This window comes from Passer domesticus, chromosome 3 (assembly GCF_036417665.1).
Source record: "Passer domesticus isolate bPasDom1 chromosome 3, bPasDom1.hap1, whole genome shotgun sequence".
NCBI classification, from domain to species: domain Eukaryota; kingdom Metazoa; phylum Chordata; class Aves; order Passeriformes; family Passeridae; genus Passer; species Passer domesticus.
The window spans coordinates 84,320,738-84,391,487 of record NC_087476.1 but is presented as its reverse complement, the minus strand read 5'-3'; positions in this window follow the sequence as shown (position 1 = coordinate 84,391,487).

Sequence of the window (70,750 nt, the reverse complement as noted above, 5' to 3'; positions counted from 1 at the left end):
TGAAATTCCGCACGGATCAGGATGCCTGCCAGACCAAATGTACCAGCACAGTCAACTGTGGCTGGTTTGACAGTGCCAAGTGCCTCCTGCAAACTGACATCAGGAACCTGGCCTGGTGACTTTTGTTTCTCTGGGGAAAGGCCATGGTTCATGTCCAGGGCCCGCTGTCCCGGAGTGGCCGGATGCCTGCTGAAATTCCGCACAGATCAGGATAGCTCCCAGATGAAAGGAGCACCCACAGGCAACTGTGGCTGGTTTGACAGTGCCAAGTGCCTCCTGCAAACTGACATCAGGAACCTGGCCTGGTGACTTTTGTTTCTCTGGGGAAAGGCCATGGTTTATATCCTGGACCCGTAGTCCTGCAGTGGCCGGCTGCCTGCTGGAATTCTGCATGGATCAGGATGCCGCTGAGATGCAACGTGCCCCCACAGGCACCTGTGGCTGGTTTGACAGTGCCAAGTGCCTCCTGCAAACTGACATCAGGAACCTGGCCTGGTGACTTTTGTTTCTCTGGGGAAAGGCCATGGTTCATGACCACGGCCTGGTGGCCCGGAGTGGCCGGCAGCCTGCTGAAATTCCGCACGGATCAGGATACCTCCCAGACCGAAACTAAAATAATAGGCCGCTGTGGCTGGTTTGACAGTGCCAAGTGCCTCCTGCAAACTGACATCAGGAACCTGGCCTGGTAAGTTTTGTTTCTCTGGGGAAAGGCAGTCGTTCTTGTCCGGGGCCCGCCGGCCCGGAGTGGCCGGCTGCCTGCTGAAATTCCACACGGTTAAGGATACCTCCCAGATGCAAGGTGCCCCCACAGGCAACTGTGGCTGGTTTGACAGTGCCATGTGCCTCCTGCAAAATGACATCAGGAACCTGGCCTTGTGACTTTCCTTTCTCTGGGGAAAGACCATGATTCATGTCCAGGGCCTTGCGGCCTGGAGTGGCCGGCTGCCTGCTGAAATTCTGCATGGATCGGGATGCCTCCCAGATGGAAAGTGCCCCCAGAGGCAACTGTGGCTGGTTTGACAGTGCCAAGTGCCTCCTGCAAACTGACATCAGGAACCTGGCGGGGTGACTTTTGTTTCTCTAGGGAAAAGCCGTGGTTCTTGTCCAGGGCCTGGTGGCCCGGAGTGGCCGGCCGCCTGCTGAAATTCCGCATGGATCACGATGCCTCCCAGATGAAAAGCGCCCCCACAGGCACCTGTGGCTGGTTTGACAGTGCCAAGTGCCTCCTGCAAACTGACATCAGGAACCTGGCCTGGTGACTTTTGTTTCTCTGGGGAAAGACCATAGTTCATGTCCACGGCCTGGTGGCCCGGAGTGGCCGGCTGCCTGCTGAAATTCCGAACGGATCAGGATACCTCCCACACCGAAACTAAAACCATAGGCAACTGTGGCTGGTTTGACAGTGCCAAGTGCCTCCTGCAAACTGACATCAGGAACCTGGCCTGGTAAGTTTTGTTTCTCTGGGGAAAGGCCATCGTTCTTGTCCGGGGCCCGTCAGCCCGGAGTGGCCGGCTGCCTGCTGAAATTTCACACGGTTGAGGATACCTCCCAGATGCAAGTTGCCCCCACAGGCAACTGTGGCTGGTTTGACAGTGCCATGTGCCTCCTGCAAACTGACATCAGGAACCTGGCCTGGTGACTTTTGTTTCTCTGGGGAAAGGCCATCGTTCTTGTCCGGGGCCCGTCAGCCCGGAGTGGCCGGCTGCCTGCTGAAATTCCGAACGGATCAGGATGCCTCCCAGATGCAAAGTGCCCCCAGAGGCAATTGTGGCTGGTTTGACAGTGCCAAGTGCCTCCTGCAAACTGACATCAGGAACCTGGCCTGGTGACATTTATTTCTCTGGGGAAAGGCCATTGTACGTGTCCAAGGCCTAGTGGCCCGGAGTGGCCGGCTGCTTGCTGGAATTCTGCATGGATCAGGATGCCGCCGAGATGCAAGGTGCCCCCACAGGCACCTGTGGCTGGTTTGACAGTGCCAAGTGCCTCCTGCAAACTGACATCAGGAACCTGGCCTGGTGACTTTTGTTTCTCTGGGGAAAGGCCATGGTTCATATACTACAAACTGTGGCCCAGCGTGGCCGGCTGCCTGCTGAAATTCCGCACGGATCAGGATACCTCCCAGATGCAAGGTGCCACCACAGGCAACTGTGGCTGGTTTGACAGTGCCAAGTGCCTCCTGCAAACTGACATCAGGAACCTGGCCTGGTGACTTTTGTTTCTCTGGGGAAAGGCCATCGTTCTTGTCCGGGGCCCGCCGGCCCGGAGTGGCCGGCTGTCTGCTGAAATTCCACAAGGTTGAGGCTACCTCCCAGATGCAAGGCGCCCCCACAGGCAACTGTGGCAGGTTTGACAGTGCCATGTGCCTCCTGCAAACTGTCATCAGGAACCTGGCCAGGTCACTTTTGTTTCTCTAGGGAAAGGCCATGGTTCATATCCTGGACTCGTAGTCCCGGAGTGGCCGGCTGCCTGCTGAAATTCCGAACGGATCAGGATGCCTCCCAGATGCAAAGTGCCCCCACAGGCACCTGTGGCTGGTTTGACAGTGCCATGTGCCTCCTGCAAACTGTCATCAGGAACCTGGCCAGGTCACTTTTGTTTCTCTGGGGAAAGGCCATGGTTCATATCCTGGATACATAGGACCGGAGAGGCCAGCTGCCTGTTGAAATTCCGCACGGATCAGGATGCCGCCGAGATGCAAGATGCCCCCACAGGCACCTGTGGCTGCTTCGACAGTGCCAAGTGCCTCCTGCAAACTGACATCAGGAACCTGGCCGGGTGACTTTTGTTTCTCTGGGGAAAGGCCATGGTTCATATCCTACAAACTGTGGCCCAGCGTGGCCGGCTGCCTGCTAAAATTCCGCACGGATCAGGATACCTCCCAGATGCAAGGTGCCCCACGGGAAACTGTGGCTGGTTTGACAGTGCCAAGTGCCTCCTGCCAACTGACATCAAGAACCTGGCCTGGTGACTTTTGTTTCTCTGGGGAAAGGCCATGGTTGGTATCCTGAGCCTGGTGTCCTGGAGTGGCCGTCTGCCTGCTAAAATTCTGGACGGACCAGGATGCCTCCCAGATGCAAGGTGCCCCCACAGGCAACTGTGGCTGGTTTGACAGTGCCAAGTGCCTCCTGCAAACTGACATCAGGAACCTGGCCTGGTGACATTTATTTCTCTGGGGAAAGGCCATTGTACGTGTCCAAGGCCTAGTGGCCCGGAGTGTCCAGCTGCTTGCTGGAATTCTGCATGGATCAGGATACCTCCCAGATGCAAGGTGCCCCACGGGAAACTGTGGCTGGTTTGACAGTGCCAAGTGCCTCCTGCCAACTGACATCAAGAACCTGGCCTGGTGACTTTTGTTTCTCTGGGGAAAGGCCATGGTTGGTATCCTGAGCCTGGTGTCCTGGAGTGGCCGTCTGCCTGCTAAAATTCTGGACGGACCAGGATGCCTCCCAGATGCAAGGTGCCCCCAGAGGCACTGTGGCTGGTTTGACAGTGCCAAGTGCTTCCTGCAAACTGACATCAGAAACCTGGCCTGGTGATTTTCTTTCTCAGGGGAAAGGGCATGGTTCATGTCCAGGGCCCGGTGGCTCGCAGTTGCCTGCTGCCTGCTGAAATTCCACACGGATCCGGATACCTCCCAGATGCAAGGTGCCCCCACAGGCAACTTTGGCTGGTTTGACAGTGCCAAGTGCGTCCTGCAAATTGACATCAGGAACCTGGCCTGGTGACTTTTGTTTCTCTGGGGAAAGGTTATTATTCTTGTTCAGAGCCCGGTGGCTCGGAGTGGCCGGCTGCCTGCTGAAATTCCGCACGGATCAGGATACCTCCCAGATGCAAGGTGCCACCACAGGCAACTGTGGCTGGTTTGACAGTGCCAAGTGCCTCCTGCAAACTGACATCAGGAACCTGGCCTGGTGACTTTTGTTTCTCTGGGGAAAGGCCATGGTTCATATCCTGGACCCGTAGTCCCGGAGTGGCCGGCTGCCTGCTGAAATTCCGAACGGATCAGGATGCCTCCCAGATGCAAAGTGCCCCCAGAGGCAATTGTGGCTGGTTTGACAGTGCCAAGTGCCTCCTGCAAACTGACATCAGGAACCTGGCCTGGTGACATTTATTTCTCTGGGGAAAGGCCATTGTACGTGTCCAAGGCCTAGTGGCCCGGAGTGGCCGGCTGCTTGCTGGAATTCTGCATGGATCAGGATGCCGCCGAGATGCAAGGTGCCCCCACAGGCACCTGTGGCTGGTTTGACAGTGCCAAGTGCCTCCTGCAAACTGACATCAGGAACCTGGCCTGGTGACTTTTGTTTCTCTGGGGAAAGGCCATGGTTCATATACTACAAACTGTGGCCCAGCGTGGCCGGCTGCCTGCTGAAATTCCGCACGGATCAGGATACCTCCCAGATGCAAGGTGCCACCACAGGCAACTGTGGCTGGTTTGACAGTGCCAAGTGCCTCCTGCAAACTGACATCAGGAACCTGGCCTGGTGACTTTTGTTTCTCTGGGGAAAGGCCATCGTTCTTGTCCGGGGCCCGCCGGCCCGGAGTGGCCGGCTGTCTGCTGAAATTCCACAAGGTTGAGGCTACCTCCCAGATGCAAGGCGCCCCCACAGGCAACTGTGGCAGGTTTGACAGTGCCATGTGCCTCCTGCAAACTGTCATCAGGAACCTGGCCAGGTCACTTTTGTTTCTCTGGGGAAAGGCCATGGTTCATATCCTGGACCCGTAGTCCCGGAGTGGCCGGCTGCCTGCTGAAATTCCGAACGGATCAGGATGCCTCCCAGATGCAAAGTGCCCCCAGAGGCAATTGTGGCTGGTTTGACAGTGCCAAGTGCCTCCTGCAAACTGACATCAGGAACCTGGCCTGGTGACATTTATTTCTCTGGGGAAAGGCCATTGTACGTGTCCAAGGCCTAGTGGCCCGGAGTGGCCGGCTGCTTGCTGGAATTCTGCATGGATCAGGATGCCGCCGAGATGCAAGGTGCCCCCACAGGCACCTGTGGCTGGTTTGACAGTGCCATGTGCCTCCTGCAAACTGTCATCAGGAACCTGGCCAGGTCACTTTTGTTTCTCTGGGGAAAGGCCATGGTTCATATCCTGGATACATATCCTGGATACATAGGACCGGAGAGGCCAGCTGCCTGTTGAAATTCCTCACTGATCAGGATGCCGCCGAGATGCAAGGTGCCCCCACAGGCACCTGTGGCTGCTTCGACAGTGCCAAGTGCCTCCTGCAAACTGACATCAGGAACCTGGCCGGGTGACTTTTGTTTCTCTGGGGAAAGGCCATGGTTCATATCCTACAAACTGTGGCCCAGCGTGGCCGGCTGCCTGCTGAAATTCCGCATGGATCAGGATACCTCCCAGATGCAAGGTGCCCCACGGGAAACTGTGGCTGGTTTGACAGTGCCAAGTGCCTCCTGCCAACTGACATCAAGAACCTGGCCTGGTGACTTTTGTTTCTCTGGGGAAAGGCCATGGTTGGTATCCTGAGCCTGGTGTCCTGGAGTGGCCGTCTGCCTGCTAAAATTCTGGACGGACCAGGATGCCTCCCAGATGCAAGGTGCCCCCAGAGGCACTGTGGCTGGTTTGACAGTGCCAAGTGCTTCCTGCAAACTGACATCAGAAACCTGGCCTGGTGATTTTCTTTCTCAGGGGAAAGGGCATGGTTCATGTCCAGGGCCCGGTGGCTCGCAGTTGCCTGCTGCCTGCTGAAATTCCACACGGATCCGGATACCTCCCAGATGCAAGGTGCCCCCACAGGCAACTTTGGCTGGTTTGACAGTGCCAAGTGCGTCCTGCAAATTGACATCAGGAACCTGGCCTGGTGACTTTTGTTTCTCTGGGGAAAGGTTATTATTCTTGTTCAGAGCCCGGTGGCTCGGAGTGGCCGGCTGCCTGCTGAAATTCCGCATGGATCAGGATACCTCCCAGGTTCAAGGTGCCGCCACAGGCAACTGTGGCTGGTTTGACAGTGCCAAGCGCCTCCTGCAAACTGACATCAGGAACCTGGCCTGGTGACTTTTGTTTCTCTGGGGAAAGGTCATGGTTAATGTACAAGGCCGGGTGTCCTGGAGTGGCCAGCTGCCTGCTGAAATTCCGCACGGATCAGGATACCTCCCAGATGCAAGGTGCCACCACAGGCAACTGTGGCTGGTTTGACAGTGCCAAGTGCCTCCTGCAAACTGACATCAGGAACCTGGCCTGGTAAGTTTTGTTTCTCTGGGGAAAGGCAATCGATCTTGTCCGGGGCCCGCCGGCCCGGAGTGGCCGGCTGCCTGCTGAAATTCCTCACGGTTGAGGATACCTCCCAGATGCAAGGTGCCCCCACAGGCAACTGTGGCTGGTTTGACAGTGCCATGTGCCTCCTGCAAAATGACATCAGGAACCTGGCCTGGTGACTTTTGTTTCTCTGGGGAAAGACCATGATTCATGTCCACGGCTTGGTGGCCCGGAGTGGCCGGCTGCCTGCTGAAATTCCGCTTGGATCAGGATGCCTCCCAGATGAAAAGTGCCCCCACAGGCAATTGTGGCTGGTTTGACAGTGCCAAGTGCCTCCTGCAAACTGACATCAGGAACCTGGCCTGGTGACTTTTGTTTCTCTGGGGAAAGGCCATCATTCTTTTCCGAGGCCTGGTGGCCCGTAGTGGCCAGCAGCCTGCTGAAATTCCGAACGGATCAGGATACCTCCCACACCGAAACTAAAACCATAGGCAACTGTGGCTGGTTTGACAGTGCCAAGTGCCTCCTGCAAACTGACATCAGGAACCTGGCCTGGTAAGTTTTGTTTCTCTGGGGAAAGGCCATCGTTCTTGTCCGGGGCCCGTCAGCCAGGAGTGCCCGGCTGCCTGCTGAAATTTCACACGGTTGAGGATACCTCCCAGATGCAAGTTGCCCCCACAGGCAACTGTGGCTGGTTTGACAGTGCCATGTGCCTCCTGCAAACTGACATCAGGAACCTGACCCGGTGACATTCGTTTCTCTGAAGAAAGACCATGATTCATGTCCAGGGCCTTGCGGCCTGGAGTGCCCGCCTGCCTGCTGAAATTCCGCATGGATCAGGATGCCTCCCAGATGGAAAGTGCCCCCACAGCCAACTGTGGCTGGTTTGACAGTGCCAAGTGCCTCCTGCAAACTGACATCAGGAACCTGGCCTGGTGACTTTTGTTTCTCTGGGGAAAGGCCATAGATGATGTCCAGTGCCCCCTGGCCCGGAGTGGCCGACTGCCTGCTGAAATTCCGCACGGATCAGGATACCTCCCAGATGCAAAGTGCCCCCAGAGGCAATTGTGGCTGGTTTGACAGTGCCATGTGCCTCCTGCAAACTGACATCAGGAACCTGGCCTGGTGACATTTATTTCTCTGGGGAAAGGCCATTGTACGTGTCCAAGGCCTAGTGGCCCGGAGTGGCCGGCTGCTTGCTGGAATTCTGCATGGATCAGGATGCCGCCGAGATGCAAGGTGCCCCCACAGGCACCTGTGGCTGGTTTGACAGTGCCAAGTGCCTCCTGCAAACTGACATCAGGAACCTGGCCTGGTGACTTTTGTTTCTCTGGGGAAAGGCCATGGTTCATATCCTGGACCCGTAGTCCCGGAGTGGCCGGCTGCCTGCTGAAATTCCGAACGGATCAGGATGCCTCCCAGATGCAAAGTGCCCCCAGAGGCAATTGTGGCTGGTTTGACAGTGCCAAGTGCCTCCTGCAAACTGACATCAGGAACCTGGCCTGGTGACATTTATTTCTCTGGGGAAAGGCCATTGTACGTGTCCAAGGCCTAGTGGCCCGGAGTGGCCGGCTGCTTGCTGGAATTCTGCATGGATCAGGATGCCGCCGAGATGCAAGGTGCCCCCACAGGCACCTGTGGCTGGTTTGACAGTGCCAAGTGCCTCCTGCAAACTGACATCAGGAACCTGGCCTGGTGACTTTTGTTTCTCTGGGGAAAGGCCATGGTTCATATACTACAAACTGTGGCCCAGCGTGGCCGGCTGCCTGCTGAAATTCCGCACGGATCAGGATACCTCCCAGATGCAAGGTGCCACCACAGGCAACTGTGGCTGGTTTGACAGTGCCAAGTGCCTCCTGCAAACTGACATCAGGAACCTGGCCTGGTGACTTTTGTTTCTCTGGGGAAAGGCCATCGTTCTTGTCCGGGGCCCGCCGGCCCGGAGTGGCCGGCTGTCTGCTGAAATTCCACAAGGTTGAGGCTACCTCCCAGATGCAAGGCGCCCCCACAGGCAACTGTGGCAGGTTTGACAGTGCCATGTGCCTCCTGCAAACTGTCATCAGGAACCTGGCCAGGTCACTTTTGTTTCTCTGGGGAAAGGCCATGGTTCATATCCTGGACCCGTAGTCCCGGAGTGGCCGGCTGCCTGCTGAAATTCCGAACGGATCAGGATGCCTCCCAGATGCAAAGTGCCCCCAGAGGCAATTGTGGCTGGTTTGACAGTGCCAAGTGCCTCCTGCAAACTGACATCAGGAACCTGGCCTGGTGACTTTTGTTTCTCTGGGGAAAGGCCATGGTTTATATCCTGGACCCGTAGTCCTGCAGTGGCCGGCTGCCTGCTGGAATTCTGCATGGATCAGGATGCCGCTGAGATGCAACGTGCCCCCACAGGCACCTGTGGCTGGTTTGACAGTGCCAAGTGCCTCCTGCAAACTGACATCAGGAACCTGGCCTGGTGACTTTTGTTTCTCTGGGGAAAGGCCATGGTTCATGACCACGGCCTGGTGGCCCGGAGTGGCCGGCAGCCTGCTGAAATTCCGCACGGATCAGGATACCTCCCAGACCGAAACTAAAATAATAGGCCGCTGTGGCTGGTTTGACAGTGCCAAGTGCCTCCTGCAAACTGACATCAGGAACCTGGCCTGGTAAGTTTTGTTTCTCTGGGGAAAGGCAGTCGTTCTTGTCCGGGGCCCGCCGGCCCGGAGTGGCCGGCTGCCTGCTGAAATTCCACACGGTTAAGGATACCTCCCAGATGCAAGGTGCCCCCACAGGCAACTGTGGCTGGTTTGACAGTGCCATGTGCCTCCTGCAAAATGACATCAGGAACCTGGCCTTGTGACTTTCCTTTCTCTGGGGAAAGACCATGATTCATGTCCAGGGCCTTGCGGCCTGGAGTGCCCGGCTGCCTGCTGAAATTCCGCATGGCTCGGAATGCCTCCCAGATGGAAAGTGCCCCCAGAGGCAACTGTGGCTGGTTTGACAGTGCCAAGTGCCTCCTGCAAACTGACATCAGGAACCTGGCGGGGTGACTTTTGTTTCTCTAGGGAAAAGCCGTGGTTCTTGTCCAGGGCCTGGTGGCCCGGAGTGGCCGGCCGCCTGCTGAAATTCCGCATGGATCACGATGCCTCCCAGATGAAAAGCGCCCCCACAGGCACCTGTGGCTGGTTTGACAGTGCCAAGTGCCTCCTGCAAACTGACATCAGGAACCTGGCCTGGTGACTTTTGTTTCTCTGGGGAAAGACCATAGTTCATGTCCACGGCCTGGTGGCCCGGAGTGGCCGGCTGCCTGCTGAAATTCCGAACGGATCAGGATACCTCCCACACCGAAACTAAAACCATAGGCAACTGTGGCTGGTTTGACAGTGCCAAGTGCCTCCTGCAAACTGACATCAGGAACCTGGCCTGGTAAGTTTTGTTTCTCTGGGGAAAGGCCATCGTTCTTGTCCGGGGCCCGTCAGCCCGGAGTGGCCGGCTGCCTGCTGAAATTTCACACGGTTGAGGATACCTCCCAGATGCAAGTTGCCCCCACAGGCAACTGTGGCTGGTTTGACAGTGCCATGTGCCTCCTGCAAACTGACATCAGGAACCTGGCCTGGTGACTTTTGTTTCTCTGGGGAAAGGCCATCGTTCTTGTCCGGGGCCCGTCAGCCCGGAGTGGCCGGCTGCCTGCTGAAATTCCGAACGGATCAGGATGCCTCCCAGATGCAAAGTGCCCCCAGAGGCAATTGTGGCTGGTTTGACAGTGCCAAGTGCCTCCTGCAAACTGACATCAGGAACCTGGCCTGGTGACATTTATTTCTCTGGGGAAAGGCCATTGTACGTGTCCAAGGCCTAGTGGCCCGGAGTGGCCGGCTGCTTGCTGGAATTCTGCATGGATCAGGATGCCGCCGAGATGCAAGGTGCCCCCACAGGCACCTGTGGCTGGTTTGACAGTGCCAAGTGCCTCCTGCAAACTGACATCAGGAACCTGGCCTGGTGACTTTTGTTTCTCTGGGGAAAGGCCATGGTTCATATACTACAAACTGTGGCCCAGCGTGGCCGGCTGCCTGCTGAAATTCCGCACGGATCAGGATACCTCCCAGATGCAAGGTGCCACCACAGGCAACTGTGGCTGGTTTGACAGTGCCAAGTGCCTCCTGCAAACTGACATCAGGAACCTGGCCTGGTGACTTTTGTTTCTCTGGGGAAAGGCCATCGTTCTTGTCCGGGGCCCGCCGGCCCGGAGTGGCCGGCTGTCTGCTGAAATTCCACAAGGTTGAGGCTACCTCCCAGATGCAAGGCGCCCCCACAGGCAACTGTGGCAGGTTTGACAGTGCCATGTGCCTCCTGCAAACTGTCATCAGGAACCTGGCCAGGTCACTTTTGTTTCTCTAGGGAAAGGCCATGGTTCATATCCTGGACTCGTAGTCCCGGAGTGGCCGGCTGCCTGCTGAAATTCCGAACGGATCAGGATGCCTCCCAGATGCAAAGTGCCCCCACAGGCACCTGTGGCTGGTTTGACAGTGCCATGTGCCTCCTGCAAACTGTCATCAGGAACCTGGCCAGGTCACTTTTGTTTCTCTGGGGAAAGGCCATGGTTCATATCCTGGATACATAGGACCGGAGAGGCCAGCTGCCTGTTGAAATTCCGCACGGATCAGGATGCCGCCGAGATGCAAGATGCCCCCACAGGCACCTGTGGCTGCTTCGACAGTGCCAAGTGCCTCCTGCAAACTGACATCAGGAACCTGGCCGGGTGACTTTTGTTTCTCTGGGGAAAGGCCATGGTTCATATCCTACAAACTGTGGCCCAGCGTGGCCGGCTGCCTGCTAAAATTCCGCACGGATCAGGATACCTCCCAGATGCAAGGTGCCCCACGGGAAACTGTGGCTGGTTTGACAGTGCCAAGTGCCTCCTGCCAACTGACATCAAGAACCTGGCCTGGTGACTTTTGTTTCTCTGGGGAAAGGCCATGGTTGGTATCCTGAGCCTGGTGTCCTGGAGTGGCCGTCTGCCTGCTAAAATTCTGGACGGACCAGGATGCCTCCCAGATGCAAGGTGCCCCCACAGGCAACTGTGGCTGGTTTGACAGTGCCAAGTGCCTCCTGCAAACTGACATCAGGAACCTGGCCTGGTGACATTTATTTCTCTGGGGAAAGGCCATTGTACGTGTCCAAGGCCTAGTGGCCCGGAGTGTCCAGCTGCTTGCTGGAATTCTGCATGGATCAGGATACCTCCCAGATGCAAGGTGCCCCACGGGAAACTGTGGCTGGTTTGACAGTGCCAAGTGCCTCCTGCCAACTGACATCAAGAACCTGGCCTGGTGACTTTTGTTTCTCTGGGGAAAGGCCATGGTTGGTATCCTGAGCCTGGTGTCCTGGAGTGGCCGTCTGCCTGCTAAAATTCTGGACGGACCAGGATGCCTCCCAGATGCAAGGTGCCCCCAGAGGCACTGTGGCTGGTTTGACAGTGCCAAGTGCTTCCTGCAAACTGACATCAGAAACCTGGCCTGGTGATTTTCTTTCTCAGGGGAAAGGGCATGGTTCATGTCCAGGGCCCGGTGGCTCGCAGTTGCCTGCTGCCTGCTGAAATTCCACACGGATCCGGATACCTCCCAGATGCAAGGTGCCCCCACAGGCAACTTTGGCTGGTTTGACAGTGCCAAGTGCGTCCTGCAAATTGACATCAGGAACCTGGCCTGGTGACTTTTGTTTCTCTGGGGAAAGGTTATTATTCTTGTTCAGAGCCCGGTGGCTCGGAGTGGCCGGCTGCCTGCTGAAATTCCGCACGGATCAGGATACCTCCCAGATGCAAGGTGCCACCACAGGCAACTGTGGCTGGTTTGACAGTGCCAAGTGCCTCCTGCAAACTGACATCAGGAACCTGGCCTGGTGACTTTTGTTTCTCTGGGGAAAGGCCATGGTTCATATCCTGGACCCGTAGTCCCGGAGTGGCCGGCTGCCTGCTGAAATTCCGAACGGATCAGGATGCCTCCCAGATGCAAAGTGCCCCCAGAGGCAATTGTGGCTGGTTTGACAGTGCCAAGTGCCTCCTGCAAACTGACATCAGGAACCTGGCCTGGTGACATTTATTTCTCTGGGGAAAGGCCATTGTACGTGTCCAAGGCCTAGTGGCCCGGAGTGGCCGGCTGCTTGCTGGAATTCTGCATGGATCAGGATGCCGCCGAGATGCAAGGTGCCCCCACAGGCACCTGTGGCTGGTTTGACAGTGCCAAGTGCCTCCTGCAAACTGACATCAGGAACCTGGCCTGGTGACTTTTGTTTCTCTGGGGAAAGGCCATGGTTCATATACTACAAACTGTGGCCCAGCGTGGCCGGCTGCCTGCTGAAATTCCGCACGGATCAGGATACCTCCCAGATGCAAGGTGCCACCACAGGCAACTGTGGCTGGTTTGACAGTGCCATGTGCCTCCTGCAAACTGACATCAGGAACCTGGCCTGGTGACTTTTGTTTCTCTGGGGAAAGGCCATCGTTCTTGTCCGGGGCCCGCCGGCCCGGAGTGGCTGGCTGTCTGCTGAAATTCCACAAGGTTGAGGCTACCTCCCAGATGCAAGGCGCCCCCACAGGCAACTGTGGCAGGTTTGACAGTGCCATGTGCCTCCTGCAAACTGTCATCAGGAACCTGGCCAGGTCACTTTTGTTTCTCTGGGGAAAGGCCATGGTTCATATCCTGGACCCGTAGTCCCGGAGTGGCCGGCTGCCTGCTGAAATTCCGAACGGATCAGGATGCCTCCCAGATGCAAAGTGCCCCCAGAGGCAATTGTGGCTGGTTTGACAGTGCCAAGTGCCTCCTGCAAACTGACATCAGGAACCTGGCCTGGTGACATTTATTTCTCTGGGGAAAGGCCATTGTACGTGTCCAAGGCCTAGTGGCCCGGAGTGGCCGGCTGCTTGCTGGAATTCTGCATGGATCAGGATGCCGCCGAGATGCAAGGTGCCCCCACAGGCACCTGTGGCTGGTTTGACAGTGCCATGTGCCTCCTGCAAACTGTCATCAGGAACCTGGCCAGGTCACTTTTGTTTCTCTGGGGAAAGGCCATGGTTCATATCCTGGATACATAGGACCGGAGAGGCCAGCTGCCTGTTGAAATTCCTCACTGATCAGGATGCCGCCGAGATGCAAGATGCCCCCACAGGCACCTGTGGCTGCTTCGACAGTGCCAAGTGCCTCCTGCAAACTGACATCAGGAAACTGGCCTGGTGACTTTTGTTTCTCTGGGGAAAGGCCATGGTTCATATCCTACAAACTGTGGCCCAGCGTGGCCGGCTGCCTGCTGAAATTCCGCACGGATCAGGATACCTCCCAGATGCAAGGTGCCCCACGGGAAACTGTGGCTGGTTTGACAGTGCCAAGTGCCTCCTGCCAACTGACATCAAGAACCTGGCCTGGTGACTTTTGTTTCTCTGGGGAAAGGCCATGGTTGGTATCCTGAGCCTGGTGTCCTGGAGTGGCCGTCTGCCTGCTAAAATTCTGGACGGACCAGTATGCCTCCCAGATGCAAGGTGCCCCCACAGGCAACTGTGGCTGGTTTGACAGTGCCAAGTGCCTCCTGCAAACTGACATCAGGAACCTGGCCTGGTGACATTTATTTCTCTGGGGAAAGGCCATTGTACGTGTCCAAGGCCTAGTGGCCCGGAGTGTCCAGCTGCTTGCTGGAATTCTGCATGGATCAGGATACCTCCCAGATGCAAGGTGCCCCACGGGAAACTGTGGCTGGTTTGACAGTGCCAAGTGCCTCCTGCCAACTGACATCAAGAACCTGGCCTGGTGACTTTTGTTTCTCTGGGGAAAGGCCATGGTTGGTATCCTGAGCCTGGTGTCCTGGAGTGGCCGTCTGCCTGCTAAAATTCTGGACGGACCAGGATGCCTCCCAGATGCAAGGTGCCCCCAGAGGCACTGTGGCTGGTTTGACAGTGCCAAGTGCTTCCTGCAAACTGACATCAGAAACCTGGCCTGGTGATTTTCTTTCTCAGGGGAAAGGGCATGGTTCATGTCCAGGGCCCGGTGGCTCGCAGTTGCCTGCTGCCTGCTGTAATTCCACACGGATCCGGATACCTCCCAGATGCAAGGTGCCCCCACAGGCAACTTTGGCTGGTTTGACAGTGCCAAGTGCGTCCTGCAAATTGACATCAGGAACCTGGCCTGGTGACTTTTGTTTCTCTGGGGAAAGGTTATTATTCTTGTTCAGAGCCCGGTGGCTCGGAGTGGCCGGCTGCCTGCTGAAATTCCGCATGGATCAGGATACCTCCCAGGTTCAAGGTGCCGCCACAGGCAACTGTGGCTGGTTTGACAGTGCCAAGCGCCTCCTGCAAACTGACATCAGGAACCTGGCCTGGTGACTTTTGTTTCTCTGGGGAAAGGTCATGGTTAATGTACAAGGCCGGGTGTCCCGGAGTGGCCAGCTGCCTGCTGAAATTCCGCACGGATCAGGATACCTCCCAGATGCAAGGTGCCACCACAGGCAACTGTGGCTGGTTTGACAGTGCCAAGTGCCTCCTGCAAACTGACATCAGGAACCTGGCCTGGTAAGTTTTGTTTCTCTGGGGAAAGGCAATCGATCTTGTCCGGGGCCCGCCGGCCCGGAGTGGCCGGCTGCCTGCTGAAATTCCTCACGGTTGAGGATACCTCCCAGATGCAAGGTGCCCCCACAGGCAACTGTGGCTGGTTTGACAGTGCCATGTGCCTCCTGCAAAATGACATCAGGAACCTGGCCTGGTGACTTTTGTTTCTCTGGGGAAAGACCATGATTCATGTCCACGGCTTGGTGGCCCGGAGTGGCCGGCTGCCTGCTGAAATTCCGCTTGGATCAGGATGCCTCCCAGATGAAAAGTGCCCCCACAGGCAATTGTGGCTGGTTTGACAGTGCCAAGTGCCTCCTGCAAACTGACATCAGGAACCTGGCCTGGTGACTTTTGTTTCTCTGGGGAAAGGCCATCATTCTTTTCCGAGGCCTGGTGGCCCGTAGTGGCCAGCAGCCTGCTGAAATTCCGAACGGATCAGGATACCTCCCACACCGAAACTAAAACCATAGGCAACTGTGGCTGGTTTGACAGTGCCAAGTGCCTCCTGCAAACTGACATCAGGAACCTGGCCTGGTAAGTTTTGTTTCTCTGGGGAAAGGCCATCGTTCTTGTCCGGGGCCCGTCAGCCAGGAGTGCCCGGCTGCCTGCTGAAATTTCACACGGTTGAGGATACCTCCCAGATGCAAGTTGCCCCCACAGGCAACTGCGGCTGGTTTGACAGTGCCATGTGCCTCCTGCAAACTGACATCAGGAACCTGACCCGGTGACATTCGTTTCTCTGGAGAAAGACCATGATTCATGTCCAGGGCCTTGCGGCCTGGAGTGCCCGGCTGCCTGCTGAAATTCCGCATGGATCAGGATGCCTCCCAGATGGAAAGTGCCCCCACAGCCAACTGTGGCTGGTTTGACAGTGCCAAGTGCCTCCTGCAAACTGACATCAGGAACCTGGCCTGGTGACTTTTGTTTCTCTGGGGAAAGGCCATAGATGATGTCCAGTGCCCCCTGGCCCGGAGTGGCCGACTGCCTGCTGAAATTCCGCACGGATCAGGATACCTCCCAGATGCAAGGTGCCACCACAGGCAACTGTGGCTGGTTTGACAGTGCCAAGTGCCTCCTGCAAACTGACATCAGGAACCTGGCCTGGTGACTTTTGTTTCTCTGGGGAAAGGCCATGGTTCATATCCTGGACCCGTAGTCCCGGAGTGGCCGGCTGCCTGCTGAAATTCCGAACGGATCAGGATGCCTCCCAGATGCAAAGTGCCCCCAGAGGCAATTGTGGCTGGTTTGACAGTGCCAAGTGCCTCCTGCAAACTGACATCAGGAACCTGGCCTGGTGACATTTATTTCTCTGGGGAAAGGCCATTGTACGTGTCCAAGGCCTAGTGGCCCGGAGTGGCCGGCTGCTTGCTGGAATTCTGCATGGATCAGGATGCCGCCGAGATGCAAGGTGCCCCCACAGGCACCTGTGGCTGGTTTGACAGTGCCAAGTGCCTCCTGCAAACTGACATCAGGAACCTGGCCTGGTGACTTTTGTTTCTCTGGGGAAAGGCCATGGTTCATATACTACAAACTGTGGCCCAGCGTGGCCGGCTGCCTGCTGAAATTCCGCACGGATCAGGATACCTCCCAGATGCAAGGTGCCACCACAGGCAACTGTGGCTGGTTTGACAGTGCCATGTGCCTCCTGCAAACTGACATCAGGAACCTGGCCTGGTGACTTTTGTTTCTCTGGGGAAAGGCCATCGTTCTTGTCCGGGGCCCGCCGGCCCGGAGTGGCTGGCTGTCTGCTGAAATTCCACAAGGTTGAGGCTACCTCCCAGATGCAAGGCGCCCCCACAGGCAACTGTGGCAGGTTTGACAGTGCCATGTGCCTCCTGCAAACTGTCATCAGGAACCTGGCCAGGTCACTTTTGTTTCTCTGGGGAAAGGCCATGGTTCATATCCTGGACCCGTAGTCCCGGAGTGGCCGGCTGCCTGCTGAAATTCCGAACGGATCAGGATGCCTCCCAGATGCAAAGTGCCCCCAGAGGCAATTGTGGCTGGTTTGACAGTGCCAAGTGCCTCCTGCAAACTGACATCAGGAACCTGGCCTGGTGACATTTATTTCTCTGGGGAAAGGCCATTGTACGTGTCCAAGGCCTAGTGGCCCGGAGTGGCCGGCTGCTTGCTGGAATTCTGCATGGATCAGGATGCCGCCGAGATGCAAGGTGCCCCCACAGGCACCTGTGGCTGGTTTGACAGTGCCATGTGCCTCCTGCAAACTGTCATCAGGAACCTGGCCAGGTCACTTTTGTTTCTCTGGGGAAAGGCCATGGTTCATATCCTGGATACATAGGACCGGAGAGGCCAGCTGCCTGTTGAAATTCCTCACTGATCAGGATGCCGCCGAGATGCAAGATGCCCCCACAGGCACCTGTGGCTGCTTCGACAGTGCCAAGTGCCTCCTGCAAACTGACATCAGGAAACTGGCCTGGTGACTTTTGTTTCTCTGGGGAAAGGCCATGGTTCATATCCTACAAACTGTGGCCCAGCGTGGCCGGCTGCCTGCTGAAATTCCGCACGGATCAGGATACCTCCCAGATGCAAGGTGCCCCACGGGAAACTGTGGCTGGTTTGACAGTGCCAAGTGCCTCCTGCCAACTGACATCAAGAACCTGGCCTGGTGACTTTTGTTTCTCTGGGGAAAGGCCATGGTTGGTATCCTGAGCCTGGTGTCCTGGAGTGGCCGTCTGCCTGCTAAAATTCTGGACGGACCAGTATGCCTCCCAGATGCAAGGTGCCCCCACAGGCAACTGTGGCTGGTTTGACAGTGCCAAGTGCCTCCTGCAAACTGACATCAGGAACCTGGCCTGGTGACATTTATTTCTCTGGGGAAAGGCCATTGTACGTGTCCAAGGCCTAGTGGCCCGGAGTGTCCAGCTGCTTGCTGGAATTCTGCATGGATCAGGATACCTCCCAGATGCAAGGTGCCCCACGGGAAACTGTGGCTGGTTTGACAGTGCCAAGTGCCTCCTGCCAACTGACATCAAGAACCTGGCCTGGTGACTTTTGTTTCTCTGGGGAAAGGCCATGGTTGGTATCCTGAGCCTGGTGTCCTGGAGTGGCCGTCTGCCTGCTAAAATTCTGGACGGACCAGGATGCCTCCCAGATGCAAGGTGCCCCCAGAGGCACTGTGGCTGGTTTGACAGTGCCAAGTGCTTCCTGCAAACTGACATCAGAAACCTGGCCTGGTGATTTTCTTTCTCAGGGGAAAGGGCATGGTTCATGTCCAGGGCCCGGTGGCTCGCAGTTGCCTGCTGCCTGCTGTAATTCCACACGGATCCGGATACCTCCCAGATGCAAGGTGCCCCCACAGGCAACTTTGGCTGGTTTGACAGTGCCAAGTGCGTCCTGCAAATTGACATCAGGAACCTGGCCTGGTGACTTTTGTTTCTCTGGGGAAAGGTTATTATTCTTGTTCAGAGCCCGGTGGCTCGGAGTGGCCGGCTGCCTGCTGAAATTCCGCATGGATCAGGATACCTCCCAGGTTCAAGGTGCCGCCACAGGCAACTGTGGCTGGTTTGACAGTGCCAAGCGCCTCCTGCAAACTGACATCAGGAACCTGGCCTGGTGACTTTTGTTTCTCTGGGGAAAGGTCATGGTTAATGTACAAGGCCGGGTGTCCCGGAGTGGCCAGCTGCCTGCTGAAATTCCGCACGGATCAGGATACCTCCCAGATGCAAGGTGCCACCACAGGCAACTGTGGCTGGTTTGACAGTGCCAAGTGCCTCCTGCAAACTGACATCAGGAACCTGGCCTGGTAAGTTTTGTTTCTCTGGGGAAAGGCAATCGATCTTGTCCGGGGCCCGCCGGCCCGGAGTGGCCGGCTGCCTGCTGAAATTCCTCACGGTTGAGGATACCTCCCAGATGCAAGGTGCCCCCACAGGCAACTGTGGCTGGTTTGACAGTGCCATGTGCCTCCTGCAAAATGACATCAGGAACCTGGCCTGGTGACTTTTGTTTCTCTGGGGAAAGACCATGATTCATGTCCACGGCTTGGTGGCCCGGAGTGGCCGGCTGCCTGCTGAAATTCCGCTTGGATCAGGATGCCTCCCAGATGAAAAGTGCCCCCACAGGCAATTGTGGCTGGTTTGACAGTGCCAAGTGCCTCCTGCAAACTGACATCAGGAACCTGGCCTGGTGACTTTTGTTTCTCTGGGGAAAGGCCATCATTCTTTTCCGAGGCCTGGTGGCCCGTAGTGGCCAGCAGCCTGCTGAAATTCCGAACGGATCAGGATACCTCCCACACCGAAACTAAAACCATAGGCAACTGTGGCTGGTTTGACAGTGCCAAGTGCCTCCTGCAAACTGACATCAGGAACCTGGCCTGGTAAGTTTTGTTTCTCTGGGGAAAGGCCATCGTTCTTGTCCGGGGCCCGTCAGCCAGGAGTGCCCGGCTGCCTGCTGAAATTTCACACGGTTGAGGATACCTCCCAGATGCAAGTTGCCCCCACAGGCAACTGCGGCTGGTTTGACAGTGCCATGTGCCTCCTGCAAACTGACATCAGGAACCTGACCCGGTGACATTCGTTTCTCTGGAGAAAGACCATGATTCATGTCCAGGGCCTTGCGGCCTGGAGTGCCCGGCTGCCTGCTGAAATTCCGCATGGATCAGGATGCCTCCCAGATGGAAAGTGCCCCCACAGCCAACTGTGGCTGGTTTGACAGTGCCAAGTGCCTCCTGCAAACTGACATCAGGAACCTGGCCTGGTGACTTTTGTTTCTCTGGGGAAAGGCCATAGATGATGTCCAGTGCCCCCTGGCCCGGAGTGGCCGACTGCCTGCTGAAATTCCGCACGGATCAGGATACCTCCCAGATGCAAGGTGCCACCACAGGCAACTGTGGCTGGTTTGACAGTGCCAAGTGCCTCCTGCAAACTGACATCAGGAACCTGGCCTGGTGACTTTTGTTTCTCTGGGGAAAGGCCATGGTTCATATCCTGGACCCGTAGTCCCGGAGTGGCCGGCTGCCTGCTGAAATTCCGAACGGATCAGGATGCCTCCCAGATGCAAAGTGCCCCCAGAGGCAATTGTGGCTGGTTTGACAGTGCCATGTGCCTCCTGCAAACTGTCATCAGGAACCTGGCCAGGTCACTTTTGTTTCTCTGGGGAAAGGCCATTGTACGTGTCCAAGGCCTAGTGGCCCGGAGTGGCCGGCTGCTTGCTGGAATTCTGCATGGATCAGGATGCCGCCGAGATGCAAGGTGCCCCCACAGGCACCTGTGGCTGGTTTGACAGTGCCAAGTGCCTCCTGCAAACTGACATCAGGAACCTGGCCTGGTGACTTTTGTTTCTCTGGGGAAAGGCCATGGTTCATATCCTACAAACTGTGGCCCAGCGTGGCCGGCTGCCTGCTGAAATTCCGCACGGATCAGGATACCTCCCAGATGCAAGGTGCCCCACGGGAAACTGTGGCTGGTTTGACAGTGCCAAGTGCCTCCTGCCAACTGACATCAAGAACCTGGCCTGGTGCCTTTGTTTCTCTGGGGAAAGGCCATGGTTGGTATCCTGAGCCTGGTGTCCTGGAGTGGCCGTCTGCCTGCTAAAATTCTGGACGGACCAGTATGCCTCCCAGATGCAAGGTGCCCCCACAGGCAACTGTGGCTGGTTTGACAGTGCCAAGTGCCTCCTGCAAACTGACATCAGGAACCTGGCCTGGTGACATTTATTTCTCTGGGGAAAGGCCATTGTACGTGTCCAAGGCCTAGTGGCCCGGAGTGTCCAGCTGCTTGCTGGAATTCTGCATGGATCAGGATACCTCCCAGATGCAAGGTGCCCCACGGGAAACTGTGGCTGGTTTGACAGTGCCAAGTGCCTCCTGCCAACTGACATCAAGAACCTGGCCTGGTGACTTTTGTTTCTCTGGGGAAAGGCCATGGTTGGTATCCTGAGCCTGGTGTCCTGGAGTGGCCGTCTGCCTGCTAAAATTCTGGACGGACCAGGATGCCTCCCAGATGCAAGGTGCCCCCAGAGGCACTGTGGCTGGTTTGACAGTGCCAAGTGCTTCCTGCAAACTGACATCAGAAACCTGGCCTGGTGATTTTCTTTCTCAGGGGAAAGGGCATGGTTCATGTCCAGGGCCCGGTGGCTCGCAGTTGCCTGCTGCCTGCTGAAATTCCACACGGATCCGGATACCTCCCAGATGCAAGGTGCCCCCACAGGCAACTTTGGCTGGTTTGACAGTGCCAAGTGCGTCCTGCAAATTGACATCAGGAACCTGGCCTGGTGACTTTTGTTTCTCTGGGGAAAGGTTATTATTCTTGTTCAGAGCCCGGTGGCTCGGAGTGGCCGGCTGCCTGCTGAAATTCCGCATGGATCAGGATACCTCCCAGGTTCAAGGTGCCGCCACAGGCAACTGTGGCTGGTTTGACAGTGCCAAGCGCCTCCTGCAAACTGACATCAGGAACCTGGCCTGGTGACTTTTGTTTCTCTGGGGAAAGGTCATGGTTAATGTACAAGGCCGGGTGTCCCGGAGTGGCCAGCTGCCTGCTGAAATTCCGCACGGATCAGGATACCTCCCAGATGCAAGGTGCCACCACAGGCAACTGTGGCTGGTTTGACAGTGCCAAGTGCCTCCTGCAAACTGACATCAGGAACCTGGCCTGGTAAGTTTTGTTTCTCTGGGGAAAGGCAATCGATCTTGTCCGGGGCCCGCCGGCCCGGAGTGGCCGGCTGCCTGCTGAAATTCCTCACGGTTGAGGATACCTCCCAGATGCAAGGTGCCCCCACAGGCAACTGTGGCTGGTTTGACAGTGCCATGTGCCTCCTGCAAAATGACATCAGGAACCTGGCCTGGTGACTTTTGTTTCTCTGGGGAAAGACCATGATTCATGTCCACGGCTTGGTGGCCCGGAGTGGCCGGCTGCCTGCTGAAATTCCGCTTGGATCAGGATGCCTCCCAGATGAAAAGTGCCCCCACAGGCAATTGTGGCTGGTTTGACAGTGCCAAGTGCCTCCTGCAAACTGACATCAGGAACCTGGCCTGGTGACTTTTGTTTCTCTGGGGAAAGGCCATCATTCTTTTCCGAGGCCTGGTGGCCCGTAGTGGCCAGCAGCCTGCTGAAATTCCGAACGGATCAGGATACCTCCCACACCGAAACTAAAACCATAGGCAACTGTGGCTGGTTTGACAGTGCCAAGTGCCTCCTGCAAACTGACATCAGGAACCTGGCCTGGTAAGTTTTGTTTCTCTGGGGAAAGGCCATCGTTCTTGTCCGGGGCCCGTCAGCCAGGAGTGCCCGGCTGCCTGCTGAAATTTCACACGGTTGAGGATACCTCCCAGATGCAAGTTGCCCCCACAGGCAACTGTGGCTGGTTTGACAGTGCCATGTGCCTCCTGCAAACTGACATCAGGAACCTGACCCGGTGACATTCGTTTCTCTGGAGAAAGACCATGATTCATGTCCAGGGCCTTGCGGCCTGGAGTGCCCGGCTGCCTGCTGAAATTCCGCATGGATCAGGATGCCTCCCAGATGGAAAGTGCCCCCACAGCCAACTGTGGCTGGTTTGACAGTGCCAAGTGCCTCCTGCAAACTGACATCAGGAACCTGGCCTGGTGACTTTTGTTTCTCTGGGGAAAGGCCATAGATGATGTCCAGTGCCCCCTGGCCCGGAGTGGCCGACTGCCTGCTGAAATACCGCACGGATCAGGATACCTCCCAGATGCAAGGTGCCACCACAGGCACCTGTGGCTGGTTTGACAGTGCCAAGTGCCTCCTGCAAACTGACATCAGGAACCTGGCCTGGTGACTTTTGTTTCTCTGGGGAAAGGCCATGGTTCATATCCTGGACCCGTAGTCCCGGAGTGGCCGGCTGCCTGCTGAAATTCCGCATGGATCAGGATACCTCCCAGATGCAAGGTGCCCCACGGGAAACTGTGGCTGGTTTGACAGTGCCAAGTGCCTCCTGCCAACTGACATCAAGAACCTGGCCTGGTGACTTTTGTTTCTCTGGGGAAAGGCCATGGTTGGTATCCTGAGCCTGGTGTCCTGGAGTGGCCGTCTGCCTGCTAAAATTCTGGACGGACCAGGATGCCTCCCAGATGCAAGGTGCCCCCAGAGGCACTGTGGCTGGTTTGACAGTGCCAAGTGCTTCCTGCAAACTGACATCAGAAACCTGGCCTGGTGATTTTCTTTCTCAGGGGAAAGGGCATGGTTCATGTCCAGGGCCCGGTGGCTCGCAGTTGCCTGCTGCCTGCTGAAATTCCACACGGATCCGGATACCTCCCAGATGCAAGGTGCCCCCACAGGCAACTTTGGCTGGTTTGACAGTGCCAAGTGCGTCCTGCAAATTGACATCAGGAACCTGGCCTGGTGACTTTTGTTTCTCTGGGGAAAGGTTATTATTCTTGTTCAGAGCCCGGTGGCTCGGAGTGGCCGGCTGCCTGCTGAAATTCCGCATGGATCAGGATACCTCCCAGGTTCAAGGTGCCGCCACAGGCAACTGTGGCTGGTTTGACAGTGCCAAGCGCCTCCTGCAAACTGACATCAGGAACCTGGCCTGGTGACTTTTGTTTCTCTGGGGAAAGGTCATGGTTAATGTACAAGGCCGGGTGTCCCGGAGTGGCCAGCTGCCTGCTGAAATTCCGCACGGATCAGGATACCTCCCAGATGCAAGGTGCCACCACAGGCAACTGTGGCTGGTTTGACAGTGCCAAGTGCCTCCTGCAAACTGACATCAGGAACCTGGCCTGGTAAGTTTTGTTTCTCTGGGGAAAGGCAATCGATCTTGTCCGGGGCCCGCCGGCCCGGAGTGGCCGGCTGCCTGCTGAAATTCCTCACGGTTGAGGATACCTCCCAGATGCAAGGTGCCCCCACAGGCAACTGTGGCTGGTTTGACAGTGCCATGTGCCTCCTGCAAAATGACATCAGGAACCTGGCCTGGTGACTTTTGTTTCTCTGGGGAAAGACCATGATTCATGTCCACGGCTTGGTGGCCCGGAGTGGCCGGCTGCCTGCTGAAATTCCGCTTGGATCAGGATGCCTCCCAGATGAAAAGTGCCCCCACAGGCAATTGTGGCTGGTTTGACAGTGCCAAGTGCCTCCTGCAAACTGACATCAGGAACCTGGCCTGGTGACTTTTGTTTCTCTGGGGAAAGGCCATCATTCTTTTCCGAGGCCTGGTGGCCCGTAGTGGCCAGCAGCCTGCTGAAATTCCGAACGGATCAGGATACCTCCCACACCGAAACTAAAACCATAGGCAACTGTGGCTGGTTTGACAGTGCCAAGTGCCTCCTGCAAACTGACATCAGGAACCTGGCCTGGTAAGTTTTGTTTCTCTGGGGAAAGGCCATCGTTCTTGTCCGGGGCCCGTCAGCCAGGAGTGCCCGGCTGCCTGCTGAAATTTCACACGGTTGAGGATACCTCCCAGATGCAAGTTGCCCCCACAGGCAACTGTGGCTGGTTTGACAGTGCCATGTGCCTCCTGCAAACTGACATCAGGAACCTGACCCGGTGACATTCGTTTCTCTGGAGAAAGACCATGATTCATGTCCAGGGCCTTGCGGCCTGGAGTGCCCGGCTGCCTGCTGAAATTCCGCATGGATCAGGATGCCTCCCAGATGGAAAGTGCCCCCACAGCCAACTGTGGCTGGTTTGACAGTGCCAAGTGCCTCCTGCAAACTGACATCAGGAACCTGGCCTGGTGACTTTTGTTTCTCTGGGGAAAGGCCATAGATGATATCCAGTGCCCCCTGGCCCGGAGTGGCCGACTGCCTGCTGAAATTCCGCACGGATCAGGATACCTCCCAGATGCAAGGTGCCACCACAGGCAACTGTGGCTGGTTTGACAGTGCCATGTGCCTCCTGCAAAATGACATCAGGAACCTGGCCTTGTGACTTTCCTTTCTCTGGGGAAAGACCATGATTCATGTCCAGGGCCTTGCGGCCTGGAGTGCCCGGCTGCCTGCTGAAATTCCGCATGGCTCGGAATGCCTCCCAGATGGAAAGTGCCCCCAGAGGCAACTGTGGCTGGTTTGACAGTGCCAAGTGCCTCCTGCAAACTGACATCAGGAACCTGGCGGGGTGACTTTTATTTCTCTAGGGAAAAGCCGTGGTTCTTGTCCAGGGCCTGGTGGCCCGGAGTGGCCGGCCGCCTGCTGAAATTCCGCATGGATCACGATGCCTCCCAGATGAAAAGCGCCCCCACAGGCACCTGTGGCTGGTTTGACAGTGCCAAGTGCCTCCTGCAAACTGACATCAGGAACCTGGCCTGGTGACTTTTGTTTCTCTGGGGAAAGACCATAGTTCATGTCCACGGCCTGGTGGCCCGGAGTGGCCGGCTGCCTGCTGAAATTCCGAACGGATCAGGATACCTCCCACACCGAAACTAAAACCATAGGCAACTGTGGCTGGTTTGACAGTGCCAAGTGCCTCCTGCAAACTGACATCAGGAACCTGGCCTGGTAAGTTTTGTTTCTCTGGGGAAAGGCCATCGTTCTTGTCCGGGGCCCGTCAGCCCGGAGTGGCCGGCTGCCTGCTGAAATTTCACACGGTTGAGGATACCTCCCAGATGCAAGTTGCCCCCAAAGGCAACTGTGGCTGGTTTGACAGTGCCATGTGCCTCCTGCAAACTGACATCAGGAACCTGGCCTGGTGACTTTTGTTTCTCTGGGGAAAGGCCATCGTTCTTGTCCGGGGCCCGTCAGCCCGGAGTGGCCGGCTGCCTGCTGAAATTCCGAACGGATCAGGATGCCTCCCAGATGCAAAGTGCCCCCAGAGGCAATTGTGGCTGGTTTGACAGTGCCAAGTGCCTCCTGCAAACTGACATCAGGAACCTGGCCTGGTGACATTTATTTCTCTGGGGAAAGGCCATTGTACGTGTCCAAGGCCTAGTGGCCCGGAGTGGCCGGCTGCTTGCTGGAATTCTGCATGGATCAGGATGCCGCCGAGATGCAAGGTGCCCCCACAGGCACCTGTGGCTGGTTTGACAGTGCCAAGTGCCTCCTGCAAACTGACATCAGGAACCTGGCCTGGTGACTTTTGTTTCTCTGGGGAAAGGCCATGGTTCATATACTACAAACTGTGGCCCAGCGTGGCCGGCTGCCTGCTGAAATTCCGCATGGATCAGGATACCTCCCAGATGCAAGGTGCCACCACAGGCAACTGTGGCTGGTTTGACAGTGCCAAGTGCCTCCTGCAAACTGACATCAGGAACCTGGCCTGGTGACTTTTGTTTCTCTGGGGAAAGGCCATCGTTCTTGTCCGGGGCCCGCCGGCCCGGAGTGGCCGGCTGTCTGCTGAAATTCCACAAGGTTGAGGCTACCTCCCAGATGCAAGGCGCCCCCACAGGCAACTGTGGCTGGTTTGACAGTGCCATGTGCCTCCTGCAAACTGTCATCAGGAACCTGGCCAGGTCACTTTTGTTTCTCTAGGGAAAGGCCATGGTTCATATCCTGGACTCGTAGTCCCGGAGTGGCCGGCTGCCTGCTGAAATTCCGAACGGATCAGGATGCCTCCCAGATGCAAAGTGCCCCCAGAGGCAATTGTGGCTGGTTTGACAGTGCCAAGTGCCTCCTGCAAACTGACATCAGGAACCTGGCCTGGTGACATTTATTTCTCTGGGGAAAGGCCATTGTACGTGTCCAAGGCCTAGTGGCCCGGAGTGGCCGGCTGCTTGCTGGAATTCTGCATGGATCAGGATGCCGCCGAGATGCAAGGTGCCCCCACAGGCACCTGTGGCTGGTTTGACAGTGCCATGTGCCTCCTGCAAACTGTCATCAGGAACCTGGCCAGGTCACTTTTGTTTCTCTGGGGAAAGGCCATGGTTCATATCCTGGATACATAGGACCGGAGAGGCCAGCTGCCTGTTGAACTTCCGCACGGATCAGGATGCCGCCGAGATGCAAGATGCCCCCACAGGCACCTGTGGCTGCTTCGACAGTGCCAAGTGCCTCCTGCAAACTGACATCAGGAACCTGGCCGGGTGACTTTTGTTTCTCTGGGGAAAGGCCATGGTTCATATCCTACAAACTGTGGCCCAGCGTGGCCGGCTGCCTGCTAAAATTCCGCACGGATCAGTATACCTCCCAGATGCAAGGTGCCCCACGGGAAACTGTGGCTGGTTTGACAGTGCCAAGTGCCTCCTGCCAACTGACATCAAGAACCTGGCCTGGTGACTTTTGTTTCTCTGGGGAAAGGCCATGGTTGGTATCCTGAGCCTGGTGTCCTGGAGTGGCCGTCTGCCTGCTAAAATTCTGGACGGACCAGGATGCCTCCCAGATGCAAGGTGCCCCCACAGGCAACTGTGGCTGGTTTGACAGTGCCAAGTGCCTCCTGCAAACTGACATCAGGAACCTGGCCTGGTGACATTTATTTCTCTGGGGAAAGGCCATTGTACGTGTCCAAGGCCTAGTGGCCCGGAGTGTCCAGCTGCTTGCTGGAATTCTGCATGGATCAGGATGCCTCCCAGATGGAAAGTGCCCCCACAGCCAACTGTGGCTGGTTTGACAGTGCCAAGTGCCTCCTGCAAACTGACATCAGGAACCTGGCCTGGTGACTTTTGTTTCTCTGGGGAAAGGTTATTATTCTTGTTCAGAGCCCGGTGGCTCGGAGTGGCCGGCTGCCTGCTGAAATTCCGCATGGATCAGGATACCTCCCAGGTTCAAGGTGCCGCCACAGGCAACTGTGGCTGGTTTGACAGTGCCAAGCGCCTCCTGCAAACTGACATCAGGAACCTGGCCTGGTGACTTTTGTTTCTCTGGGGAAAGGTCATGGTTAATGTACAAGGCCGGGTGTCCCGGAGTGGCCAGCTGCCTGCTGAAATTCCGCACGGATCAGGATACCTCCCAGATGCAAGGTGCCACCACAGGCAACTGTGGCTGGTTTGACAGTGCCAAGTGCCTCCTGCAAACTGACATCAGGAACCTGGCCTGGTAAGTTTTGTTTCTCTGGGGAAAGGCAATCGATCTTGTCCGGGGCCCGCCGGCCCGGAGTGGCCGGCTGCCTGCTGAAATTCCTCACGGTTGAGGATACCTCCCAGATGCAAGGTGCCCCCACAGGCAACTGTGGCTGGTTTGACAGTGCCATGTGCCTCCTGCAAAATGACATCAGGAACCTGGCCTGGTGACTTTTGTTTCTCTGGGGAAAGACCATGATTCATGTCCACGGCTTGGTGGCCCGGAGTGGCCGGCTGCCTGCTGAAATTCCGCTTGGATCAGGATGCCTCCCAGATGAAAAGTGCCCCCACAGGCAATTGTGGCTGGTTTGACAGTGCCAAGTGCCTCCTGCAAACTGACATCAGGAACCTGGCCTGGTGACTTTTGTTTCTCTGGGGAAAGGCCATCATTCTTTTCCGAGGCCTGGTGGCCCGTAGTGGCCAGCAGCCTGCTGAAATTCCGAACGGATCAGGATACCTCCCACACCGAAACTAAAACCATAGGCAACTGTGGCTGGTTTGACAGTGCCAAGTGCCTCCTGCAAACTGACATCAGGAACCTGGCCTGGTAAGTTTTGTTTCTCTGGGGAAAGGCCATCGTTCTTGTCCGGGGCCCGTCAGCCAGGAGTGCCCGGCTGCCTGCTGAAATTTCACACGGTTGAGGATACCTCCCAGATGCAAGTTGCCCCCACAGGCAACTGTGGCTGGTTTGACAGTGCCATGTGCCTCCTGCAAACTGACATCAGGAACCTGACCCGGTGACATTCGTTTCTCTGGAGAAAGACCATGATTCATGTCCAGGGCCTTGCGGCCTGGAGTGCCCGGCTGCCTGCTGAAATTCCGCATGGATCAGGATGCCTCCCAGATGGAAAGTGCCCCCACAGCCAACTGTGGCTGGTTTGACAGTGCCAAGTGCCTCCTGCAAACTGACATCAGGAACCTGGCCTGGTGACTTTTGTTTCTCTGGGGAAAGGCCATAGATGATGTCCAGTGCCCCCTGGCCCGGAGTGGCCGACTGCCTGCTGAAATACCGCACGGATCAGGATACCTCCCAGATGCAAGGTGCCACCACAGGCACCTGTGGCTGGTTTGACAGTGCCAAGTGCCTCCTGCAAACTGACATCAGGAACCTGGCCTGGTGACTTTTGTTTCTCTGGGGAAAGGCCATGGTTCATATCCTGGACCCGTAGTCCCGGAGTGGCCGGCTGCCTGCTGAAATTCCGCATGGATCAGGATACCTCCCAGATGCAAGGTGCCCCACGGGAAACTGTGGCTGGTTTGACAGTGCCAAGTGCCTCCTGCCAACTGACATCAAGAACCTGGCCTGGTGACTTTTGTTTCTCTGGGGAAAGGCCATGGTTGGTATCCTGAGCCTGGTGTCCTGGAGTGGCCGTCTGCCTGCTAAAATTCTGGACGGACCAGGATGCCTCCCAGATGCAAGGTGCCCCCAGAGGCACTGTGGCTGGTTTGACAGTGCCAAGTGCTTCCTGCAAACTGACATCAGAAACCTGGCCTGGTGATTTTCTTTCTCAGGGGAAAGGGCATGGTTCATGTCCAGGGCCCGGTGGCTCGCAGTTGCCTGCTGCCTGCTGAAATTCCACACGGATCCGGATACCTCCCAGATGCAAGGTGCCCCCACAGGCAACTTTGGCTGGTTTGACAGTGCCAAGTGCGTCCTGCAAATTGACATCAGGAACCTGGCCTGGTGACTTTTGTTTCTCTGGGGAAAGGTTATTATTCTTGTTCAGAGCCCGGTGGCTCGGAGTGGCCGGCTGCCTGCTGAAATTCCGCATGGATCAGGATACCTCCCAGGTTCAAGGTGCCGCCACAGGCAACTGTGGCTGGTTTGACAGTGCCAAGCGCCTCCTGCAAACTGACATCAGGAACCTGGCCTGGTGACTTTTGTTTCTCTGGGGAAAGGTCATGGTTAATGTACAAGGCCGGGTGTCCCGGAGTGGCCAGCTGCCTGCTGAAATTCCGCACGGATCAGGATACCTCCCAGATGCAAGGTGCCACCACAGGCAACTGTGGCTGGTTTGACAGTGCCAAGTGCCTCCTGCAAACTGACATCAGGAACCTGGCCTGGTAAGTTTTGTTTCTCTGGGGAAAGGCAATCGATCTTGTCCGGGGCCCGCCGGCCCGGAGTGGCCGGCTGCCTGCTGAAATTCCTCACGGTTGAGGATACCTCCCAGATGCAAGGTGCCCCCACAGGCAACTGTGGCTGGTTTGACAGTGCCATGTGCCTCCTGCAAAATGACATCAGGAACCTGGCCTGGTGACTTTTGTTTCTCTGGGGAAAGACCATGATTCATGTCCACGGCTTGGTGGCCCGGAGTGGCCGGCTGCCTGCTGAAATTCCGCTTGGATCAGGATGCCTCCCAGATGAAAAGTGCCCCCACAGGCAATTGTGGCTGGTTTGACAGTGCCAAGTGCCTCCTGCAAACTGACATCAGGAACCTGGCCTGGTGACTTTTGTTTCTCTGGGGAAAGGCCATCATTCTTTTCCGAGGCCTGGTGGCCCGTAGTGGCCAGCAGCCTGCTGAAATTCCGAACGGATCAGGATACCTCCCACACCGAAACTAAAACCATAGGCAACTGTGGCTGGTTTGACAGTGCCAAGTGCCTCCTGCAAACTGACATCAGGAACCTGGCCTGGTAAGTTTTGTTTCTCTGGGGAAAGGCCATCGTTCTTGTCCGGGGCCCGTCAGCCAGGAGTGCCCGGCTGCCTGCTGAAATTTCACACGGTTGAGGATACCTCCCAGATGCAAGTTGCCCCCACAGGCAACTGTGGCTGGTTTGACAGTGCCATGTGCCTCCTGCAAACTGACATCAGGAACCTGACCCGGTGACATTCGTTTCTCTGGAGAAAGACCATGATTCATGTCCAGGGCCTTGCGGCCTGGAGTGCCCGGCTGCCTGCTGAAATTCCGCATGGATCAGGATGCCTCCCAGATGGAAAGTGCCCCCACAGCCAACTGTGGCTGGTTTGACAGTGCCAAGTGCCTCCTGCAAACTGACATCAGGAACCTGGCCTGGTGACTTTTGTTTCTCTGGGGAAAGGCCATAGATGATATCCAGTGCCCCCTGGCCCGGAGTGGCCGACTGCCTGCTGAAATTCCGCACGGATCAGGATACCTCCCAGATGCAAGGTGCCACCACAGGCAACTGTGGCTGGTTTGACAGTGCCATGTGCCTCCTGCAAAATGACATCAGGAACCTGGCCTTGTGACTTTCCTTTCTCTGGGGAAAGACCATGATTCATGTCCAGGGCCTTGCGGCCTGGAGTGCCCGGCTGCCTGCTGAAATTCCGCATGGCTCGGAATGCCTCCCAGATGGAAAGTGCCCCCAGAGGCAACTGTGGCTGGTTTGACAGTGCCAAGTGCCTCCTGCAAACTGACATCAGGAACCTGGCGGGGTGACTTTTATTTCTCTAGGGAAAAGCCGTGGTTCTTGTCCAGGGCCTGGTGGCCCGGAGTGGCCGGCCGCCTGCTGAAATTCCGCATGGATCACGATGCCTCCCAGATGAAAAGCGCCCCCACAGGCACCTGTGGCTGGTTTGACAGTGCCAAGTGCCTCCTGCAAACTGACATCAGGAACCTGGCCTGGTGACTTTTGTTTCTCTGGGGAAAGACCATAGTTCATGTCCACGGCCTGGTGGCCCGGAGTGGCCGGCTGCCTGCTGAAATTCCGAACGGATCAGGATACCTCCCACACCGAAACTAAAACCATAGGCAACTGTGGCTGGTTTGACAGTGCCAAGTGCCTCCTGCAAACTGACATCAGGAACCTGGCCTGGTAAGTTTTGTTTCTCTGGGGAAAGGCCATCGTTCTTGTCCGGGGCCCGTCAGCCCGGAGTGGCCGGCTGCCTGCTGAAATTTCACACGGTTGAGGATACCTCCCAGATGCAAGTTGCCCCCAAAGGCAACTGTGGCTGGTTTGACAGTGCCATGTGCCTCCTGCAAACTGACATCAGGAACCTGGCCTGGTGACTTTTGTTTCTCTGGGGAAAGGCCATCGTTCTTGTCCGGGGCCCGTCAGCCCGGAGTGGCCGGCTGCCTGCTGAAATTCCGAACGGATCAGGATGCCTCCCAGATGCAAAGTGCCCCCAGAGGCAATTGTGGCTGGTTTGACAGTGCCAAGTGCCTCCTGCAAACTGACATCAGGAACCTGGCCTGGTGACATTTATTTCTCTGGGGAAAGGCCATTGTACGTGTCCAAGGCCTAGTGGCCCGGAGTGGCCGGCTGCTTGCTGGAATTCTGCATGGATCAGGATGCCGCCGAGATGCAAGGTGCCCCCACAGGCACCTGTGGCTGGTTTGACAGTGCCAAGTGCCTCCTGCAAACTGACATCAGGAACCTGGCCTGGTGACTTTTGTTTCTCTGGGGAAAGGCCATGGTTCATATACTACAAACTGTGGCCCAGCGTGGCCGGCTGCCTGCTGAAATTCCGCATGGATCAGGATACCTCCCAGATGCAAGGTGCCACCACAGGCAACTGTGGCTGGTTTGACAGTGCCAAGTGCCTCCTGCAAACTGACATCAGGAACCTGGCCTGGTGACTTTTGTTTCTCTGGGGAAAGGCCATCGTTCTTGTCCGGGGCCCGCCGGCCCGGAGTGGCCGGCTGTCTGCTGAAATTCCACAAGGTTGAGGCTACCTCCCAGATGCAAGGCGCCCCCACAGGCAACTGTGGCTGGTTTGACAGTGCCATGTGCCTCCTGCAAACTGTCATCAGGAACCTGGCCAGGTCACTTTTGTTTCTCTAGGGAAAGGCCATGGTTCATATCCTGGACTCGTAGTCCCGGAGTGGCCGGCTGCCTGCTGAAATTCCGAACGGATCAGGATGCCTCCCAGATGCAAAGTGCCCCCAGAGGCAATTGTGGCTGGTTTGACAGTGCCAAGTGCCTCCTGCAAACTGACATCAGGAACCTGGCCTGGTGACATTTATTTCTCTGGGGAAAGGCCATTGTACGTGTCCAAGGCCTAGTGGCCCGGAGTGGCCGGCTGCTTGCTGGAATTCTGCATGGATCAGGATGCCGCCGAGATGCAAGGTGCCCCCACAGGCACCTGTGGCTGGTTTGACAGTGCCATGTGCCTCCTGCAAACTGTCATCAGGAACCTGGCCAGGTCACTTTTGTTTCTCTGGGGAAAGGCCATGGTTCATATCCTGGATACATAGGACCGGAGAGGCCAGCTGCCTGTTGAACTTCCGCACGGATCAGGATGCCGCCGAGATGCAAGATGCCCCCACAGGCACCTGTGGCTGCTTCGACAGTGCCAAGTGCCTCCTGCAAACTGACATCAGGAACCTGGCCGGGTGACTTTTGTTTCTCTGGGGAAAGGCCATGGTTCATATCCTACAAACTGTGGCCCAGCGTGGCCGGCTGCCTGCTAAAATTCCGCACGGATCAGTATACCTCCCAGATGCAAGGTGCCCCACGGGAAACTGTGGCTGGTTTGACAGTGCCAAGTGCCTCCTGCCAACTGACATCAAGAACCTGGCCTGGTGACTTTTGTTTCTCTGGGGAAAGGCCATGGTTGGTATCCTGAGCCTGGTGTCCTGGAGTGGCCGTCTGCCTGCTAAAATTCTGGACGGACCAGGATGCCTCCCAGATGCAAGGTGCCCCCACAGGCAACTGTGGCTGGTTTGACAGTGCCAAGTGCCTCCTGCAAACTGACATCAGGAACCTGGCCTGGTGACATTTATTTCTCTGGGGAAAGGCCATTGTACGTGTCCAAGGCCTAGTGGCCCGGAGTGTCCAGCTGCTTGCTGGAATTCTGCATGGATCAGGATACCTCCCAGATGCAAGGTGCCCCACGGGAAACTGTGGCTGGTTTGACAGTGCCAAGTGCCTCCTGCCAACTGACATCAAGAACCTGGCCCGGTGACTTTTGTTTCTCTGGGGAAAGGCCATGGTTGGTATCCTGAGCCTGGTGTCCTGGAGTGGCCGTCTGCCTGCTAAAATTCTGGACGGACCAGGATGCCTCCCAGATGCAAGGTGCCCCCAGAGGCACTGTGGCTGGTTTGACAGTGCCAAGTGCTTCCTGCAAACTGACATCAGAAACCTGGCCTGGTGATTTTCTTTCTCAGGGGAAAGGGCATGGTTCATGTCCAGGGCCCGGTGGCTCGCAGTTGCCTGCTGCCTGCTGAAATTCCACACGGATCCGGATACCTCCCAGATGCAAGGTGCCCCCACAGGCAACTTTGGCTGGTTTGACAGTGCCAAGTGCGTCCTGCAAATTGACATCAGGAACCTGGCCTGGTGACTTTTGTTTCTCTGGGGAAAGGTTATTATTCTTGTTCAGAGCCCGGTGGCTCGGAGTGGCCGGCTGCCTGCTGAAATTCCGCATGGATCAGGATACCTCCCAGGTTCAAGGTGCCGCCACAGGCAACTGTGGCTGGTTTGACAGTGCCAAGCGCCTCCTGCAAACTGACATCAGGAACCTGGCCTGGTGACTTTTGTTTCTCTGGGGAAAGGTCATGGTTAATGTACAAGGCCGGGTGTCCCGGAGTGGCCAGCTGCCTGCTGAAATTCCGCACGGATCAGGATACCTCCCAGATGCAAGGTGCCACCACAGGCAACTGTGGCTGGTTTGACAGTGCCAAGTGCCTCCTGCAAACTGACATCAGGAACCTGGCCTGGTAAGTTTTGTTTCTCTGGGGAAAGGCAATCGATCTTGTCCGGGGCCCGCCGGCCCGGAGTGGCCGGCTGCCTGCTGAAATTCCTCACGGTTGAGGATACCTCCCAGATGCAAGGTGCCCCCACAGGCAACTGTGGCTGGTTTGACAGTGCCATGTGCCTCCTGCAAAATGACATCAGGAACCTGGCCTGGTGACTTTTGTTTCTCTGGGGAAAGACCATGATTCATGTCCACGGCTTGGTGGCCCGGAGTGGCCGGCTGCCTGCTGAAATTCCGCTTGGATCAGGATGCCTCCCAGATGAAAAGTGCCCCCACAGGCAATTGTGGCTGGTTTGACAGTGCCAAGTGCCTCCTGCAAACTGACATCAGGAACCTGGCCTGGTGACTTTTGTTTCTCTGGGGAAAGGCCATCATTCTTTTCCGAGGCCTGGTGGCCCGTAGTGGCCAGCAGCCTGCTGAAATTCCGAACGGATCAGGATACCTCCCACACCGAAACTAAAACCATAGGCAACTGTGGCTGGTTTGACAGTGCCAAGTGCCTCCTGCAAACTGACATCAGGAACCTGGCCTGGTAAGTTTTGTTTCTCTGGGGAAAGGCCATCGTTCTTGTCCGGGGCCCGTCAGCCAGGAGTGCCCGGCTGCCTGCTGAAATTTCACACGGTTGAGGATACCTCCCAGATGCAAGTTGCCCCCACAGGCAACTGTGGCTGGTTTGACAGTGCCATGTGCCTCCTGCAAACTGACATCAGGAACCTGACCCGGTGACATTCGTTTCTCTGGAGAAAGACCATGATTCATGTCCAGGGCCTTGCGGCCTGGAGTGCCCGGCTGCCTGCTGAAATTCCGCATGGATCAGGATGCCTCCCAGATGGAAAGTGCCCCCACAGCCAACTGTGGCTGGTTTGACAGTGCCAAGTGCCTCCTGCAAACTGACATCAGGAACCTGGCCTGGTGACTTTTGTTTCTCTGGGGAAAGGCCATAGATGATGTCCAGTGCCCCCTGGCCCGGAGTGGCCGACTGCCTGCTGAAATTCCGCACGGATCAGGATACCTCCCAGATGCAAGGTGCCACCACAGGCAATTGTGGCTGGTTTGACAGTGCCATGTGCCTCCTGCAAACTGACATCAGGAACCTGGCCTGGTGACTTTTGTTTCTCTGGGGAAAGGCCATGGTTCATATCCTGGACCCGTAGTCCCGGAGTGGCCGGCTGCCTGCTGAAATTCCGAACGGATCAGGATGCCTCCCAGATGCAAAGTGCCCCCAGAGGCAATTGTGGCTGGTTTGACAGTGCCATGTGCCTCCTGCAAACTGACATCAGGAACCTGGCCTGGTGACATTTATTTCTCTGGGGAAAGGCCATTGTACGTGTCCAAGGCCTAGTGGCCCGGAGTGGCCGGCTGCTTGCTGGAATTCTGCATGGATCAGGATGCCGCCGAGATGCAAGGTGCCCCCACAGGCACCTGTGGCTGGTTTGACAGTGCCAAGTGCCTCCTGCAAACTGACATCAGGAACCTGGCCTGGTGACTTTTGTTTCTCTGGGGAAAGGCCATGGTTCATATCCTACAAACTGTGGCCCAGCGTGGCCGGCTGCCTGCTGAAATTCCGCACGGATCAGGATACCTCCCAGATGCAAGGTGCCCCACGGGAAACTGTGGCTGGTTTGACAGTGCCAAGTGCCTCCTGCCAACTGACATCAAGAACCTGGCCTGGTGACTTTTGTTTCTCTGGGGAAAGGCCATGGTTGGTATCCTGAGCCTGGTGTCCTGGAGTGGCCGTCTGCCTGCTAAAATTCTGGACGGACCAGGATGCCTCCCAGATGCAAGGTGCCCCCAGAGGCACTGTGGCTGGTTTGACAGTGCCAAGTGCTTCCTGCAAACTGACATCAGAAACCTGGCCTGGTGATTTTCTTTCTCAGGGGAAAGGGCATGGTTCATGTCCAGGGCCCGGTGGCTCGCAGTTGCCTGCTGCCTGCTGAAATTCCACACGGATCCGGATACCTCCCAGATGCAAGGTGCCCCCACAGGCAACTTTGGCTGGTTTGACAGTGCCAAGTGCGTCCTGCAAATTGACATCAGGAACCTGGCCTGGTGACTTTTGTTTCTCTGGGGAAAGGTTATTATTCTTGTTCAGAGCCCGGTGGCTCGGAGTGGCCGGCTGCCTGCTGAAATTCCGCATGGATCAGGATACCTCCCAGGTTCAAGGTGCCGCCACAGGCAACTGTGGCTGGTTTGACAGTGCCAAGCGCCTCCTGCAAACTGACATCAGGAACCTGGCCTGGTGACTTTTGTTTCTCTGGGGAAAGGTCATGGTTAATGTACAAGGCCGGGTGTCCCGGAGTGGCCAGCTGCCTGCTGAAATTCCGCACGGATCAGGATACCTCCCAGATGCAAGGTGCCACCACAGGCAACTGTGGCTGGTTTGACAGTGCCAAGTGCCTCCTGCAAACTGACATCAGGAACCTGGCCTGGTAAGTTTTGTTTCTCTGGGGAAAGGCAATCGATCTTGTCCGGGGCCCGCCGGCCCGGAGTGGCCGGCTGCCTGCTGAAATTCCTCACGGTTGAGGATACCTCCCAGATGCAAGGTGCCCCCACAGGCAACTGTGGCTGGTTTGACAGTGCCATGTGCCTCCTGCAAACTGACATCAGGAACCTGGCCTGGTGACTTTTGTTTCTCTGGGGAAAGACCATGATTCATGTCCACGGCTTGGTGGCCCGGAGTGGCCGGCTGCCTGCTGAAATTCCGCTTGGATCAGGATGCCTCCCAGATGAAAAGTGCCCCCACAGGCAATTGTGGCTGGTTTGACAGTGCCAAGTGCCTCCTGCAAACTGACATCAGGAACCTGGCCTGGTGACTTTTGTTTCTCTGGGGAAAGGCCATCATTCTTTTCCGAGGCCTGGTGGCCCGTAGTGGCCAGCAGCCTGCTGAAATTCCGAACGGATCAGGATACCTCCCACACCGAAACTAAAACCATAGGCAACTGTGGCTGGTTTGACAGTGCCAAGTGCCTCCTGCAAACTGACATCAGGAACCTGGCCTGGTAAGTTTTGTTTCTCTGGGGAAAGGCCATCGTTCTTGTCCGGGGCCCGTCAGCCAGGAGTGCCCGGCTGCCTGCTGAAATTTCACACGGTTGAGGATACCTCCCAGATGCAAGTTGCCCCCACAGGCAACTGTGGCTGGTTTGACAGTGCCATGTGCCTCCTGCAAACTGACATCAGGAACCTGACCCGGTGACATTCGTTTCTCTGGAGAAAGACCATGATTCATGTCCAGGGCCTTGCGGCCTGGAGTGCCCGGCTGCCTGCTGAAATTCCGCATGGATCAGGATGCCTCCCAGATGGAAAGTGCCCCCACAGCCAACTGTGGCTGGTTTGACAGTGCCAAGTGCCTCCTGCAAACTGACATCAGGAACCTGGCCTGGTGACTTTTGTTTCTCTGGGGAAAGGCCATAGATGATGTCCAGTGCCCCCTGGCCCGGAGTGGCCGACTGCCTGCTGAAATTCCGCACGGATCAGGATACCTCCCAGATGCAAGGTGCCACCACAGGCAACTGTGGCTGGTTTGACAGTGCCAAGTGCCTCCTGCAAACTGACATCAGGAACCTGGCCTGGTGACTTTTGTTTCTCTGGGGAAAGGCCATTGTACGTGTCCAAGGCCTAGTGGCCCGGAGTGGCCGGCTGCTTGCTGAAATTCCGAACGGATCAGGATGCCTCCCAGATGCAAAGTGCCCCCAGAGGCAATTGTGGCTGGTTTGACAGTGCCATGTGCCTCCTGCAAACTGACATCAGGAACCTGGCCTGGTGACATTTATTTCTCTGGGGAAAGGCCATTGTACGTGTCCAAGGCCTAGTGGCCCGGAGTGGCCGGCTGCTTGCTGGAATTCTGCATGGATCAGGATGCCGCCGAGATGCAAGGTGCCCCCACAGGCACCTGTGGCTGGTTTGACAGTGCCAAGTGCCTCCTGCAAACTGACATCAGGAACCTGGCCTGGTGACTTTTGTTTCTCTGGGGAAAGGCCATGGTTCATATCCTGGACCCGTAGTCCCGGAGTGGCCGGCTGCCTGCTGAAATTCCGAACAGATCAGGATGCCTCCCAGATGCAAAGTGCCCCCAGAGGCAATTGTGGCTGGTTTGACAGTGCCAAGTGCCTCCTGCAAACTGACATCAGGAACCTGGCCTGGTGACTTTTGTTTCTCTGGGGAAAGGCCATCATTCTTTTCCGAGGCCTGGTGGCCCGTAGTGGCCAGCAGCCTGCTGAAATTCCGAACGGATCAGGATACCTCCCACACCGAAACTAAAACCATAGGCAACTGTGGCTGGTTTGACAGTGCCAAGTGCCTCCTGCAAACTGACATCAGGAACCTGGCCTGGTAAGTTTTGTTTCTCTGGGGAAAGGCCATCGTTCTTGTCCGGGGCCCGTCAGCCAGGAGTGCCCGGCTGCCTGCTGAAATTTCACACGGTTGAGGATACCTCCCAGATGCAAGTTGCCCCCACAGGCAACTGTGGCTGGTTTGACAGTGCCATGTGCCTCCTGCAAACTGACATCAGGAACCTGACCCGGTGACATTCGTTTCTCTGGAGAAAGACCATGATTCATGTCCAGGGCCTTGCGGCCTGGAGTGCCCGGCTGCCTGCTGAAATTCCGCATGGATCAGGATGCCTCCCAGATGGAAAGTGCCCCCACAGCCAACTGTGGCTGGTTTGACAGTGCCAAGTGCCTCCTGCAAACTGACATCAGGAACCTGGCCTGGTGACTTTTGTTTCTCTGGGGAAAGGCCATAGATGATGTCCAGTGCCCCCTGGCCCGGAGTGGCCGACTGCCTGCTGAAATTCCGCACGGATCAGGATACCTCCCAGATGCAAGGTGCCACCACAGGCAACTGTGGCTGGTTTGACAGTGCCAAGTGCCTCCTGCAAACTGACATCAGGAACCTGGCCTGGTGACTTTTGTTTCTCTGGGGAAAGGCCATGGTTCATATCCTGGACCCGTAGTCCCGGAGTGGCCGGCTGCCTGCTGAAATTCCGAACGGATCAGGATGCCTCCCAGATGCAAAGTGCCCCCAGAGGCAATTGTGGCTGGTTTGACAGTGCCATGTGCCTCCTGCAAACTGACATCAGGAACCTGGCCTGGTGACATTTATTTCTCTGGGGAAAGGCCATTGTACGTGTCCAAGGCCTAGTGGCCCGGAGTGGCCGGCTGCTTGCTGGAATTCTGCATGGATCAGGATGCCGCCGAGATGCAAGGTGCCCCCACAGGCACCTGTGGCTGGTTTGACAGTGCCAAGTGCCTCCTGCAAACTGACATCAGGAACCTGGCCTGGTGACTTTTGTTTCTCTGGGGAAAGGCCATGGTTCATATCCTACAAACTGTGGCCCAGCGTGGCCGGCTGCCTGCTGAAATTCCGCACGGATCAGGATACCTCCCAGATGCAAGGTGCCCCACGGGAAACTGTGGCTGGTTTGACAGTGCCAAGTGCCTCCTGCCAACTGACATCAAGAACCTGGCCTGGTGACTTTTGTTTCTCTGGGGAAAGGCCATGGTTGGTATCCTGAGCCTGGTGTCCTGGAGTGGCCGTCTGCCTGCTAAAATTCTGGACGGACCAGGATGCCTCCCAGATGCAAGGTGCCCCCAGAGGCACTGTGGCTGGTTTGACAGTGCCAAGTGCTTCCTGCAAACTGACATCAGAAACCTGGCCTGGTGATTTTCTTTCTCAGGGGAAAGGGCATGGTTCATGTCCAGGGCCCGGTGGCTCGCAGTTGCCTGCTGCCTGCTGAAATTCCACACGGATCCGGATACCTCCCAGATGCAAGGTGCCCCCACAGGCAACTTTGGCTGGTTTGACAGTGCCAAGTGCGTCCTGCAAATTGACATCAGGAACCTGGCCTGGTGACTTTTGTTTCTCTGGGGAAAGGTTATTATTCTTGTTCAGAGCCCGGTGGCTCGGAGTGGCCGGCTGCCTGCTGAAATTCCGCATGGATCAGGATACCTCCCAGGTTCAAGGTGCCGCCACAGGCAACTGTGGCTGGTTTGACAGTGCCAAGCGCCTCCTGCAAACTGACATCAGGAACCTGGCCTGGTGACTTTTGTTTCTCTGGGGAAAGGTCATGGTTAATGTACAAGGCCGGGTGTCCCGGAGTGGCCAGCTGCCTGCTGAAATTCCGCACGGATCAGGATACCTCCCAGATGCAAGGTGCCACCACAGGCAACTGTGGCTGGTTTGACAGTGCCAAGTGCCTCCTGCAAACTGACATCAGGAACCTGGCCTGGTAAGTTTTGTTTCTCTGGGGAAAGGCAATCGATCTTGTCCGGGGCCCGCCGGCCCGGAGTGGCCGGCTGCCTGCTGAAATTCCTCACGGTTGAGGATACCTCCCAGATGCAAGGTGCCCCCAGAGGCAACTGTGGCTGGTTTGACAGTGCCATGTGCCTCCTGCAAACTGACATCAGGAACCTGGCCTGGTGACTTTTGTTTCTCTGGGGAAAGACCATGATTCATGTCCACGGCTTGGTGGCCCGGAGTGGCCGGCTGCCTGCTGAAATTCCGCTTGGATCAGGATGCCTCCCAGATGAAAAGTGCCCCCACAGGCAATTGTGGCTGGTTTGACAGTGCCAAGTGCCTCCTGCAAACTGACATCAGGAACCTGGCCTGGTGACTTTTGTTTCTCTGGGGAAAGGCCATCATTCTTTTCCGAGGCCTGGTGGCCCGTAGTGGCCAGCAGCCTGCTGAAATTCCGAACGGATCAGGATACCTCCCACACCGAAACTAAAACCATAGGCAACTGTGGCTGGTTTGACAGTGCCAAGTGCCTCCTGCAAACTGACATCAGGAACCTGGCCTGGTAAGTTTTGTTTCTCTGGGGAAAGGCCATCGTTCTTGTCCGGGGCCCGTCAGCCAGGAGTGCCCGGCTGCCTGCTGAAATTTCACACGGTTGAGGATACCTCCCAGATGCAAGTTGCCCCCACAGGCAACTGTGGCTGGTTTGACAGTGCCATGTGCCTCCTGCAAACTGACATCAGGAACCTGACCCGGTGACATTCGTTTCTCTGGAGAAAGACCATGATTCATGTCCAGGGCCTTGCGGCCTGGAGTGCCCGGCTGCCTGCTGAAATTCCGCATGGATCAGGATGCCTCCCAGATGGAAAGTGCCCCCACAGCCAACTGTGGCTGGTTTGACAGTGCCAAGTGCCTCCTGCAAACTGACATCAGGAACCTGGCCTGGTGACTTTTGTTTCTCTGGGGAAAGGCCATAGATGATGTCCAGTGCCCCCTGGCCCGGAGTGGCCGACTGCCTGCTGAAATTCCGCACGGATCAGGATACCTCCCAGATGCAAGGTGCCACCACAGGCACCTGTGGCTGGTTTGACAGTGCCAAGTGCCTCCTGCAAACTGACATCAGGAACCTGGCCTGGTGACTTTTGTTTCTCTGGGGAAAGGCCATGGTTCATATCCTGGACCCGTAGTCCCGGAGTGGCCGGCTGCCTGCTGAAATTCCGAACGGATCAGGATGCCTCCCAGATGCAAAGTGCCCCCAGAGGCAATTGTGGCTGGTTTGACAGTGCCATGTGCCTCCTGCAAACTGACATCAGGAACCTGGCCTGGTGACATTTATTTCTCTGGGGAAAGGCCATTGTACGTGTCCAAGGCCTAGTGGCCCGGAGTGGCCGGCTGCTTGCTGGAATTCTGCATGGATCAGGATGCCGCCGAGATGCAAGGTGCCCCCACAGGCACCTGTGGCTGGTTTGACAGTGCCAAGTGCCTCCTGCAAACTGACATCAGGAACCTGGCCTGGTGACTTTTGTTTCTCTGGGGAAAGGCCATGGTTCATATACTGGACCCGTAGTCCCGGAGTGGCCGGCTGCCTGCTGAAATTCCGAACGGATCAGGATGCCTCCCAGATGCAAAGTGCCCCCAGAGGCAATTGTGGCTGGTTTGACAGTGCCAAGTGCCTCCTGCAAACTGACATCAGGAACCTGGCCTGGTGACATTTATTTCTCTGGGGAAAGGCCATTGTACGTGTCCAAGGCCTAGTGGCCCGGAGTGGCCGGCTGCTTGCTGGAATTCTGCATGGATCAGGATGCCGCCGAGATGCAAGGTGCCCCCACAGGCACCTGTGGCTGGTTTGACAGTGCCAAGTGCCTCCTGCAAACTGACATCAGGAACCTGGCCTGGTGACTTTTGTTTCTCTGGGGAAAGGCCATGGTTCATATACTACAAACTGTGGCCCAGCGTGGCCGGCTGCCTGCTGAAATTCCGCACGGATCAGGATACCTCCCAGATGCAAGGTGCCACCACAGGCAACTGTGGCTGGTTTGACAGTGCCAAGTGCCTCCTGCAAACTGACATCAGGAACCTGGCCTGGTGACTTTTGTTTCTCTGGGGAAAGGCCATCGTTCTTGTCCGGGGCCCGCCGGCCCGGAGTGGCCGGCTGTCTGCTGAAATTCCACAAGGTTGAGGCTACCTCCCAGATGCAAGGCGCCCCCACAGGCAACTGTGGCAGGTTTGACAGTGCCATGTGCCTCCTGCAAACTGTCATCAGGAACCTGGCCAGGTCACTTTTGTTTCTCTGGGGAAAGGCCATGGTTCATATCCTGGACCCGTAGTCCCGGAGTGGCCGGCTGCCTGCTGAAATTCCGAACGGATCAGGATGCCTCCCAGATGCAAAGTGCCCCCAGAGGCAATTGTGGCTGGTTTGACAGTGCCAAGTGCCTCCTGCAAACTGACATCAGGAACCTGGCCTGGTGACATTTATTTCTCTGGGGAAAGGCCATTGTACGTGTCCAAGGCCTAGTGGCCCGGAGTGGCCGGCTGCTTGCTGGAATTCTGCATGGATCAGGATGCCGCCGAGATGCAAGGTGCCCCCACAGGCACCTGTGGCTGCTTCGACAGTGCCAAGTGCCTCCTGCAAACTGACATCAGGAACCTGGCCGGGTGACTTTTGTTTCTCTGGGGAAAGGCCATGGTTCATATCCTACAAACTGTGGCCCAGCGTGGCCGGCTGCCTGCTGAAATTCCGCACGGATCAGGATACCTCCCAGATGCAAGGTGCCCCACGGGAAACTGTGGCTGGTTTGACAGTGCCAAGTGCCTCCTGCCAACTGACATCAAGAACCTGGCCTGGTGACTTTTGTTTCTCTGGGGAAAGGCCATGGTTGGTATCCTGAGCCTGGTGTCCTGGAGTGGCCGTCTGCCTGCTAAAATTCTGGACGGACCAGGATGCCTCCCAGATGCAAGGTGCCCCCACAGGCAACTGTGGCTGGTTTGACAGTGCCAAGTGCCTCCTGCAAACTGACATCAGGAACCTGGCCTGGTGACATTTATTTCTCTGGGGAAAGGCCATTGTACGTGTCCAAGGCCTAGTGGCCCGGAGTGTCCAGCTGCTTGCTGGAATTCTGCATGGATCAGGATACCTCCCAGATGCAAGGTGCCCCACGGGAAACTGTGGCTGGTTTGACAGTGCCAAGTGCCTCCTGCCAACTGACATCAAGAACCTGGCCTGGTGACTTTTGTTTCTCTGGGGAAAGGCCATGGTTGGTATCCTGAGCCTCGTGTCCTGGAGTGGCCGTCTGCCTGCTAAAATTCTGGACGGACCAGGATGCCTCCCAGATGCAAGGTGCCCCCAGAGGCACTGTGGCTGGTTTGACAGTGCCAAGTGCTTCCTGCAAACTGACATCAGAAACCTGGCCTGGTGATTTTCTTTCTCAGGGGAAAGGGCATGGTTCATGTCCAGGGCCCGGTGGCTCGCAGTTGCCTGCTGCCTGCTGAAATTCCACACGGATCCGGATACCTCCCAGATGCAAGGTGCCCCCACAGGCAACTTTGGCTGGTTTGACAGTGCCAAGTGCGTCCTGCAAATTGACATCAGGAACCTGGCCTGGTGACTTTTGTTTCTCTGGGGAAAGGTTATTATTCTTGTTCAGAGCCCGGTGGCTCGGAGTGGCCGGCTGCCTGCTGAAATTCCGCATGGATCAGGATACCTCCCAGGTTCAAGGTGCCGCCACAGGCAACTGTGGCTGGTTTGACAGTGCCAAGCGCCTCCTGCAAACTGACATCAGGAACCTGGCCTGGTGACTTTTGTTTCTCTGGGGAAAGGTCATGGTTAATGTACAAGGCCGGGTGTCCCGGAGTGGCCAGCTGCCTGCTGAAATTCCGCACGGATCAGGATACCTCCCAGATGCAAGGTGCCACCACAGGCAACTGTGGCTGGTTTGACAGTGCCAAGTGCCTCCTGCAAACTGACATCAGGAACCTGGCCTGGTAAGTTTTGTTTCTCTGGGGAAAGGCAATCAATCTTGTCCGGGGCCCGCCGGCCCGGAGTGGCCGGCTGCCTGCTGAAATTCCTCACGGTTGAGGATACCTCCCAGATGCAAGGTGCCCCCACAGGCAACTGTGGCTGGTTTGACAGTGCCATGTGCCTCCTGCAAAATGACATCAGGAACCTGGCCTGGTGACTTTTGTTTCTCTGGGGAAAGACCATGATTCATGTCCACGGCTTGGTGGCCCGGAGTGGCCGGCTGCCTGCTGAAATTCCGCTTGGATCAGGATGCCTCCCAGATGAAAAGTGCCCCCACAGGCAATTGTGGCTGGTTTGACAGTGCCAAGTGCCTCCGGCCAACTGACATCAGGAACCTGGCCTGGTGACTTTTGTTTCTCTGGGGAAAGGCCATCATTCTTTTCCGAGGCCTGGTGGCCCGTAGTGGCCAGCAGCCTGCTGAAATTCCGAACGGATCAGGATACCTCCCACACCGAAACTAAAACCATAGGCAACTGTGGCTGGTTTGACAGTGCCAAGTGCCTCCTGCAAACTGACATCAGGAACCTGGCCTGGTAAGTTTTGTTTCTCTGGGGAAAGGCCATCGTTCTTGTCCGGGGCCCGTCAGCCAGGAGTGCCCGGCTGCCTGCTGAAATTTCACACGGTTGAGGATACCTCCCAGATGCAAGTTGCCCCCACAGGCAACTGTGGCTGGTTTGACAGTGCCATGTGCCTCCTGCAAACTGACATCAGGAACCTGACCCGGTGACATTCGTTTCTCTGGAGAAAGACCATGATTCATGTCCAGGGCCTTGCGGCCTGGAGTGCCCGGCTGCCTGCTGAAATTCCGCATGGATCAGGATGCCTCCCAGATGGAAAGTGCCCCCACAGCCAACTGTGGCTGGTTTGACAGTGCCAAGTGCCTCCTGCAAACTGACATCAGGAACCTGGCCTGGTGACTTTTGTTTCTCTGGGGAAAGGCCATAGATGATGTCCAGTGCCCCCTGGCCCGGAGTGGCCGACTGCCTGCTGAAATTCCGCACGGATCAGGATACCTCCCAGATGCAAGGTGCCACCACAGGCAACTGTGGCTGGTTTGACAGTGCCAAGTGCCTCCTGCAAACTGACATCAGGAACCTGGCCTGGTGACTTTTGTTTCTCTGGGGAAAGGCCATGGTTCATATCCTGGACCCGTAGTCCCGGAGTGGCCGGCTGCCTGCTGAAATTCCGAACGGATCAGGATGCCTCCCAGATGCAAAGTGCCCCCAGAGGCAATTGTGGCTGGTTTGACAGTGCCATGTGCCTCCTGCAAACTGACATCAGGAACCTGGCCTGGTGACATTTATTTCTCTGGGGAAAGGCCATTGTACGTGTCCAAGGCCTAGTGGCCCGGAGTGGCCGGCTGCTTGCTGGAATTCTGCATGGATCAGGATGCCGCCGAGATGCAAGGTGCCCCCACAGGCACCTGTGGCTGCTTCGACAGTGCCAAGTGCCTCCTGCAAACTGACATCAGGAACCTGGCCGGGTGACTTTTGTTTCTCTGGGGAAAGGCCATGGTTCATATCCTACAAACTGTGGCCCAGCGTGGCCGGCTGCCTGCTGAAATTCCGCACGGATCAGGATACCTCCCAGATGCAAGGTGCCCCACGGGAAACTGTGGCTGGTTTGACAGTGCCAAGTGCCTCCTGCCAACTGACATCAAGAACCTGGCCTGGTGACTTTTGTTTCTCTGGGGAAAGGCCATGGTTGGTATCCTGAGCCTGGTGTCCTGGAGTGGCCGTCTGCCTGCTAAAATTCTGGACGGACCAGGATGCCTCCCAGATGCAAGGTGCCCCCACAGGCAACTGTGGCTGGTTTGACAGTGCCAAGTGCCTCCTGCAAACTGACATCAGGAACCTGGCCTGGTGACATTTATTTCTCTGGGGAAAGGCCATTGTACGTGTCCAAGGCCTAGTGGCCCGGAGTGTCCAGCTGCTTGCTGGAATTCTGCATGGATCAGGATACCTCCCAGATGCAAGGTGCCCCACGGGAAACTGTGGCTGGTTTGACAGTGCCAAGTGCCTCCTGCCAACTGACATCAAGAACCTGGCCTGGTGACTTTTGTTTCTCTGGGGAAAGGCCATGGTTGGTATCCTGAGCCTGGTGTCCTGGAGTGGCCGTCTGCCTGCTAAAATTCTGGACGGACCAGGATGCCTCCCAGATGCAAGGTGCCCCCAGAGGCACTGTGGCTGGTTTGACAGTGCCAAGTGCTTCCTGCAAACTGACATCAGAAACCTGGCCTGGTGATTTTCTTTCTCAGGGGAAAGGGCATGGTTCATGTCCAGGGCCCGGTGGCTCGCAGTTGCCTGCTGCCTGCTGAAATTCCACACGGATCCGGATACCTCCCAGATGCAAGGTGCCCCCACAGGCAACTTTGGCTGGTTTGACAGTGCCAAGTGCGTCCTGCAAATTGACATCAGGAACCTGGCCTGGTGACTTTTGTTTCTCTGGGGAAAGGTTATTATTCTTGTTCAGAGCCCGGTGGCTCGGAGTGGCCGGCTGCCTGCTGAAATTCCGCATGGATCAGGATACCTCCCAGGTTCAAGGTGCCGCCACAGGCAACTGTGGCTGGTTTGACAGTGCCAAGCGCCTCCTGCAAACTGACATCAGGAACCTGGCCTGGTGACTTTTGTTTCTCTGGGGAAAGGTCATGGCTAATGTACAAGGCCGGGTGTCCCGGAGTGGCCAGCTGCCTGCTGAAATTCCGCACGGATCAGGATACCTCCCAGATGCAAGGTGCCACCACAGGCAACTGTGGCTGGTTTGACAGTGCCAAGTGCCTCCTGCAAACTGACATCAGGAACCTGGCCTGGTAAGTTTTGTTTCTCTGGGGAAAGGCAATCGATCTTGTCCGGGGCCCGCCGGCCCGGAGTGGCCGGCTGCCTGCTGAAATTCCTCACGGTTGAGGATACCTCCCAGATGCAAGGTGCCCCCACAGGCAACTGTGGCTGGTTTGACAGTGCCATGTGCCTCCTGCAAAATGACATCAGGAACCTGGCCTGGTGACTTTTGTTTCTCTGGGGAAAGACCATGATTCATGTCCACGGCTTGGTGGCCCGGAGTGGCCGGCTGCCTGCTGAAATTCCGCTTGGATCAGGATGCCTCCCAGATGAAAAGTGCCCCCACAGGCAATTGTGGCTGGTTTGACAGTGCCAAGTGCCTCCTGCAAACTGACATCAGGAACCTGGCCTGGTGACTTTTGTTTCTCTGGGGAAAGGCCATCATTCTTTTCCGAGGCCTGGTGGCCCGTAGTGGCCAGCAGCCTGCTGAAATTCCGAACGGATCAGGATACCTCCCACACCGAAACTAAAACCATAGGCAACTGTGGCTGGTTTGACAGTGCCAAGTGCCTCCTGCAAACTGACATCAGGAACCTGGCCTGGTAAGTTTTGTTTCTCTGGGGAAAGGCCATCGTTCTTGTCCGGGGCCCGTCAGCCAGGAGTGCCCGGCTGCCTGCTGAAATTTCACACGGTTGAGGATACCTCCCAGATGCAAGTTGCCCCCACAGGCAACTGTGGCTGGTTTGACAGTGCCATGTGCCTCCTGCAAACTGACATCAGGAACCTGACCCGGTGACATTCGTTTCTCTGGAGAAAGACCATGATTCATGTCCAGGGCCTTGCGGCCTGGAGTGCCCGGCTGCCTGCTGAAATTCCGCATGGATCAGGATGCCTCCCAGATGGAAAGTGCCCCCACAGCCAACTGTGGCTGGTTTGACAGTGCCAAGTGCCTCCTGCAAACTGACATCAGGAACCTGGCCTGGTGACTTTTGTTTCTCTGGGGAAAGGCCATAGATGATGTCCAGTGCCCCCTGGCCCGGAGTGGCCGACTGCCTGCTGAAATTCCGCACGGATCAGGATACCTCCCAGATGCAAGGTGCCACCACAGGCAACTGTGGCTGGTTTGACAGTGCCAAGTGCCTCCTGCAAACTGACATCAGGAACCTGGCCTGGTGACTTTTGTTTCTCTGGGGAAAGGCCATGGTTCATATCCTGGACCCGTAGTCCCGGAGTGGCCGGCTGCCTGCTGAAATTCCGAACGGATCAGGATGCCTCCCAGATGCAAAGTGCCCCCAGAGGCAATTGTGGCTGGTTTGACAGTGCCATGTGCCTCCTGCAAACTGACATCAGGAACCTGGCCTGGTGACATTTATTTCTCTGGGGAAAGGCCATTGTACGTGTCCAAGGCCTAGTGGCCCGGAGTGGCCGGCTGCTTGCTGGAATTCTGCATGGATCAGGATGCCGCCGAGATGCAAGGTGCCCCCACAGGCACCTGTGGCTGGTTTGACAGTGCCAAGTGCCTCCTGCAAACTGACATCAGGAACCTGGCCTGGTGACTTTTGTTTCTCTGGGGAAAGGCCATGGTTGGTATCCTGAGCCTCGTGTCCTGGAGTGGCCGTCTGCCTGCTAAAATTCTGGACGGACCAGGATGCCTCCCAGATGCAAGGTGCCCCCAGAGGCAACTGTGGCTGATTTGACAGTGCCAAGTGCCTCCTGCAAACTGACATCAGGAACCTGGCCTGGTGACATTTATTTCTCTGGGGAAAGGCCATTGTACGTGTCCAAGGCCTAGTGGCCCGGAGTGGCCGGCTGCTTGCTGGAATTCTGCATGGATCAGGATGCCGCCGAGATGCAAGGTGCCCCCACAGGCACCTGTGGCTGGTTTGACAGTGCCAAGTGCCTCCTGCAAACTGACATCAGGAACCTGGCCTGGTGACTTTTGTTTCTCTGGGGAAAGGCCATCATTCTTTTCCGAGACCTGGTGGCCTGTAGTGGCCAGCAGCCTGCTGAAATTCCGAACGGATCAGGATACCTCCCACACCGAAACTAAAACCATAGGCAACTGTGGCTGGTTTGACAGTGCCAAGTGCCTCCTGCAAACAGACATCAGGAACCTGGCCTGGTGACTTTTGTTTCTCTGGGGAAAGGCCATCGTTCCTGTCCGGGGCCCGCCGGGCCGGAGTGTCCGGCCGCCTGCTGAAATTCCGCACGGATCAGGATAGCTCCCAGATGAAAGGAGCCCCCACAGGCAACTGTGGCTGGTTTGACAGTGCCATGTGCCTCCTGCAAACTGACATCAGGAACCTGACCCGGTGACATTCGTTTCTCTGGAGAAAGACCATGATTCATGTCCAGGGCCTTGCGGCCTGGAGTGCCCGGCTGCCTGCTGAAATTCCGCACGGATCAGGATACCTCCCAGACCGAAACTAAAATCATAGGCCGCTGTGGCTGGTTTGACAGTGCCAAGTGCCTCCTGCAAACTGACATCAGGAACCTGGCGGGGTGACTTTTGTTTCCCTAGGGAAAAGCCGTGGTTCTTGTCCAGGGCCTGGTGGCCCGGAGTGGCCGGCCGCCTGCTGAAATTCCGCATGGATCACGATGCCTCCCAGATGAAAAGCGCCCCCACAGGCACCTGTGGCTGGTTTGACAGTGCCAAGTGCCTCCTGCAAACTGACATCAGGAACCTGGCCTGGTGACTTTTGTTTCTCTGGGGAAAGGGCATGGTTATTGTACAGGGCCGGATGTCCCGGAGTGGCCGGCTGCCTGCTGAAATTCCGCTTGGATCAGGATGCCTCCCAGATGAAAAGTGCCCCCACAGGCAATTGTGGCTGGTTTGACAGTGCCAAGTGCCTCCTGCAAACTGACATCAGGAACCTGGCCTGGTGACTTTTGTTTCTCTGGGGAAAGGCCATAGATGATGTCCAGTGCCCCCTGGCCCAGAGTGGCCGACTGCCTGCTGAAATTCCGCACGGATCAGTATACCTCCCAGATGCAAGGTGCCACCACAGGCAACTGTGGCTGGTTTGACAGTGCCAAGTGCCTCCTGCAAACTGACATCAGGAACCTGGCCGGGTGACTTTTGTTTCTCTGGGGAAAGGCCATCGTTCTTGTCCGGGGCCCGCTGGCCCGGAGTGGCCGGCTGCCTGCTGAAATTCCACACGGTTGAGGCTACATCCCAGATGCAAGGCGCCCCCACAGGCAACTGTGGCTGGTTTGACAGTGCCAAGTGCCTCCTGCCAACTGACATCAGGAACCTGGCCTGGTGAGTTTTGTTTCTCTGGGGAAAGGCCATGGTTCATATTCTGGATACGTAGGACCGGAGAGGCCGGCTGCCTGTTGAAATTCCTCACTGATCAGGATGCCGCCGAGATGCAAGGTGCCCCCACAGGCCCCTGTGGCTCCTTCGACAGTGCCAAGTGCCTCCTGCAAACTGACATCAGGAACCTGGCCGGGTGACTTTTGTTTCTCTGGGGAAAGGCCATGGTTCATATCCTGGACCCGTAGTCCCGGAGTGGCCGGCTGCCTGCTGAAATTCCGAACGGATCAGGATGCCTCCCAGATGCAAAGTGCCCCCAGAGGCAATTGTGGCTGGTTTGACAGTGCCAAGTGCCTCCTGCCAACTGACATCAGGAACCTGGCCTGGTGACATTTATTTCTCTGGGGAAAGGCCATTGTACGTGTCCAAGGCCTAGTGGCCCGGAGTGGCCGGCTGCTTGCTGGAATTCTGCATGGATCAGGATGCCGCCGAGATGCAAGGTGCCCCCACAGGCACCTGTGGCTGGTTTGACAGTGCCAAGTGCCTCCTGCAAACTGACATCAGGAACCTGGCCTGGTGACTTTTGTTTCTCTGGGGAAAGGCCATGGTTGGTATCCTGAGCCTGGTGTCCTGGAGTGGCCGTCTGCCTGCTAAAATTCTGGACGGACCAGGATGCCTCCCAGATGCAAGGTGCCCCCAGAGGCAACTGTGGCTGGTTTGACAGTGCCAAGTGCCTCCTGCAAACTGACATCAGGAACCTGGCCTGGTGACATTTATTTCTCTGGGGAAAGGCCATTGTACGTGTCCAAGGCCTAGTGGCCCGGAGTGGCCGGCTGCTTGCTGGAATTCTGCATGGATCAGGATGCCGCCGAGATGCAAGGTGCCACCACAGGCACCTGTGGCTGCTTCGACAGTGCCAAGTGCCTCCTGCAAACTGACATCAGGAACCTGGCCGGGTGACTTTTGTTTCTCTGGGGAAAGGCCATGGTTCATATCCTACAAACTGTGGCCAAGCGTGGCCGGCTGCCTGCTGAAATTCCGCACGGATCAGGATACCTCCCAGATGCAAGGTGCCCCACGGGAAACTGTGGCTGGTTTGACAGTGCCAAGTGCCTCCTGCCAACTGACATCAAGAACCTGGCCTGGTGACTTTTGTTTCTCTGGGGAAAGGCCATGGTTGGTATCCTGAGCCTGGTGTCCTGGAGTGGCCGTCTGCCTGCTAAAATTCTGGACGGACCAGTATGCCTCCCAGATGCAAGGTGCCCCCACAGGCAACTGTGGCTGGTTTGACAGTGCCAAGTGCCTCCTGCAAACTGACATCAGGAACCTGGCCTGGTGACATTTATTTCTCTGGGGAAAGGCCATTGTACGTGTCCAAGGCCTAGTGGCCCGGAGTGTCCAGCTGCTTGCTGGAATTCTGCATGGATCAGGATACCTCCCAGATGCAAGGTGCCCCCACAGGCAACTGTGGCTGGTTTGACAGTGCCAAGTGCTTCCTGCAAACTGACATCAGAAACCTGGCCTGGTGATTTTCTTTCTCAGGGGAAAGGGCATGGTTCATGTCCAGGGCCCGGTGGCTCGCAGTTGCCTGCTGCCTGCTGAAATTCCACACGGATCCGGATACCTCCCAGATGCAAGGTGCCCCCACAGGCAACTTTGGCTTGTTTGACAGTGCCAAGTGCGTCCTGCAAATTGACATCAGGAACCTGGCCTGGTGACTTTTGTTTCTCTGGGGAAAGGTTATTATTCTTGTTCAGAGCCCGGTGGCTCGGAGTGGCCGGCTGCCTGCTGAAATTCCGCATGGATCAGGATACCTCCCAGGTTCAAGGTGCCGCCACAGGCAACTGTGGCTGGTTTGACAGTGCCAAGCGCCTCCTGCAAACTGACATCAGGAACCTGGCCTGGTGACTTTTGTTTCTCTGGGGAAAGGTCATGGTTAATGTACAAGGCCGGGTGTCCCGGAGTGGCCAGCTGCCTGCTGAAATTCCGCACGGATCAGGATACCTCCCAGATGCAAGGTGCCACCACAGGCAACTGTGGCTGGTTTGACAGTGCCAAGTGCCTCCTGCAAACTGACATCAGGAACCTGGCCTGGTAAGTTTTGTTTCTCTGGGGAAAGGCAATCAATCTTGTCCGGGGCCCGCCGGCCCGGAGTGGCCGGCTGCCTGCTGAAATTCCTCACGGTTGAGGATACCTCCCAGATGCAAGGTGCCCCCACAGGCAACTGTGGCTGGTTTGACAGTGCCATGTGCCTCCTGCAAAATGACATCAGGAACCTGGCCTGGTGACTTTTGTTTCTCTGGGGAAAGACCATGATTCATGTCCACGGCTTGGTGGCCCGGAGTGGCCGGCTGCCTGCTGAAATTCCGCTTGGATCAGGATGCCTCCCAGATGAAAAGTGCCCCCACAGGCAATTGTGGCTGGTTTGACAGTGCCAAGTGCCTCCTGCCAACTGACATCAGGAACCTGGCCTGGTGACTTTTGTTTCTCTGGGGAAAGGCCATCATTCTTTTCCGAGGCCTGGTGGCCCGTAGTGGCCAGCAGCCTGCTGAAATTCCGAACGGATCAGGATACCTCCCACACCGAAACTAAAACCATAGGCAACTGTGGCTGGTTTGACAGTGCCAAGTGCCTCCTGCAAACTGACATCAGGAACCTGGCCTGGTAAGTTTTGTTTCTCTGGGGAAAGGCCATCGTTCTTGTCCGGGGCCCGTCAGCCAGGAGTGCCCGGCTGCCTGCTGAAATTTCACACGGTTGAGGATACCTCCCAGATGCAAGTTGCCCCCACAGGCAACTGTGGCTGGTTTGACAGTGCCATGTGCCTCCTGCAAACTGACATCAGGAACCTGACCCGGTGACATTCGTTTCTCTGGAGAAAGACCATGATTCATGTCCAGGGCCTTGCGGCCTGGAGTGCCCGGCTGCCTGCTGAAATTCCGCATGGATCAGGATGCCTCCCAGATGGAAAGTGCCCCCACAGCCAACTGTGGCTGGTTTGACAGTGCCAAGTGCCTCCTGCAAACTGACATCAGGAACCTGGCCTGGTGACTTTTGTTTCTCTGGGGAAAGGCCATAGATGATGTCCAGTGCCCCCTGGCCCGGAGTGGCCGACTGCCTGCTGAAATTCCGCACGGATCAGGATACCTCCCAGATGCAAGGTGCCACCACAGGCAACTGTGGCTGGTTTGACAGTGCCAAGTGCCTCCTGCAAACTGACATCAGGAACCTGGCCTGGTGACTTTTGTTTCTCTGGGGAAAGGCCATGGTTGGTATCCTGAGCCTGGTGTCCTGGAGTGGCCGTCTGCCTGCTAAAATTCTGGACGGACCAGGATGCCTCCCAGATGCAAGGTGCCCCCAGAGGCAACTGTGGCTGGTTTGACAGTGCCAAGTGCCTCCTGCAAACTGACATCAGGAACCTGGCCTGGTGACATTTATTTCTCTGGGGAAAGGCCATTGTACGTGTCCAAGGCCTAGTGGCCCGGAGTGGCCGGCTGCTTGCTGGAATTCTGCATGGATCAGGATGCCGCCGAGATGCAAGGTGCCCCCACAGGCACCTGTGGCTGGTTTGACAGTGCCAAGTGCCTCCTGCAAACTGACATCAGGAACCTGGCCTGGTGACTTTTGTTTCTCTGGGGAAAGGCCATCATTCTTTTCCGAGACCTGGTGGCCTGTAGTGGCCAGCAGCCTGCTGAAATTCCGAACGGATCAGGATACCTCCCACACCGAAACTAAAACCATAGGCAACTGTGGCTGGTTTGACAGTGCCAAGTGCCTCCTGCAAACAGACATCAGGAACCTGGCCTGGTGACTTTTGTTTCTCTGGGGAAAGGCCATCGTTCCTGTCCGGGGCCCGCCGGGCCGGAGTGTCCGGCCGCCTGCTGAAATTCCGCACGGATCAGGATAGCTCCCAGATGAAAGGAGCCCCCACAGGCAACTGTGGCTGGTTTGACAGTGCCATGTGCCTCCTGCAAACTGACATCAGGAACCTGACCCGGTGACATTCGTTTCTCTGGAGAAAGACCATGATTCATGTCCAGGGCCTTGCGGCCTGGAGTGCCCGGCTGCCTGCTGAAATTCCGCACGGATCAGGATACCTCCCAGACCGAAACTAAAATCATAGGCCGCTGTGGCTGGTTTGACAGTGCCAAGTGCCTCCTGCAAACTGACATCAGGAACCTGGCGGGGTGACTTTTGTTTCCCTAGGGAAAAGCCGTGGTTCTTGTCCAGGGCCTGGTGGCCCGGAGTGGCCGGCCGCCTGCTGAAATTCCGCATGGATCACGATGCCTCCCAGATGAAAAGCGCCCCCACAGGCACCTGTGGCTGGTTTGACAGTGCCAAGTGCCTCCTGCAAACTGACATCAGGAACCTTGCCTGGTGACTTTTGTTTCTCTGGGGAAAGGGCATGGTTATTGTACAGGGCCGGATGTCCCGGAGTGGCCGGCTGCCTGCTGAAATTCCGCTTGGATCAGGATGCCTCCCAGATGAAAAGTGCCCCCACAGGCAATTGTGGCTGGTTTGACAGTGCCAAGTGCCTCCTGCAAACTGACATCAGGAACCTGGCCTGGTGACTTTTGTTTCTCTGGGGAAAGGCCATAGATGATGTCCAGTGCCCCCTGGCCCAGAGTGGCCGACTGCCTGCTGAAATTCCGCACGGATCAGTATACCTCCCAGATGCAAGGTGCCACCACAGGCAACTGTGGCTGGTTTGACAGTGCCAAGTGCCTCCTGCAAACTGACATCAGGAACCTGGCCGGGTGACTTTTGTTTCTCTGGGGAAAGGCCATCGTTCTTGTCCGGGGCCCGCTGGCCCGGAGTGGCCGGCTGCCTGCTGAAATTCCACACGGTGGAGGCTACCTCCCAGATGCAAGGCGCCCCCACAGGCAACTGTGGCTGGTTTGACAGTGCCAAGTGCCTCCTGCCAACTGACATCAGGAACCTGGCCTGGTGAGTTTTGTTTCTCTGGGGAAAGGCCATGGTTCATATTCTGGATACGTAGGACCGGAGAGGCCGGCTGCCTGTTGAAATTCCTCACTAATCAGGATGCCGCCGAGATGCAAGGTGCCCCCACAGGCCCCTGTGGCTCCTTCGACAGTGCCAAGTGCCTCCTGCAAACTGACATCAGGAACCTGGCCGGGTGACTTTTGTTTCTCTGGGGAAAGGCCATGGTTCATATCCTGGACCCGTAGTCCCGGAGTGGCCGGCTGCCTGCTGAAATTCCGAACGGATCAGGATGCCTCCCAGATGCAAAGTGCCCCCAGAGGCAATTGTGGCTGGTTTGACAGTGCCAAGTGCCTCCTGCCAACTGACATCAGGAACCTGGCCTGGTGACATTTATTTCTCTGGGGAAAGGCCATTGTACGTGTCCAAGGCCTAGTGGCCCGGAGTGGCCGGCTGCTTGCTGGAATTCTGCATGGATCAGGATGCCGCCGAGATGCAAGGTGCCCCCACAGGCACCTGTGGCTGGTTTGACAGTGCCAAGTGCCTCCTGCAAACTGACATCAGGAACCTGGCCTGGTGACTTTTGTTTCTCTGGGGAAAGGCCATGGTTGGTATCCTGAGCCTGGTGTCCTGGAGTGGCCGTCTGCCTGCTAAAATTCTGGACGGACCAGGATGCCTCCCAGATGCAAGGTGCCCCCAGAGGCAACTGTGGCTGGTTTGACAGTGCCAAGTGCCTCCTGCAAACTGACATCAGGAACCTGGCCTGGTGACATTTATTTCTCTGGGGAAAGGCCATTGTACGTGTCCAAGGCCTAGTGGCCCGGAGTGGCCGGCTGCTTGCTGGAATTCTGCATGGATCAGGATGCCGCCGAGATGCAAGGTGCCCCCACAGGCACCTGTGGCTGGTTTGACAGTGCCAAGTGCCTCCTGCAAACTGACATCAGGAACCTGGCCTGGTGACTTTTGTTTCTCTGGGGAAAGGCCATCATTCTTTTCCGAGACCTGGTGGCCTGTAGTGGCCAGCAGCCTGCTGAAATTCCGAACGGATCAGGATACCTCCCACACCGAAACTAAAACCATAGGCAACTGTGGCTGGTTTGACAGTGCCAAGTGCCTCCTGCAAACAGACATCAGGAACCTGGCCTGGTGACTTTTGTTTCTCTGGGGAAAGGCCATCGTTCCTGTCCGGGGCCCGCCGGGCCGGAGTGTCCGGCCGCCTGCTGAAATTCCGCACGGATCAGGATAGCTCCCAGATGAAAGGTGCCCCCACAGGCAACTGTGGCTGGTTTGACAGTGCCATGTGCCTCCTGCAAACTGACATCAGGAACCTGACCCGGTGACATTCGTTTCTCTGGAGAAAGACCATGATTCATGTCCAGGGCCTTGCGGCCTGGAATGCCCGGCTGCCTGCTGAAATTCCGCACGGATCAGGATACCTCCCAGACCGAAACTAAAATCATAGGCCGATGTGGCTGGTTTGACAGTGCCAAGTGCCTCCTGCAAACTGACATCAGGAACCTGGCGGGGTGACTTTTGTTTCCCTAGGGAAAAGCCGTGGTTCTTGTCCAGGGCCTGGTGGCCCGGAGTGGCCGGCCGCCTGCTGAAATTCCGCATGGATCACGATGCCTCCCAGATGAAAAGCGCCCCCACAGGCACCTGTGGCTGGTTTGACAGTGCCAAGTGCCTCCTGCAAACTGACATCAGGAACCTGGCCTGGTGACTTTTGTTTCTCTGGGGAAAGGGCATGGTTATTGTACAGGGCCGGATGTCCCGGAGTGGCCGGCTGCCTGCTGAAATTCCGCTTGGATCAGGATGCCTCCCAGATGAAAAGTGCCCCCACAGGCAATTGTGGCTGGTTTGACAGTGCCAAGTGCCTCCTGCAAACTGACATCAGGAACCTGGCCTGGTGACTTTTGTTTCTCTGGGGAAAGGCCATAGATGATGTCCAGTGCCCCCTGGCCCGGAGTGGCCGACTGCCTGCTGAAATTCCGCACGGATCAGGATACCTCCCAGATGCAAGGTGCCACCACAGGCAACTGTGGCTGGTTTGACAGTGCCAAGTGCCTCCTGCAAACTGACATCAGGAACCTGGCCGGGTGACTTTTGTTTCTCTGGGGAAAGGCCATCGTTCTTGTCCGGGGCCCGCTGGCCCGGAGTGGCCGGCTGCCTGCTGAAATTCCACACGGTTGAGGCTACCTCCCAGATGCAAGGCGCCCCCACAGGCAACTGTGGCTGGTTTGACAGTGCCAAGTGCCTCCTGCCAACTGACATCAGGAACCTGGCCTGGTGAGTTTTGTTTCTCTGGGGAAAGGCCATGGTTCATATTCTGGATACGTAGGACCGGAGAGGCCGGCTGCCTGTTGAAATTCCTCACTGATCAGGATGCCGCCGAGATGCAAGGTGCCCCCACAGGCCCCTGTGGCTCCTTCGACAGTGCCAAGTGCCTCCTGCAAACTGACATCAGGAACCTGGCCGGGTGACTTTTGTTTCTCTGGGGAAAGGCCATGGTTCATATCCTGGACCCGTAGTCCCGGAGTGGCCGGCTGCCTGCTGAAATTCCGAACGGATCAGGATGCCTCCCAGATGCAAAGTGCCCCCAGAGGCAATTGTGGCTGGTTTGACAGTGCCAAGTGCCTCCTGCCAACTGACATCAGGAACCTGGCCTGGTGACTTTTGTTTCTCTGGGGAAAGGCCATTGTACGTGTCCAAGGCCTAGTGGCCCGGAGTGGCCGGCTGCTTGCTGGAATTCTGCATGGCTCAGGATGCCGCCGAGATGCAAGGTGCCCCCACAGGCACCTGTGGCTGGTTTGACAGTGCCATGTGCCTCCTGCAAACTGACATCAGGAACCTGGCCTGGTGACTTTTGTTTCTCTGGGGAAAGGCCATGGTTCATATCCTATAAACTGTGGCCCAGCGTGGCCGGCTGCCTGCTGAAATTCCGCACGGATCAGGATACCTCCCAGATGCAAGGTGCCCCACGGGAAACTGTGGCTGGTTTGACAGTGCCAAGTGCCTCCTGCCAACTGACATCAGGAACCTGGCCTGGTGACTTTTGTTTCTCTGGGGAAAGGCCATGGTTTGTATCCTGAGCCTGGTGTCCTGGAGTGGCCGTCTGCCTGCTAAAATTCTGGACGGACCAGGATGCCGCCAAGATGCAAGGTGCCCCCAGAGGCAACTGTGGCTGGTTTGACAGTGCCAAGTGCCTCCTGCAAACTGACATCAGGAACCTGGCCTGGTGACATTTATTTCTCTGGGGAAAGGCCATTGTATGTGTCCAAGTCCTAGTGGCCCGGAGTGGCCGGCTGCTTGCTGGAATTCTGCATGGATCAGGATGCCGCCGAGATGCAAGGTGCCCCCACAGGCACCTGTGGCTGGTTTGACAGTGCCAAGTGCCTGCTGCAAGCTGACATCAGGAACCTGGCCTGGTGACTTTTGTTTCTCTGGGGAAAGGCCATCGTTCATATCCTACAAACTGTGGCCCAGAGTGGCCGTCTGCCTGCTGAAATTCCGCACGGATCAGGATACCTCCCAGATGCAAGGTGCCCCACGGGAAACTGTGGCTGGTTTGACAGTGCCAAGTGCCTCCTGCCAACTGACATCAAGAACCTGGCCTGGTGACTTTTGTTTCTCTGGGGAAAGGCCATGGTTGGTATCCTGAGCCTCGTGTCCTGGAGTGGCCGTCGGCCTGCTAAAATTCTGGACGGACCAGGATGCCGCCAAGATGCAAGGTGCCCCCAGAGGCACCTGTGGCTGGTTTGACAGTGCCAAGTGCTTCCTGCAAACTGACATCAGAAACCTGGCCTGGTGATTTTCTTTCTCAGGGGAAAGGGCATGGTTCATGTCCAGGGCTTGGTGGCTCGCAGTTGCCTGCTGCCTGCTGAAATTCCACACGGATCCGGATACCTCCCAGATGAAAAGTGCCCCCAGAGGCAACTGTGGCTGGTTTGACAGTGCCAAGTGCGTCCTGCAAATTGACATCAGGAACCTGGCCTGGTGACTTTTGTTTCTCTGGGGAAAGGCAATTATTCTTGTTCAGAGCCCGGTGGCTCGGAGTGGCCGGCTGCCTGCTGAAATTCCGCATGGATCAGGATACCTCCCAGGTTCAAGGTGCCGCCACAGGCAACTGTGGCTGGTTTGATGGTGCCAAGCGCCTCCTGCAAACTGACATCAGGAACCTGGCCAGGTGACTTTTGTTTCTCATGGGAAGTGCCATCGTTCGTGTCCCGTACTCGGAAGCCAGGAGTGGCCGGCTGCCTGCTGAAATACCGCACAGATCAGGATAGCTCCCAGATGCAAGGTGCCCCCACAGGCACCTGTGGCTGGTTTGACAGTGCCAAGTGCCTCCTGCCAACTGACATCAGGAACCTGGCCTGGTGACTTTTGTTTCTCTGGGGAAAGGCCATGGTTGGTATCCTGAGCCTGGTGTCCTGGAGTGGCCGTCTGCCTGCTAAAATTCTGGACGGACCAGGATGCCTCCCAGATGCAAGGTGCCCCCACAGGCAACTGTGGCTGGTTTGACAGTGCCAAGTGCCTCCTGAAAACTGACATCAGGAACCTGGCCTGGTGACATTTATTTCTCTGGGGAAAGGCCATTGTACGTGTCCAAGGCCTAGTGGCCCGGAGTGGCCGGCTGCTTGCTGGAATTCTGCATGGATCAGGATGCCACCTAGATGCAAGGTGCCCCCACAGGCACCTGTGGCTGGTTTGACAGTGACATGTGCCTCCTGCAAACTGACATCAGGAACCTGGCCGGGTGACTTTTGTTTCTCTGGGGAAAGGCCATGTTTCATGTCCAGGGCCCGCTGTCCCGGAGTGGCCGGACGCCTGCTGAAATTCCGCACAGATCAGGATAGCTCCCAGATGAAAGGAGCCCCCACAGGCAACTGTGGCTGGTTTGACAGTGCCAAGTGCCTCCTGCAAACTGACATCAGGAACCTTGCCTGGTGAGTTTTGTTTCTCTGGGGAAAGGTCATGGTTTATATCCTGGACCCGTAATCCTGGAGTGGCCGGCTGCCTGCTGAAATTCTGCATGGATCAGGATGCCGCCGAGATACAAGGTGCCCCCATAGGCACCTGTGGCTGGTTTGACAGTGCCAAGTGCCTCCTGCAAACTGACATCAGGAACCTGGCCTGGTGACTTTTGTTTCTCTGGGGAAAGGCCATCGTTCTTGTCCGGGGCCCGTCAGCCAGGAGTGCCCGGCTGCCTGCTGAAATTTCACACGGTTGAGGATACCTCCCAGATGCAAGTTGCCCCCACAGGCAACTGTGGCTGGTTTGACAGTGCCATGTGCCTCCTGCAAACTGACATCAGGAACCTGACCCGGTGACATTCGTTTCTCTGGAGAAAGACCATGATTCATGTCCAGGGCCTTGCGGCCTGGAGTGCCCGGCTGCCTGCTGAAATTCCGCATGGATCAGGATGCCTCCCAGATGGAAAGTGCCCCCACAGCCAACTGTGGCTGGTTTGACAGTGCCAAGTGCCTCCTGCAAACTGACATCAGGAACCTGGCCTGGTGACTTTTGTTTCTCTGGGGAAAGGCCATAGATGATGTCCAGTGCCCCCTGGCCCGGAGTGGCCGACTGCCTGCTGAAATTCCGCACGGATCAGGATACCTCCCAGATGCAAGGTGCCACCACAGGCAACTGTGGCTGGTTTGACAGTGCCAAGTGCCTCCTACAAACTGACATCAGGAACCTGGCCTGGTGACTTTTGTTTCTCTGGGGAAAGGCCATGGTTCATATCCTGGACCCGTAGTCCCGGAGTGGCCGGCTGCCTGCTGAAATTCCGAACGGATCAGGATGCCTCCCAGATGCAAAGTGCTCCCAGAGGCAATTGTGGCTGGTTTGACAGTGCCATGTGCCTCCTGCAAACTGACATCAGGAACCTGGCCTGGTGACATTTATTTCTCTGGGGAAAGGCCATTGTACGTGTCCAAGGCCTAGTGGCCCGGAGTGGCCGGCTGCTTGCTGGAATTCTGCATGGATCAGGATGCCGCCGAGATGCAAGGTGCCCCCACAGGCACCTGTGGCTGGTTTGACAGTGCCAAGTGCCTCCTGCAAACTGACATCAGGAACCTGGCCTGGTGACTTTTGTTTCTCTGGGGAAAGGCCATGGTTGGTATCCTGAGCCTGGTGTCCTGGAGTGGCCGTCTGCCTGCTAAAATTCTGGACGGACCAGGATGCCTCCCAGATGCAAGGTGCCCCCAGAGGCAACTGTGGCTGGTTTGACAGTGCCAAGTGCCTCCTGCAAACTGACATCAGGAACCTGGCCTGGTGACATTTATTTCTCTGGGGAAAGGCCATTGTACGTGTCCAAGGCCTAGTGGCCCGGAGTGGCCGGCTGCTTGCTGGAATTCTGCATGGATCAGGATGCCGCCGAGATGCAAGGTGCCCCCACAGGCACCTGTGGCTGGTTTGACAGTGCCAAGTGCCTCCTGCAAACTGACATCAGGAACCTGGCCTGGTGACTTTTGTTTCTCTGGGGAAAGGCCATCATTCTTTTCCGAGACCTGGTGGCCTGTAGTGGCCAGCAGCCTGCTGAAATTCCGAACGGATCAGGATACCTCCCACACCGAAACTAAAACCATAGGCAACTGTGGCTGGTTTGACAGTGCCAAGTGCCTCCTGCAAACAGACATCAGGAACCTGGCCTGGTGACTTTTGTTTCTCTGGGGAAAGGCCATCGTTCCTGTCCGGGGCCCGCCGGGCCGGAGTGTCCGGCCGCCTGCTGAAATTCCGCACGGATCAGGATAGCTCCCAGATGAAAGGAGCCCCCACAGGCAACTGTGGCTGGTTTGACAGTGCCATGTGCCTCCTGCAAACTGACATCAGGAACCTGACCCGGTGACATTCGTTTCTCTGGAGAAAGACCATGATTCATGTCCAGGGCCTTGCGGCCTGGAGTGCCCGGCTGCCTGCTGAAATTCCGCACGGATCAGGATACCTCCCAGACCGAAACTAAAATCATAGGCCGCTGTGGCTGGTTTGACAGTGCCAAGTGCCTCCTGCAAACTGACATCAGGAACCTGGCGGGGTGACTTTTGTTTCCCTAGGGAAAAGCCGTGGTTCTTGTCCAGGGCCTGGTGGCCCGGAGTGGCCGGCCGCCTGCTGAAATTCCGCATGGATCACGATGCCTCCCAGATGAAAAGCGCCCCCACAGGCACCTGTGGCTGGTTTGACAGTGCCAAGTGCCTCCTGCAAACTGACATCAGGAACCTGGCCTGGTGACTTTTGTTTCTCTGGGGAAAGGGCATGGTTATTGTACAGGGCCGGATGTCCCGGAGTGGCCGGCTGCCTGCTGAAATTCCGCTTGGATCAGGATGCCTCCCAGATGAAAAGTGCCCCCACAGGCAATTGTGGCTGGTTTGACAGTGCCAAGTGCCTCCTGCAAACTGACATCAGGAACCTGGCCTGGTGACTTTTGTTTCTCTGGGGAAAGGCCATAGATGATGTCCAGTGCCCCCTGGCCCGGAGTGGCCGACTGCCTGCTGAAATTCCGCACGGATCAGTATACCTCCCAGATGCAAGGTGCCACCACAGGCAACTGTGGCTGGTTTGACAGTGCCAAGTGCCTCCTGCAAACTGACATCAGGAACCTGGCCGGGTGACTTTTGTTTCTCTGGGGAAAGGCCATCGTTCTTGTCCGGGGCCCGCTGGCCCGGAGTGGCCGGCTGCCTGCTGAAATTCCACACGGTTGAGGCTACCTCCCAGATGCAAGGCGCCCCCACAGGCAACTGTGGCTGGTTTGACAGTGCCAAGTGCCTCCTGCCAACTGACATCAGGAACCTGGCCTGGTGAGTTTTGTTTCTCTGGGGAAAGGCCATGGTTCATATTCTGGATACGTAGGACCGGAGAGGCCGGCTGCCTGTTGAAATTCCTCACTGATCAGGATGCCGCCGAGATGCAAGGTGCCCCCACAGGCCCCTGTGGCTCCTTCGACAGTGCCAAGTGCCTCCTGCAAACTGACATCAGGAACCTGGCCTGGTGACTTTTGTTTCTCTGGGGAAAGGCCATGGTTCATATCCTGGACCCGTAGTCCCGGAGTGGCCGGCTGCCTGCTGAAATTCCGAACGGATCAGGATGCCTCCCAGATGCAAAGTGCCCCCAGAGGCAATTGTGGCTGGTTTGACAGTGCCAAGTGCCTCCTGCCAACTGACATCAGGAACCTGGCCTGGTGACATTTATTTCTCTGGGGAAAGGCCATTGTACGTGTCCAAGGCCTAGTGGCCCGGAGTGGCCGGCTGCTTGCTGGAATTCTGCATGGATCAGGATGCCGCCGAGATGCAAGGTGCCCCCACAGGCACCTGTGGCTGGTTTGACAGTGCCAAGTGCCTCCTGCAAACTGACATCAGGAACCTGGCCTGGTGACTTTTGTTTCTCTGGGGAAAGGCCATGGTTGGTATCCTGAGCCTGGTGTCCTGGAGTGGCCGTCTGCCTGCTAAAATTCTGGACGGACCAGGATGCCTCCCAGATGCAAGGTGCCCCCAGAGGCAACTGTGGCTGGTTTGACAGTGCCAAGTGCCTCCTGCAAACTGACATCAGGAACCTGGCCTGGTGACATTTATTTCTCTGGGGAAAGGCCATTGTACGTGTCCAAGGCCTAGTGGCCCGGAGTGGCCGGCTGCTTGCTGGAATTCTGCATGGATCAGGATGCCGCCGAGATGCAAGGTGCCCCCACAGGCACCTGTGGCTGCTTCGACAGTGCCAAGTGCCTCCTGCAAACTGACATCAGGAACCTGGCCGGGTGACTTTTGTTTCTCTGGGGAAAGGCCATGGTTCATATCCTACAAACTGTGGCCCAGCGTGGCCGTCTGCCTGCTGAAATTCCGCACGGATCAGGATACCTCCCAGATGCAAGGTGCCCCACGGGAAACTGTGGCTGGTTTGACAGTGCCAAGTGCCTCCTGCCAACTGACATCAAGAACCTGGCCTGGTGACTTTTGTTTCTCTGGGGAAAGGCCATGGTTGGTATCCTGAGCCTGGTGTCCTGGAGTGGCCGTCTGCCTGCTAAAATTCTGGACGGACCAGGATGCCGCCAAGATGCAAGGTGCCCCCAGAGGCAACTGTGGCTGGTTTGACAGTGCCAAGTGCCTCCTGCAAACTGACATCAGGAACCTGGCCTGGTGACATTTATTTCTCTGGGGAAAGGCCATTGTATGTGTCCAAGTCGTAGTGGCCCGGAGTGGCCGGCTGCTTGCTGGAATTCTGCATGGATCAGGATGCCGCCGAGATGCAAGGTGCCCCCACAGGCACCTGTGGCTGGTTTGACAGTGCCAAGTGCCTGCTGCAAGCTGACATCAGGAACCTGGCCTGGTGACTTTTGTTTCTCTGGGGAAAGGCCATCGTTCATATCCTACAAACTGTGGCCCAGAGTGGCCGTCTGCCTGCTGAAATTCCGCACGGATCAGGATACCTCCCAGATGCAAGGTGCCCCACGGGAAACTGTGGCTGGTTTGACAGTGCCAAGTGCCTCCTGCCAACTGACATCAAGAACCTGGCCTGGTGACTTTTGTTTCTCTGGGGAAAGGCCATGGTTGGTATCCTGAGCCTGGTGTCCTGGAGTGGCCGTCTGCCTGCTAAAATTCTGGACGGACCAGGATGCCGCCAAGATGCAAGGTGCCCCCAGAGGCACCTGTGGCTGGTTTGACAGTGCCAAGTGCTTCCTGCAAACTGACATCAGAAACCTGGCCTGGTGATTTTCTTTCTCAGGGGAAAGGGCATGGTTCATGTCCAGGGCTTGGTGGCTCGCAGTTGCCTGCTGCCTGCTGAAATTCCACACGGATCCGGATACCTCCCAGATGAAAAGTGCCCCCAGAGGCAACTGTGGCTGGTTTGACAGTGCCAAGTGCGTCCTGCAAATTGACATCAGGAACCTGGCCTGGTGACTTTTGTTTCTCTGGGGAAAGGCAATTATTCTTGTTCAGAGCCCGGTGGCTCGGAGTGGCCGGCTGCCTGCTGAAATTCCGCATGGATCAGGATACCTCCCAGGTTCAAGGTGCCGCCACAGGCAACTGTGGCTGGTTTGATGGTGCCAAGCGCCTCCTGCAAACTGACATCAGGAACCTGGCCAGGTGACTTTTGTTTCTCATGGGAAGTGCCATCGTTCGTGTCCCGTACTCGGAAGCCAGGAGTGGCCGGCTGCCTGCTGAAATACCGCACAGATCAGGATAGCTCCCAGATGCAAGGTGCCCCCACAGGCACCTGTGGCTGGTTTGACAGTGCCAAGTGCCTCCTGCCAACTGACATCAGGAACCTGGCCTGGTGACTTTTGTTTCTCTGGGGAAAGGCCATGGTTGGTATCCTGAGCCTGGTGTCCTGGAGTGGCCGTCTGCCTGCTAAAATTCTGGACGGACCAGGATGCCTCCCAGATGCAAGGTGCCCCCACAGGCAACTGTGGCTGGTTTGACAGTGCCAAGTGCCTCCTGCAAACTGACATCAGGAACCTGGCCTGGTGACATTTATTTCTCTGGGGAAAGGCCATTGTACGTGTCCAAGGCCTAGTGGCCCGGAGTGGCCGGCTGCTTGCTGGAATTCTGCATGGATCAGGATGCCACCTAGATGCAAGGTGCCCCCACAGGCACCTGTGGCTGGTTTGACAGTGCCATGTGCCTCCTGCAAACTGACATCAGGAACCTGGCCGGGTGACTTTTGTTTCTCTGGGGAAAGGCCATGTTTCATGTCCAGGGCCCGCTGTCCCGGAGTGGCCGGACGCCTGCTGAAATTCCGCACAGATCAGGATAGCTCCCAGATGAAAGGAGCCCCCACAGGCAACTGTGGCTGGTTTGACAGTGCCAAGTGCCTCCTGCAAACTGACATCAGGAACCTTGCCTGGTGAGTTTTGTTTCTCTGGGGAAAGGTCATGGTTTATATCCTGGACCCGTAATCCTGGAGTGGCCGGCTGCCTGCTGAAATTCTGCATGGATCAGGATGCCGCCGAGATACAAGGTGCCCCCATAGGCACCTGTGGCTGGTTTGACAGTGCCAAGTGCCTCCTGCAAACTGACATCAGGAACCTGGCCTGGTGACTTTTGTTTCTCTGGGGAAAGGCCATCGTTCTTGTCCGGGGCCCGTCAGCCAGGAGTGCCCGGCTGCCTGCTGAAATTTCACACGGTTGAGGATACCTCCCAGATGCAAGTTGCCCCCACAGGCAACTGTGGCTGGTTTGACAGTGCCATGTGCCTCCTGCAAACTGACATCAGGAACCTGACCCGGTGACATTCGTTTCTCTGGAGAAAGACCATGATTCATGTCCAGGGCCTTGCGGCCTGGAGTGCCCGGCTGCCTGCTGAAATTCCGCATGGATCAGGATGCCTCCCAGATGGAAAGTGCCCCCACAGCCAACTGTGGCTGGTTTGACAGTGCCAAGTGCCTCCTGCAAACTGACATCAGGAACCTGGCCTGGTGACTTTTGTTTCTCTGGGGAAAGGCCATAGATGATATCCAGTGCCCCCTGGCCCGGAGTGGCCGACTGCCTGCTGAAATTCCGCACGGATCAGGATACCTCCCAGATGCAAGGTGCCACCACAGGCAACTGTGGCTGGTTTGACAGTGCCAAGTGCCTCCTGCAAACTGACATCAGGAACCTGGCCGGGTGACTTTTGTTTCTCTGGGGAAAGGCCATGGTTCATATCCTGGACCCGTAGTCCCGGAGTGGCCGGCTGCCTGCTGAAATTCCGAACGGATCAGGATGCCTCCCAGATGCAAAGTGCCCCCAGAGGCAATTGTGGCTGGTTTGACAGTGCCATGTGCCTCCTGCAAACTGACATCAGGAACCTGGCCTGGTGACATTTATTTCTCTGGGGAAAGGCCATTGTACGTGTCCAAGGCCTAGTGGCCCGGAGTGGCCGGCTGCTTGCTGGAATTCTGCATGGATCAGGATGCCGCCGAGATGCAAGGTGCCCCCACAGGCACCTGTGGCTGGTTTGACAGTGCCAAGTGCCTCCTGCAAACTGACATCAGGAACCTGGCCTGGTGACTTTTGTTTCTCTGGGGAAAGGCCATGGTTGGTATCCTGAGCCTGGTGTCCTGGAGTGGCCGTCTGCCTGCTAAAATTCTGGACGGACCAGGATGCCTCCCAGATGCAAGGTGCCCCCAGAGGCAACTGTGGCTGGTTTGACAGTGCCAAGTGCCTCCTGCAAACTGACATCAGGAACCTGGCCTGGTGACTTTTGTTTCTCTGGGGAAAGGCCATCGTTCCTGTCCGGGGCCCGCCGGGCCGGAGTGTCCGGCCGCCTGCTGAAATTCCGCACGGATCAGGATAGCTCCCAGATGAAAGGAGCCCCCACAGGCAACTGTGGCTGGTTTGACAGTGCCATGTGCCTCCTGCAAACTGACATCAGGAACCTGACCCGGTGACATTCGTTTCTCTGGAGAAAGACCATGATTCATGTCCAGGGCCTTGCGGCCTGGAGTGCCCGGCTGCCTGCTGAAATTCCGCACGGATCAGGATACCTCCCAGACCGAAACTAAAATCATAGGCCGCTGTGGCTGGTTTGACAGTGCCAAGTGCCTCCTGCAAACTGACATCAGGAACCTGGCGGGGTGACTTTTGTTTCCCTAGGGAAAAGCCGTGGTTCTTGTCCAGGGCCTGGTGGCCCGGAGTGGCCGGCCGCCTGCTGAAATTCCGCATGGATCACGATGCCTCCCAGATGAAAAGCGCCCCCACAGGCACCTGTGGCTGGTTTGACAGTGCCAAGTGCCTCCTGCAAACTGACATCAGGAACCTGGCCTGGTGACTTTTGTTTCTCTGGGGAAAGGGCATGGTTATTGTACAGGGCCGGATGTCCCGGAGTGGCCGGCTGCCTGCTGAAATTCCGCTTGGATCAGGATGCCTCCCAGATGAAAAGTGCCCCCACAGGCAATTGTGGCTGGTTTGACAGTGCCAAGTGCCTCCTGCAAACTGACATCAGGAACCTGGCCTGGTGACTTTTGTTTCTCTGGGGAAAGGCCATAGATGATGTCCAGTGCCCCCTGGCCCGGAGTGGCCGACTGCCTGCTGAAATTCCGCACGGATCAGGATACCTCCCAGATGCAAGGTGCCACCACAGGCAACTGTGGCTGGTTTGACAGTGCCAAGTGCCTCCTGCAAACTGACATCAGGAACCTGGCCGGGTGACTTTTGTTTCTCTGGGGAAAGGCCATCGTTCTTGTCCGGGGCCCGCTGGCCCGGAGTGGCCGGCTGCCTGCTGAAATTCCACACGGTTGAGGCTACCTCCCAGATGCAAGGCGCCCCCACAGGCAACTGTGGCTGGTTTGACAGTGCCAAGTGCCTCCTGCCAACTGACATCAGGAACCTGGCCTGGTGAGTTTTGTTTCTCTGGGGAAAGGCCATGGTTCATATTCTGGATACGTAGGACCGGAGAGGCCGGCTGCCTGTTGAAATTCCTCACTGATCAGGATGCCGCCGAGATGCAAGGTGCCCCCACAGGCCCCTGTGGCTCCTTCGACAGTGCCAAGTGCCTCCTGCAAACTGACATCAGGAACCTGGCCGGGTGACTTTTGTTTCTCTGGGGAAAGGCCATGGTTCATATCCTGGACCCGTAGTCCCGGAGTGGCCGGCTGCCTGCTGAAATTCCGAACGGATCAGGATGCCTCCCAGATGCAAAGTGCCCCCAGAGGCAATTGTGGCTGGTTTGACAGTGCCAAGTGCCTCCTGCCAACTGACATCAGGAACCTGGCCTGGTGACATTTATTTCTCTGGGGAAAGGCCATTGTACGTGTCCAAGGCCTAGTGGCCCGGAGTGGCCGGCTGCTTGCTGGAATTCTGCATGGATCAGGATGCCGCCGAGATGCAAGGTGCCCCCACAGGCACCTGTGGCTGGTTTGACAGTGCCAAGTGCCTCCTGCAAACTGACATCAGGAACCTGGCCTGGTGACTTTTGTTTCTCTGGGGAAAGGCCATGGTTGGTATCCTGAGCCTGGTGTCCTGGAGTGGCCGTCTGCCTGCTAAAATTCTGGACGGACCAGGATGCCTCCCAGATGCAAGGTGCCCCCAGAGGCAACTGTGGCTGGTTTGACAGTGCCAAGTGCCTCCTGCAAACTGACATCAGGAACCTGGCCTGGTGACATTTATTTCTCTGGGGAAAGGCCATTGTACGTGTCCAAGGCCTAGTGGCCCGGAGTGGCCGGCTGCTTGCTGGAATTCTGCATGGATCAGGATGCCGCCGAGATGCAAGGTGCCCCCACAGGCACCTGTGGCTGGTTTGACAGTGCCAAGTGCCTCCTGCAAACTGACATCAGGAACCTGGCCTGGTGACTTTTGTTTCTCTGGGGAAAGGCCATCATTCTTTTCCGAGACCTGGTGGCCTGTAGTGGCCAGCAGCCTGCTGAAATTCCGAACGGATCAGGATACCTCCCACACCGAAACTAAAACCATAGGCAACTGTGGCTGGTTTGACAGTGCCAAGTGCCTCCTGCAAACTGACATCAGGAACCTGGCGGGGTGACTTTTGTTTCCCTAGGGAAAAGCCGTGGTTCTTGTCCAGGGCCTGGTGGCCCGGAGTGGCCGGCCGCCTGCTGAAATTCCGCATGGATCACGATGCCTCCCAGATGAAAAGCGCCCCCACAGGCACCTGTGGCTGGTTTGACAGTGCCAAGTGCCTCCTGCAAACTGACATCAGGAACCTGGCCTGGTGACTTTTGTTTCTCTGGGGAAAGGGCATGGTTATTGTACAGGGCCGGATGTCCCGGAGTGGCCGGCTGCCTGCTGAAATTCCGCTTGGATCAGGATGCCTCCCAGATGAAAAGTGCCCCCACAGGCAATTGTGGCTGGTTTGACAGTGCCAAGTGCCTCCTGCAAACTGACATCAGGAACCTGGCCTGGTGACTTTTGTTTCTCTGGGGAAAGGCCATAGATGATGTCCAGTGCCCCCTGGCCCGGAGTGGCCGACTGCCTGCTGAAATTCCGCACGGATCAGTATACCTCCCAGATGCAAGGTGCCACCACAGGCAACTGTGGCTGGTTTGACAGTGCCAAGTGCCTCCTGCAAACTGACATCAGGAACCTGGCCGGGTGACTTTTGTTTCTCTGGGGAAAGGCCATCGTTCTTGTCCGGGGCCCGCTGGCCCGGAGTGGCCGGCTGTCTGCTGAAATTCCACACGGTTGAGGCTACCTCCCAGATGCAAGGTGCCCCCAGAGGCAACTGTGGCTGGTTTGACAGTGCCAAGTGCCTCCTGCAAACTGACATCAGGAACCTGGCCT